This window comes from Arachis ipaensis, chromosome B6 (genome assembly GCF_059453495.1).
Source record: "Arachis ipaensis isolate K30076 ecotype BB chromosome B6, ASM5945349v1, whole genome shotgun sequence".
NCBI lineage: Eukaryota > Viridiplantae > Streptophyta > Magnoliopsida > Fabales > Fabaceae > Arachis > Arachis ipaensis.
This window is the reverse complement of record NC_142441.1, coordinates 127,885,250-127,957,338: the sequence shown is the minus strand read 5'-3', so window position 1 is coordinate 127,957,338 and position 72,089 is coordinate 127,885,250. Positions and strand designations below refer to the sequence as shown.

Genomic DNA, 72,089 nt, shown 5'->3' with positions numbered 1-72,089 from the left:
ACTTAAAAGTAGTAAATGTCAATAATCTGTTACAAGTAGTAAATCGAATCAAACTGATTTGATTTATATTGTTCATACTAATTCGAAGCACATTGATTCGATTTAGTACTGTAGTTTATAATTCGAATTTAACCAATTCGATTTATACTTCAAACAATGTTCTCATATAATTCGAATCCATGCGTTTTGATTTACTACTATATTGTATAATTCGAATTAATTTAATTCGATTTATATAGAAGTATGATTTGAGACATTCATTTAACATTATTTGATTTCGGTGATTTATGTAATATTGGTATTAGTTTGGTTTATATAAGTCTTTTATCCTAAAGTATTCTTATTGAACTAAATATATTATACTTATAAATTCATTATACATGATTTTATTTTTATATAGATTTTTCAATAAATTAGTTATTGCTTTTGAAAAATGGAATATAATTTAATTTGGATTATGTAAGGTCCCACATCGGTTAGAGAGGGGAACGAAGCATGCCTTATAAGGGTGTGGATACCTCTCCCTAGCATGACGCGTTTTGACGAGTGAGTGTGGGGGTTTCGGCTATCATCCCTATCGTCAAAGGCAAAACCGTGAGGCCTTGTGTGCCAAAGCGGACAATATCGTGCTAGCGGGTGGTCTGGGCTGTTACAGATGCTCTCGATGTGCTAGCGAGGGCGCTGGACTCCCTTAGGGGGGTGGATTGTAAGGTCCCACATCGGTTGGGGAGGGGAACGAAGCATGCCTTATAAGGGTGTGGATACCTCTCCCTAGCATGACGCGTTTTGACGAGTGAGTGTGGGGGGCTTCGGCTATCATCCCTATCGTCAAAGGCAAAACTGTGAGGCCTTGTGTGCCAAAGCGGACAATATCGTGCTAGTGGGTGGTCTGGACTGTTACAGATTAAAGTAAAACCATTATTAGAATAAAAAGCCAAACAACATTTTAAAGTTGTCGTCCATTAATTATATACATACCTTTATCGTTTTTGATTTCTCAAAGTTTCCCTTCACCTCACATGCAGGTCAAGGATTAATTCGTCGCGAATCGGAGTTCCACGTTTACTATTAGCCAATAGATTGTTGCATGCAGAAGGCAAAATTTAGATTTCAACACTTAGGTAATAAGAAGACACAAAAGACAAAGACACAAAAATTAATGTTCTTATATTTTATTCGATAATAAATTAGAATAAATTCTAAAAAGTAATATTTATTCTTATTTTTTTATTCAAAAAAGTTAGTAAAAAACATAATAATAAAAAATATAATTATAAAAATTTGACAGAAATAATTAAAAAAAATTAAAAAATAAGTTGAATCTCTTGTTAGTATTTTTGTAAATCAAACTTTGTTGGATTTAAATAAGACACTTTAAACCTTAGGGACCAAAACAGAATTAGACCCAAATGTAGGGAACCAATTTAGTATACACTACCCTAAATGTTATATACAATATTTTGAAAATCGAACCAAATCAGCCGATTTGATAGGATTAATTGGAAACTGATCACTTAGTCAGTTCGGTTAAGACAGAAAGACTGTCATAAAAAAAATCGGTCTGAGAACCAGTTGAACCAATAAGTAATCAGTGAAACCTCATAACCGACCATTTTTTTCTTCAAAAATTCCAGTTTGGGTGTATGCTCAAACAATGCCATTTCTCTAAGAAAGAACAAGGAAATAATGATTGAATTAAATTATTGGTGTAAAATTTTTTGATGAGTTAATTTGTCTGAGTTAATTTTGTTGAATGGTAATTTATTTTTGTTGTATATTGAAGATAGAACAGGAACAATCACAAAGTGCAACAACCACAAGACAAATTATTTATTTAATTTGTTGAACGTTGATGTAATTCTGACTTCAATTTAATTTGGATTCTGAATTTATAATTGGATTCAATTTAGTATTGGGACCAATGTATCCGGAATATATAATAATACTAGTATATGTTTATTTGTATTATTTTGCATATTCTTGGATGTATTTAAAATTTTAAATTGTTAATTCTTTAATTTAAAAACTTTATAAGTTATATTTTTCAAAGATCAAATATATAAACATAGTTAACCATGCAAGTAATAACACGATAGGTTTATTTTTGTTGGATTGAATTTAAATTATATTCATCTATATTTCAAAAAAAAAACCTAGCCGAAAACAACTGGTTGACCGAACCGGATCTCGGCTGATGATTTAAAAAAAATGTTACACGGTGTCGTTTTAGCAATTTTAAAAAAGAAAGAAAGAAAAACCAAAACACCCAAATTTTCCTTACCCTTAGCTCGGTGACCTCACTCTCAAAAGGTCAAAACTCTAGAAGACCAGAATGTTGTTTGCTTCAAATGCAGCGGACAAGAAGATGCAACCCCCATCTCGTCGCCGTTCTTCAATCTGCCTAGCCACCACCGTCGTTGCGTCTGCTCTATCGCGGTGCGCGCTACCTCAGCGCCTCCGTTCCATCGCGTGTTCGAGCCTCCACTCAGCCGCCATTTTTGCCGTTGTTCAGCCTCTCATCCGCCGCTGTGCATCCCTCCGTTCAGCTATTTCCATCGAGTATGAAAGCTTCAACTCCCTTTCCATCCTCTGTTGATTTTCAGAACATGTGAAAACTAAGATGTTTTGTTTTCCTTCTTCCTTATTGTATTAACTTTTCAGTTATTATTTTAATTGGTTTTTGTTTTAATTAGTGAGTTGCTTTTTCAGTTCTTGTTGTTCCAGCCCTGGTGGTTTTCTGTTCTTGAACTAGTTAAGTTGATAATTTGCTAAATTGTTGGGCTAGTGTTGTTTTAACTTGCTAAATTGTTAGGTTGCAAAGTTGCTTGTGGTTTTCTGTTTTAAATTTTATTAAAAATTAAATTATTCTTTAAAAAAAATATAAATTTCAACTTTAAAAATAGGAACACAAAAATTTTAAAAATTATATATACTATACCTAATTTAAAAAAAGTGCTAAAAGCCAAAAACAAAAAACGTGCGCATCTCCCTTTGCAGTTTGCGATACTTCAAATAAAAAATTAAAAACCCCACTATCTCCCCTTCTTTCATTTAGCCACCTTAGAAAAAGAAAGAAAAACAAGGATTGCTGGTCGTCGAGAAGGAAGGATTGCTATACTTTTGGTGCTGTTTGTTTAAAGAATGAGATCCGCTGAAGGAGGTCCAATCAACGGCGCTGCTGAAGGAGGTCCGATCCATGACACCGCTGAAGGGGGTCCGCTGCTTCTTTCCACAAATCGCAAGTTATCTTAATCTCTTCCCATGCTTGTTCTTGTCGTTAATTTAATATAATTGTGATGGTACTTGCATCTAAAGTTTTCTTAAATTATCGCATTTTTGTTGAATTAGATTTTGCTGCTGCTATGAATTTTATTGTTTATTTTTATTTTTTATAATAATCTATATCTAAGTTTGTTGCTTCTATATTTAAGTTGTTGAAAATATTGGTAGTAACTGCGCCAATCTCAAAAGAAAAGTAACAAATTGAAGTGGGGGCAGTGGATGCAATGTTACTGTGATATAGTGTTGATGATAGAAAGAGAAGAATAATATTAACATTTTAATATAATTGTGATTTGTGTATTGTGTTGTGTATTATTTACCGAACCAACCAAAAAAATTGTATATTATTATGAATATGGCTATTTGTGTCTATGTCTTATTTTCTTCCACCCATTAACCAAACACAACCTAAATTCACATCACATGCAAGACTACCTTCACTACAACAAAACAGCATTTTGGCGACGATTTTTTTTAATGCTTGGTGACAGTTAAAACTGTCACTAAATGGTTTTGCGACGGTTAAAAAAGCGTCACAGATTTGAGGGTCGCCAGCTGACATAGTGACGGTTTTGGACCACTGTTGGTAAGGAGTGTCGCTAAATTGTTTGTGACGGTTTTTAAAATATAAAACCGTCACTAAGTTGTAACACTTGTAAAGATGCTTTTTATACTGTATTTTGCAACGTTTTAAAACTGTCGTTAAATTACTAAATCCTGTGACAGTTTTTTCTTATATTTTATGACTATTTTAAACCGTCACAATATTCGGCAACGATTTGAAACCGTCACTAAGTTACTAGTTCTTATGACAGTTTTAGTCACTAAGTTACTAGTTCTTATGACAGTTTTAAGCATATTTAATGACTATTTAAACTGTCACAATATTTTTAGTGACAGCTTTTCGATTTAAAACCGTTACTAAGTTACTTATTCCTGCGACAGTTTTTTCCTGTATTTAGTGACTGTTTTAAACTGTTATAATCTCTCAAACATCAAAGATTTCTATTATCAAAAGTTGAATTCTCCAAAAATAACATTATATTTCAACAAATCAAAAATCCAATCCCACAAGTTTTACAAAAATAACAACAATGTTGGGCTGCCTGTATCTCTGATGTAGTCCCACTTATTTCAACAGTCATCAAGCCTGGCACACCCCTTCTCTCCTAACCGTAACACTTGCTCCACTAGCACGACGAATGTAACTGATATTTGCACCTGATGCTCCAATAATAGCATCTGCATATGATAGAGGAATTTGCATGTGCTGCGTAACCTATGCAATAGAAACGAAATTACATAAAATCAAGATACGATGAGTCATCAAATGAATATCACTCTCCACAAAAATTCTCAACTTAGGCAAAAGAAGACACCTTAGTTGCATCAGATTGTTGTGGTTGTGCACTTGGTGGATGAATTCCAGCGAAAGGATCCCTGCCATATGCAGATAGTGCAGCCTGATGGAATTGTTTGTCCATAGGAGGCAGGTCGGCTGTTGGGTAATAATTATCATAGGGAATTAATGGTGGCATATATTGCTTACTAGGGGGTGCAAAAGTAGGCCACCGCCACCAGGAGCTGGAAACCCTTGAGGAGGAGGAACCCAAGGTTGGCGTGGGGGTGCATTGTAGTTGACTCAAACATTTGGCATTTGCATCTGACAGTGAAAAAAAAGACAACAGAATTGTTAGCAAAGATGGTTGGTGCATGTGTAACTTCGAAACAACATATAAAATTGTTGTATCACAAACAATATACATTTAGAAAAGGTCCAAGACATTGTAAAATTGTAAAAGAAACTTCATAGCTACCTTTTGGTCTTTGCATTCGCACCTTTTAGCTTCATGGAAAGAAAATGAGGGGGAGGTAAAAGGACTTGCCTTTGTTTCAAATAATCCAACTATGCCGCGGTCAACCAAGAACTTACGCAAATGAACTGTAATAATTTCAACTGCCTTATGAACTCTGGTAGGTTCACCTTGTACTTCAACAACACTATCGTATCTCAAAGCAAACATAGGCAGGTTTTCTGTTTTAAATAGTACATTATTCAAGAAAATTAAAACTCAGTAACCAAAACCTTTTAAGATTAAATATCATAAATAGTTCTTGCATATTTTTTCATCAAGTGAAGGTAACATATAATTGCCATTTCTAACAAGAAATTAATGAACTCTCTAAACAACTATATTACAGCAGTCTGATCACTAATGCAGCAGGGAAAGGGAAAAAAAAGGGGGGGATCAATGTAAATTGGGAGAATATGCCATATAAAATCAACTAAAAGACCACTTGATAAATAATTCTGAAAAAGTAAAGTGTACTGGTTTCCAAATATAAGCAAGGTATCCTAATATAATAGAAAATAGATGGGAAGCAAGGTATCCTAATATAATTGAAAATAGACGGGAACAAACCTGATCCAAGAACACGTATAATGCAACCAGAGCCATCTTGAATGGATTTTATGGTGGAACCCTGCTTCCCAATCAGACTTCCTGCTTGAGTATCTGCAACTAGAAGCCTAGTGATAATTGAGGGCCCAGCACCTAATGTGTCTGCCGAGTCAGATTATCTTGTTGAACAGAATGATCTTGTTGAAAACTTGTGACTTCAATAGTTAAAAACTTGGGAAAGAAAAGAGAACTAGAATAATACAATGGTTTGAAGCAAACATGTATTAGAGATCTCACCTCTTTGTCCAGTAGTTCAACTTTTGACAGAGAACTAGAGTTTCTTTCTTACTGTTTTTCCAAGCACCAACAGCAGATAACTAGTTCTGAGCTCTATGAAGCAAATCAATAATAAAGGCTTAACGATACTTTGATCAATTTATACTTTGATCATTTTTAATCAACTCCTTTGAATACAATTTTGTAGCAAGTCCTTAGAACAATTTAACGTTACAAGTTTTTTGGTTATATTGAATAGATTTAAAGTTTAACTTAGTCTCCGGCTTCCACTCCACTAAATAGTAATAATTAATGAAGACCAAATAATAATACCTCTTTGACAGGTCAACCTTTTCAGATTTCACATTTATTCTTCTCAAGAGCTTCTCAAATTTTGCTTCAGCTTCAGTGGTTCTTCCTCGTTGAAAAATACCTCTAACAAAGTAAGATCAACACTTAAATACTAGATTTACAAGATGATGAATGATTTTGGTTATCATAGTAATATTAACTAATAAATAAAGTGAAATTTAAATATCTGAAAAAATTCTAAAATATCTCGAAACAAGTTCCTTTGGCTATTAAGATCCTTTTTGACAAAGCCCTTGCCACGAGCCTCCACAAAAAAGGTTTCTGTATTGATTTATGGCCTTCCCTTTCAATCCTTGTAAATATATTAATTGGCCAACCTACATTGCTTCTCAATTGATTAGAAAAGAAAGCTATTAGCTATATAGCTAGTAGTAGAAAAGAAAGAATTTCACATCTGATGAATATATATATGTTAGGATACTGTTGATGGCTTCAGTAACTTTCTTGTCCACGTGAAATAAGCTAAACTTTCCTCGGGGCTCGAAAACAAAGCTACTACTACTACCATTTCACACTTTTATATATCTATCTTAAGCATCAATTAACATACATAGATACATAGCAGAAAACAAGACACATTTCAAGCATATACTTGATTACTTGTCACTCTTTCAGTTTGGGTGATTTCAACATAGTTAAGCTGTACTTTCTCAATTGCTTGAAAATTGAGGGCAAAAGCTAATGAAGATGAAATTAAACCATGTTGGAAATTCATTAGTTAAGAAGAGCAAGAAAAGAAAAGCATGCTCCAAGAACCTTACAATAATAATTCACTGTTGCAATCTTGATATATAACTTACAGAAGCAGTGATAGATATCTATCATCACTATTAACTAGAACAATAATTGAAAATAAAGTCTGAGCTACCTTTCAAGTTGTTCTGCCCTAATGTGCATTATTTCGGCTCACTTGGCAGTTCATTTTATTATAATTAATTTGGAAAACTGTGAGATTGCAAAAGAAAAACTTAACTGTACATAAGAGTAGTCTTCTCCAGTAGAAAAGTGAAGAAATAACTTTTAGAGCTAAGTTGGCAAAGGTAGAGGAGGAGGGATATCTACAATTGAAACAATTTATCTAGCAAGACTGTATCAAATGTAGAAATCATGTCTCGATCATGTTAAGCAAACAAATAAATTGGGAATTGATAATAAGGTGTGCAACTGTTGAGTGTTGACTTCACTTGACCATAGATTAGTAACGAGTGTCTCTTGCTGTAAACTTCAAATTCAGACACCTTCATTCAAGACTTTAATTTGCTTAATTTAGTGGACTTTACACTCATCAATCATAACATAGACAACACCTTTAGGAATACTTTTTCTATTCTACATATATTTGGATTTGATTCTAAAATAAATATTTATTTAAAAATTAGCCAATAAAATTAATTTTTTTTCATTAATAGTTCTTTTAAACAAAGAATGAAAAACAAAAGAAAGAGTTAAATTCTCTTAGTGGCTAAATTGTTCATTCTATTGAATTTTGCATGGACCAGGTTATAGGACTTAAATTTTCTGCAAAAAAGAACTCTTTAAAGTCAGGGTTAAAATCGTATATGTATTTAGGAATTAAATTTATGTCTATTTAAGCATATTATTGAAGTCTAAATAGCTATTGGTACTAGCTAATCAAGATTAATGCTTCAACACCATGAGTTCAACTGAAGGCTATTTATTAAAAATAATGCATGGCTCAAAATTTGAAGCAAGAGATTGAAGATTGTTGATGAATTTGTTTCTTGAAATCAATAACTCACAAGATAATACAAGATATTATGAGAACATACCTTGGATCCTTGGAACCTAATTTTTTCGGACTCTTCACAATATTAGCAAGTCTTGTTTTACAGAATTCCATTTTATCAGGAACTTAAAGACTATAATTCTATTAGTGCCTTCCATCCCATCATTAGTATTTTGAAGGGATCCGATGAAAAGTACCTAAGATGACAATGGCTTTTAACTTTAAGCCTTGATCATGAAGAAAGGCAACTTTGGTGAAAACAGAGCCTAATTTAGCAAAATATTTTGTATTATTCACTGTGAGAATTCATAACCTTATTAACTGAATGCCACGAAAGATATGTATATGAAAAAGATTTAGTTCAGGCTGACATGCTTTATCAGCGTTCAGCATAATTACACACAAACGGACCAATATTGAATACATGCATAATAAGGATACAAAACAACATGTGCATAACCCTACAATAAAATATAAAACCATCAATAAAGTACCTGTTTATGTTGTTCAGCTTGCAACCTATCAACTGTGCTTAGAAACCCGTCAACTGCAAACTCAGCTCGCTCATTTCCGGCTTCAGCTATCACCATCACCTACATAATTCAAGAAGAACATCAACCAGTTCATGATGCCATCAAGGCACAAAAACATCAAAGGAATCAAGAGAAGAAATAACAAATAGAGCATTCAAAGAAATCTGGTTGAAGCATTTCATCGAACATGTTGAGTGCAGGTAAAATTAAAATGATATAAGAGAATTCAAAGAAACAATCGCAAGTATGAACATAAGGATATAATCATAACAGTAAATTGCAGCAACAACAAAGAAATTGTAAGGAAAAATATAGTAGAAGAACAATTAAATACTCACTATCAGTGTTCAGTGGGGTTGGAAGAGAAGAAAAAAGTTGCCAAATGGGGAATTAGGGTACAATTCGCACACATAAAAGAGGGAAAGAGAAAGGACGACGCGGGAGACGACGAACAGTGAAAGGCAAGCGCAAACCGCAACAGTGAACAGCGAATGCGAACTGCGACGCAGCGACGGTGAACGGCAAACACACTGCGACGGTGAACGGCGAATGTGAACTACGACGGTGAAGGTAATGGTGTTACTTTCTCTGTTTCTCATCTCATCTCATCTCATCTCAAACGGAAGCAAACAAGGTTTTGGAAGAAATGAAAAGTAAAAGGAAAAGTGAAGAGAGATATAAATTTCATTACTGACGGTCAAAAAAATTATATTATAAGTGTCACAATGTTAACTAATGGAGACCCTTAGAATTAGGGTCACAAATTTAGTGTAGCTATATGACTAATTTGGTGTAGTGCTTCTTGCCTTAGCTGATTAATAATGCTTTGAATAATGTTTGGTTGCCTTAGCTAATTAGTGACTTGCAACTCTTTATGCATTTGTATCTAAGACATGGTTTAAGATTTTTTTTTTTCCAATATTAAACATGCTACTTTCTAACCAAATAAATGGTTCAAATCCTTGCAAGCTTGGTGTATTGAGTTGTTCCTTTTTCAAGAAAATATACAATTTTTTATGAATTCTTCCACTATTTAAATTAGAAGATTATAAACATGTATTTATATTTATGTTACAATTCTCTGTGAATTTTTCCTTAAAAAATCAATAATCTGTATTATTGTTGCTAGAAATATTCTTCTGTTCTTGTTAATTATGCTACAATTAGGCATCAATGATTAAAAAAATCTGCATATCACAAATTAATTAGTAGTGTATATTGTTACAATTTAATTTTCAATTCGTTATTTTGGTACATACTTATTATATGGCGTGCAAGTATTTTTCTTAACTTTCATTTCCTAATAAAGCTATTTTTTTTAGTAAAAAAAATATATGTGTTTAGACATACATTCATTTAGGTTTCAATGAGGACTGTGTCAATACATATAGTATTAGGTGCCAGAAATCATGTTTATTATTTAAAAGATGAATGCCAAATTCTAATGAGGTAATTGGCTTAAAAGCAGAACGGGAATCACAAGTGTCATGTGAACAAATGTAGGTAATAACTCGAACAGATAAATTATTTTATTAAGGCCAAAAAATAGGCAATTAATACAACATGTTTATAATTCTGAAAATATGCTAATTCAAATTTTGTGATCTAAATTTTGCAATAATATTTTATTCTTCTTTTTTATTGGTAACTATCACTTCTAAATATTTTAATTGGTTGTATTTTAAATATTTTAATAACACTTTTATTTATTTATTTTTTATTTGACAGATATTCATGGCACCAAAAAGTAGAGGTGGACGAATAATACGAAACACTCGTATCGATCAATCTCAGTTTTTCTTGCGTATGCCAGGTATACATTTGCCATTGAATTTATTTTACCATTATCAACTCTTGATTTAGAAAATATGATGTATGCCTATTTTATTGACTTTAGGTGAGCAAACTATTGATATTGATTCTTCTCAACCATCGGTATACGAGTTAGGTATCTAGTTGTACTATACATTTGAGTTATATGTCTTCATTGTGATTTATTTAATATTAGACTAGGAAGTGGTTTTATCTTATCTTTTTTTTTGTGTTTTTTTATGTTTAGGTTAACAGAGCGATAATAATGATGAACCTCATCTTACACAATTGAATGTTGGATCAGCATCACAACCATCCCCACAATCTTTATCACAACCGTCACCACAATTAGGTGGGATGAATTACTTCAACTACTAAGTGTTTACATATTTACGAGTGACTACACATCTAATTTAAAATTGTCTCTTATTCATTTTAGGTGTTAATTCGTCTGACGCATCTGTTTTAGACGCAGAAGATAATGAGCTACATAATGTTGGACAATCAACTATGCATACTGAAATTAGGAGTAACAGAAAACTAGTAATAACCGTAGAGAAAGGCATTAACCCATAAGTGGTTATAACAATATTATTTTAACTTTGCTATATCCACATGCTTTCTACTTAAAATTTAAAAAAAAAAAGAAAGGTATCACTAAGTGCATGGCCTTTAATTAATTAGTTTATTACTAGATTTACTCCTGATTACGATGTGACTTTTATATATATTTATTCCACACCTTATCATGTTGAAATTATCACAAAGGTAGAATTCATGGATTTGATTTTTTCCGGATGGATACTAAATCAAATTTTGAGCATGTTTTGATGTTTGTGCATAGAGCAAAATGTTAAGACTCTTTGATTTTTCATTTATAACCCAAATCTGCTATGCCATGCATTTTTAGATTTTGGTATACATTATGTCATTCATTATTCTTGTTAGTAATGCATATGCTGTATTTTTTAAAAGAAATATAATAATATATGAAAATTAAATTATAATAGTGTATTATTCTACTAATTGTATGTATTTGTATGATTGGTTCGCATTTGTAAGATCAATAGACTTTAGGCCTCATTTTATTTAGGATAAAGCTATTTTGATAAGAACACAATGATTTACAATTAATAATTACTGATTTTTGGAAAAAAAATTGTGGAGAGAAAGTTTGATCTCAACTGTTATTTACATATATATATATATATATATATATATATATATATATATATATATATATATGGGAGAATAAAATTTAATTTAGCTCCATTTTAGTTCATTAAAATTTAAACTAGCAATAATTTAAAGTGTGTTTAGAAGGAGATTAGATAAAAAATTTCGAGTAAAAAGGAGATTAAATCTGCCATATGACCAATTCTATTTGTTGTTAGGCATATGAAATTCTTGTTGGGATTGCTTGTATGAAGATGACAATGGTTGCTTCTTTAGTCTTGCACTCTTGGGAGCTTTATATTCTTTTGATCTATGTTATTTTCATGAATTATTTTAAAGTTATGAATAGTATAGCTAAGCCTAGAATTTATTATTACTTTGATGATCTATGTTGTTGTGTGTTAAACTATTTTTCATAATTATGTATTTTTTTAATGTAAGAGGAGATTTGCATATCATACGGTAACTCATGACATCACGAAAGATTTGTTAAGTAGGATGCCTTCTCCAGCGCCAAGATGGCAGGATTGTTCAAACATGAAGAATGAGTTGTTTAAAATTTTTCTGGTTAGTGATTATAATGTTGCTTTAATGCGATTTTTACAAATAATTAGATTGAGTAGTTGCTAAGTCTTTCACTCTTTAAATTTAGGAAAAACATGAATTTGCATCAAATTATGATAAGGCTATGGCAAGAACTATTTGGAATAAGACAATGCATGACCACTATCCTGATATTTTGAAAAGAGCAAGGGATAGAGCTATTAAGGAGGCAAACTCTACTAGTATTGCTGACATTAAGGGTCATGGATAAGGGTGGCAATGGGTAGGATAGGATAGGGTTTGACCTAACCTTAATCTTACCCACGAGTTGAGTTTTTAACTAACCAACACTCAACTCTACCCTACCCGCGAGTTGAGAAATACCCAACCTTAATCCTACCCGCACTCTACCCGCGGGTATTCGACCCTATCCGCGGGTTGACAAAAAGAAACATTATTATTATGTAATCTAACAAGTATAGAAATTAAAAAAATTCAATTCAAACATTCAAACAACACAAATTATCCCACAAATAACACAAGTATCTCACACATAATATAATCATCAAATATTTAATTACACATAAAAGTCTTTGTCTAAGTAAATAACATAAACATAAATAAAATTATTTAATTTCATGTCTCCATGAGCATTTCATTTGTTGCAACAATACCATTACTAGTCTATGATTTCAGATACAGTATCATTATCACCATGATCATTTGCAGTTTGATAATCAGGTTTTCTACCTAAAAATCAAAGAAAATAAATTTATTTATTAATCAATCTATATATAAATTTAACATTACCATAAACAAATAGAAAAGTTAAATCATAAATAACCTCTTTGACGATATGCTGCCCACAATCAGTTTTGATTACACATAAGAGCTTCCACAGTATCTTCATGAAGACTACCATGATGAGGAGCAATTACTCGACCACTTGTGTTAAAAGAAGACTCAGAAGCAACAGTAGACATAGGGATAGCAAATATATCTCTTGCAATTCTTTGAAGTGTTGGAAATTTAGCCCCATTCACTTTCCTCCAAGCTAAAATATCAAAGTTAGCACTCAAAGATGAACATCTTTCTCTATGTAATGATCAAATTCAGTCTTAACAAATGAACCATTTTCTCTCTTCTTTTGTCTAATATACAACTGGTAAGCAGTATCATCATCTTGCTCTACATTCATCTGTAGCTCTTGTGTAGAATCTTCAAATGCATTACTTGAATTAGACAGATTCTGTTGGTACTCATGAAGCAAGTCATAGCATATATGTTTGATCCTCTCAATCTTACTTGAGCACTCATCTTGATTTTGACATAACATTGAGAATTTATACTCAAGTCTAGCAAGCTTATACCTAGGATCTAGAATGACAGCAACACCCATCATGCCAGAATTTCTTCCCAATAAATTTTACCCTCACACTACATGCCATATTACAAATTAGTGGATTTGGAGAAGCAGACTACTTTTTTAAGGCAAACATTTATATCACATACTCTGTTAAAATAAATGCTGGCTGTGGGAACTTGAGTACCAGAAAATAATTGTGTCACATCATAAAACAACTTTAATTTACCACAAATTTCTTTAGCAAGGTCCTACTCCTCATTGCTTGGCAAACTTTTGTAATTAGGATCCTTCAGTCTTAATCGAAGAAACATATTTCGATACAATCATGCAGTCTCTAACATCACATAAGTGGAGTTCCATCTAGTTGGACAATCAAGAGCTAATTTTTTTGTAAATTGAACATTTGACTTACTACACCAACTCACAAAGGTTTCATGTCCTTTAGGAGTTGAAGTCCAATACACCACACTACCACGAATTTTTTTCACACTTTTCTTAACCAAATTTAGACCATCTTTCACAATTAGGTTCAAGATATGAGCACAACAATGTATGTGCAACATGGAACCCCCAACAACAAATATTTTGAATCTAAGCACCCCAACAACTCATCAACCATAGCATCATTAGCAAAGCAATTATCTAACGTGATAGTTGACAATTTTCTATCTATGTTCCACTCTAACAAAACTTTCATTAATGCATTCTAGAGCACTTCACTCGTATGAGGAGCAGGAACATAAGTAAAACTGAAAATCATTCAAAAAAATATTTCAAATATTATCTAAAAGATAAATTAATTTCAAGTAAAAAAATATTAAAAGTCATATCAATTACTAGAAGTATAATTTAGAAGATTACCTTAATACGCGCATTTGCAAAATTCATGAACTATCAATGTAGTGTGCCGTGACAACTATGTATCCTTTTTCTTGGTTGGAAGTCCACATGTCGATTGTAACTGCTACTCGACTATCGTTTCCATCCATTAGCTTAGTCATGTTAAGCTTCTCTAACTCATACATTTTAAAAATGTCCTTCTTGATTGTGTTTTGGCTAGGCACCTTAAAGGTTGGTTGCATTGATGCATATACTTCCTTTATTCCAACATGTTCCACAAAAGATAAAGGGTACTCAAGCATACACATGGCCTTGGCAATACACCTTCTTGTATAAGATGGATCAAATAAAAAAGCATCCGCAATACTCCTTGCATATTTAGACAATGAATCAGTAATTGTTGATTTCCTAGAGTTTGCTAATTTGATCCTTTTACAATAGTGGAGCACATGATTCTTCAAATTTGTAGTTCCATTTCTTGGATTGGCTCCAAGAACAGATTTGCAATGGTTGCATTTTGCCTTCCACTCTTTTTCCTCTTGAAATCGACTAAAGTATTGCTAATAAACATTCTTCAAGCTCGATTTATTGCTATTTTCAATCGAAGCGAACTCATCTGGAACAAAATTAGCGGTTGTTTCCACCGGGGGTTCTTCTTGTTGTTCTTCTGCAGTCACATCTTGTGCCACTACATCCATGTTGGTACTTGACATTTCGAAGTGAATTCCCTACAAATATATATATATATATATATATATATATGTGTGTGTGTGTGTGTGTGTGTGTGTGTGTGTGTGTGTGTGTAACATGTTTAAATACACTTTGTACAGATAGTTAGATATACAAATTACAACCAGTCTAAATAAAATCAAATTACATAATCAAATTACACACACATACATATAAAACAAAAAAAAAAGAAAAAAAAAATAATCATCTTGTCATAGCTAGTCAAAAATTCTATTTTCTAGTCATAGGATTTCAACTTCACTCTTTTTGGAAAGGTATAAGAAATATTGCCCAGAAGAGCATATTGCCCAGAAATGAATACTAAACGAGGAAAAAAACTTTTCCATTTTCCTTAAACTTGTGAAGCTAAGTATAATTAATAAGCATTGAAATATGAGCCTGAAAACAATGCAGAGACAAGCATTCAGAGTCAGTTCCATGAAACATAATGAACTATGGCTAAATATCCTTATATCATCGCTTTCCCTAAATATCCTCACTGATGTATGTTAATTAACCCAAGGAATGACCAAATCAGAACTAATGAACTATGGCCAAATTTATCAAACACACACGTGCACTGTGCACACACACACATACATATCTAACTAAAATAAAATTAAATAATAACTGAGTTTCAATTTTGAAGGCAGATACATACTTTGAGAGTTTTAGCACAAGGAGCAGCGCTGAACAGAGGAATGACCGAACGAAGCACAGGGTAGGGCACTAAACAGAGGAACAACGCAGGGAAGCTGAATAGAGAACGGCCTTCGCAAACAAGTTGGCGACAAGAGTGAGGAGAGCTACAACACCACCGGCGACGCGTGTAACATGAGTAGCGCCGGCGACACGGTGATGAGCGGATACTTTATACGCTTTTTGGCATTGTTTTTACATAGTTTTTAGTATGATTTGATTAGTTTTTATTATATTTTTATTAATTTTTAAATAAAAATCACATTTCTGGACTTTACTATGAGTTTGTGTGTTTTTCTGTGATTTCAGATGATTTCTGGCTGAAATTGAGGGACTTGAACAAAAATCTGATTCAGAGACTGAAGAAGGACTGCAGATGCTGTTGGATTCTGACCTCCCTGCACTCAAAGTGTATTTTCTAGAGCTACAGAAACCCAAATGGAGCGCTCTTAATTGCGTTGGAAAGTAGACATTCAGGGCTTTCCGGAAATATATAATAGTCCATACTTTGCATGAGTTTTGACGATGCAAACTGGCGTTCAAACGCCAACTCCCTGCCCTATTATGGAGTTAAACGCCAGAAATAGGTTGCAAATCAGAGTTAAACGCCAGAAACAGGCTACAACCTGGTGTTTAACTCCAAAAAGAATCTCTACACATGAAAGCTCAATGCTCAGCCCAAGCACACACCAAGTGGGCCCGGAAGTGGATTTCTACATCATTTACTTATCTTATGTAACCCTAGCTACTAGTTTATTATAAAAACTACTTTTAGTGATTTATTTCACATCTCTAGTTAGTCTTTGACTAATTTTATGTTTTGAGATCACGTTTAGGGGGCTGGCCATTCGGCCATGCCTGGACCTTGTTCTTATGTATTTTCAACGGTAGAGTTTCTACACACCATAGATTAAGGTGTGGAGCTCTGCTGTTCCTCATGAATTAATGCAAAGTACTATTGTTTTTTCTATTCAACTCAAGCCTATTTCTTCTCTAAGATATTCATTCGCACACAAGAACATGATGAATGTGATGATTATGTGACGCTCATCACCATTCTCACTTAGGAATGCGTGCCTGACAAACACTTCCGTTCTACATGAAAGCAAGCTTGAATGCATATCTCTTAGCCTCCTGATCTACGATCAGAGTCTTCGTGGTATAGGCTAGAATTATTGGCGGCCATTCTTGAGATCCAAAAAGTCTAAACCTTGTCTGTGGTATTCCGAGTAGGATCTGGGAAGGGATGGTTGTGACGAGCTTCAAACTCGCGAGTGCTGGGCGTAGTGACAGACGCAAAAGGATTACTGAATCCTATTCTAGCGTGATCGAGAACCGACAGATGATTAGCCGTGCGGTGACAGCGCATTTGGACCATTTTAATTGAGAGGACGGGATGTAGCCATTGACAAAGGTGATGCCCAATATACAGCTTGCCATGGAAAGGAGTTTGAAGGATTGGATGAAGGCAGTAGGAAAGCAGAGATTCAGAAGGAACACAAGCATCTCCATACGCTTATCTGAAATTCTCACCAATGGATTACATAAGTATCTCTATCCTATTTTATATTTTAATTATATTTTAATTATCAATTCACCATAACCATTTGAATCCGCCTGACTGAGATTTACAAGGTGACCATAGCTTGCTTCAAGCCGACAATCTCCGTGGGATCGACCTTACTCACGTAAGGTTTATTACTTGGACGATCCAGTGCACTTGTTGGTTAGTTGTGCGAAGTTGTGAAAAAGAACTAAGATTATGAATGAGCGTATTAAGTTTTTGGCGCTGTTACCAAGGAATGAACAATAATGATTTTGTGCACCACACGGTCAGAGTTTAGAGAGATTTGGATTTGAGAATTGAGAGAAGAGGATTAGGGTTCTTGCGCTGTTGAGGGAGTGGCTGTGAAATAAGGGTTGTAATCTGAATTATTGAGGCCACTAGGTTGTTAAAAGTTGTATTTATATCTCATTAAATGAAAAATACATTTTATAAAAATAAATGAGTTAACACTACAAATTTATAAATTTGGTTCAGTGGCTAAGAACCTTTTGCACATGCTTAAGGTCCTTGGTTCAACTCTCATATGTAACATTTTTAAACATATATAACACATATATATATATGGGGGGTGCGGGTAGGGTTGAGGCTCAACCCGCACCCTACCCGCTCCGCCATAGTAGCTAGAATCTTGATTTAACTCTTAAAATTTTACAATTTAAATCTTGTTAATATTTTACATTTTACATTCTTAATTTACTTTTTCGATTTTACGTAAAATCTCGATTTTCTCTACCTTGCTCCACGCCCAACCCTACCCGCAGCGGATCGGGTTGGGTCAGGTTGGGTACCCGTGGGTAGGGTCCATGCTGCCAGGCCTAGTCATGGACCTAAAGCAATGAAAGTTGATGTTTGGAATGGCTTAGTTGATCACTGGTATGCTTGCTCATAAACTACACACTGCAAGGTCTATCATTTTTGGCGAACACAAGAGAAGAACGGTATAAAGAAAAATATTTCCTATCTCAAATGATTTATGATAGTATATTCTAATAAATGTTGTTATAGGAAGCTAAGTTGAAGCGTCTTGTATCTTTTCTTGAAGTATATGATGATGTTCATAAGAAAAAAAGTGGAGAATATGTTTCTGAAGTATCCAAAAAAATTATTGTATGTGTTTTTAATTTTGTAGTATAATTTAGTTTTAGTTTTCTTAATAATATGTCCTTATTTTTCTGCTGTAGAACTTATATGGAGAGGCAATATCACAAAAATATGGAGAAGATTTAATAGATCAACTTGAAGTTGATCCTGATGTGTGGACAGAAGTTGTAGGAACCAACAAGAAAGGACAAGTTCATGGGTTAGGCCGCAATCTAGATATTGGTATTCGTGATCATAGAAATGTGCTATTACCAGAAGATACACATATTTTTACAGTCAAACCGGTTTCACAAGCAGACATCACTGAAGCTATTAAAGAAGCATTGTCTAGCGCTATAAATATAGTGTTGCCTAGTGTTGTAAATGAAGCTATAGGGAGTAATTTGCTGTCTTTCCTTTCTAAGATTCCAGGATTCCCCAAAAAAAAATGCAAATTTAAGTAAGGTTAATGAAAATAACCATTAGAGTGATTTTGCTGGCAATAATATTGATTAGGTGGCTTATGTTAATGCATTTTGTTAGGCTTAGCTTATTTAGGTAGTTTATTTGTTTGATAGATAATTGATTGGGCAATTTGTTTCATTTTCAGGTTTTATATAAGTTAGCTTACTTTTATTGGTAGTTTACTTAGTTGATAAATAATTATTTAGATTGATTTTTATAGTTACTGATATTGTTAGATTTAGCTTGCTTTGGTATTTTATTTGTGAAGTGTCTATGTTGGAGATGTTACATTAGATTTTTATTTTAATAAATATGTTGAGTTTGAATTTTTTTTAAACATGTTTAATTTTGATGAACTAATTTTATTTGTATGCATTATAATCTTTTAGTTCAATCACTAAAATAAGAAAATAGTATGATGTTTATTTTAGTATAGCGACAAAATTGGCATTCTAACCAATATTCTAGAAAAATTAATGACATACTCACTGTTGATGATGGTGACAAATTAAAGACTCCATTGCGACTGAAATACTTGTGAGATACCTATCGATTTGTCACTAGTTTAAAAGGAATTTGCGATGACATTTTGCGATAATATTGCAACTAATTGACTACATATTATTTCCTAGCAAATTAGCGACTATTTCATAACTCTACTTTCTCAATTCGAATAGCTTTGGTTTAGCGAGAAAATTCCTACAAATTTGATTAAAGATTTTCAAAGATTAGCTACAAATTTGTTACAAATGTGACACATTTGTGATTATATTAGCGAACAACTTGCGACGAGTTAGGTTCGGAAAAATTTCTCGCTACTTAGAGTCAATTAAGCATTCTATTTTGTCTACGAAGTTAGCTTGCATTTAGCGATGAGTCTGCTGCAGTAAAGTTTGTCGCTAATTAGCGACTACCATTTAGTCTATTTCTTCAATGAAAATAGCTTTTACTTTAGTGATGGATTCGCGACTATCTATTCAGTAGCTAAAAAACTTTCTGATGAATTAGCAACTGTTGTGTATGCCTCACTAATCTGCGAGACTGCGACTTGTAATTAGCAAGGAAAGCATTAGTTGTTAGGCGGTAGCTAATCCGTCACAAATTATATTTTGCGTCAGATTAGCGATGATTTTACGACTCTTTTGTGGTAGCTAATCAGTCATATTCTTGTAGTATATTTTGAATTTTATTTTAAGAATAAAAAAATTAATTTGATTATCTCCAAATTTTATTGACTTGATATTTATTTGAAAATAATTTAAAAGTTGATAATTAAATGGTATTCTTAAAGATAATTTTCTTGGGTTAAATTTGATTTTTAATTATTACATTACCCATAATTTTATTAAAATTCTCAATTTTACTATTATCCCTTTTATGAACACTAATTTCTACACACACAACTCTAACCCTAACCCTAAAACACTAAACTCGCACACTCACCCTCCAAAGCCACCGCCACCCACATTGAAAAATAAAGGAAGAGAGAAAGAGAGCTGCGGAGAAGAGGAAGGGGAAAAGGACACGACGAGGAGGAAAGGGAGGAACTGCAGCCGCAGCGCCTTGTCTCCGTCGCCGCTGAGCTTCAACTGTCACCGTGCCTCGTTTTCGTTGCCATGTTGAGAGAGAAACAGTATGCACGTGGAGAGAGAAGGTGTCGCAGGGTGGTTCCATCGCTGTTCCTGCCGCCGGCGAAGCTTCTACCGCCACCGCTGTTGATGGAGCTCACCGGAGTTGCTCGAAGGTTGCCGCCGCTCTTTCTAGTTCTGTTCTAGCTGTGCCGCTGTGCCTTGCAGCTGGGAAGACGTCGTTGTCATCGCTGGAGGTCATCTCTGGAGCCGCCATTACTCCGTTTTTGGTTTCTTTTTGTGTAGTAAGTTACTTTTGCTCCGAAAATCATTTTAGTAAGTATTTTGTTATATGTTGCTGAAGTTTTTGCGGCGTTATCTAATTGATTAGTTTCTGTTTGAAACCGAATTGTATTTCATAACAGTTTATGGTTCGATTAATTCAAACCGATTTTTAAAAGCTTAGTATTTTCATTAAATTAATAAATAAACAATCCTATTGAATATTGACAAAATTATGTATATAAACAGGTTAAGTTGATAAAAGCTATTATTAACTTTAGATATATAAAATTATTATTTTTGATTTTTTTTAACTATACGACACTAATTAATAAATAAGTTAAAATAGTAATAAAAATAGGGTACATGTTAATTTTCTCCCTTTCAAAATAGAAAGATAATTAGATATTTTTTTCTCTTTTATGGATGTAAAAGCCCTTATTTATTTGTAGTAGTTGAGAATAAGCTTATCTGTTACATTTATCAAGCGTTTTTTCTATAAGTTTCAATTTTCACATTAACCACGTGCTTTTATATATAAGATAAGATTCGAACCCTCAATACTTGTTTAAGCGGACTGCATACACAAAATAAGATTTAAACTCTCAATACTTATTTAAGCGGACGAATAAGCTGACCACTCGACTAACTTAAGTTGTGATTTTTTTTACCACTTATTAACATGTAAACACCCACAAAGATATGCTTCACATTGGTGAGGCTTTGTTTTTTGTACATGACATTGGTGAGGCTTGAGTGAGTTTTTATCTTGGGTCTTATTTTTTTGGGGTCTTAAACCTTGAGTTTCATATGGCGGTTCGTAGACTTATTCAACATGACCAATAAGTATGTTAAACATATAGACTTTTGGGCTACACATGACATGTTTTTTGCGTGTATAGGCATACAAAAATGAACCAAATCTGTCTAATTTGCAAATCCAATTCGATACCTATCCAAACTTTGCATGTCAGATTAGACCGTGGTGTCTATTATCTATTAGACAATACCCATTAGGATTCAACTAAAAGTATGATTAGACAATGGATTTCTGAACAAAAAAAGAAAAAGATAATGGATTTAAAAACAAATCCGTGGATCCTATCTGCGTACACCATAAAACCACATCTTTAGGTTTTTTCCAATAAAAATAGGAAATGTGTACCTAACATTCTAAAAATACTTAAAGCTAAGGTTGATTCCGTTGATTAAAGTATTAAACAACATAGTACGCTGTATAATCAAAAGTAAATTTAAAAGGTTCCTGACTTTTTGAGAGTGTCTATAATCTACGAGGCAGAAGGAGCGTCCTATTTAATTAATATATTTTAAAAGAAACGCATGCAGAGTTCTTGAGAATATTTAATAGTTTGATGTTCTGTTACAAACACCATTGTTTGATATGGTCTAACGTAAGAAGCGGAAACGGGGGAATACTGATTCTCTAGTCCAACAAAGGTGGCCTGAAATTGCTGCTGCTAATTAAGAATATAGATAAATTCAATATGCAACACCGATATCTTACTCGGCCTAACTTGGTTTCTTTTTTTCTTACTATATCTACAAAAGAATGAGTCAAAAATTTCGTTTGTACTATGTGCTGAAATTGAATCCATTAAATATTAAATAGTACAGGGATTTGTTATGTTAAAATACTGCTACTTTTTTATTTAATCTATTATATATCTAAGATTCATTTTTCAATAATATAATTTTTTAAAATTTCGGTTAGTAAAACACTTGATATATAATCCTTTTACCCGCCACACACTAGAATAGTATTGATACCTCTAATTTTATAATAAGATGATATACTAGTCTCCAATATTGAATAAACAAAAATATTACATATACAAAAAATTAGTCATTGAATCATTCATTATTTATCTATATATACACGTATAATTTAATTTATTTTAATATATATTTTATATTATCGACTAATTTTAGTATACATCTAATATAATATCCAAATTAGTCATGTAAATGGCATAACCTAGGGGAAAAAATAAATTATTTAGTATTTAATGTATGTTAAACACATTTAAAAGTTAATTATTCTGTAAGTCTCTATAATTTTATCAAATTTATAATTAAATTTTTATATATTTTTTAATTAAGTCACTATACTACTTTTAATTTTGTAATTAGATCTTTTTTAATGTAAAAAATATAAAAAATTAATTAAATATGTTTTCATAAATTAAATATATCCACAATTAAGAATTTAATTAAATTTTGACTATATTTTTTTTAAAAAAAATATTTCGTTAATTTTAATATTTTTAATATAAAAAATTTTAATTAAAAAATTAAAAACAATATAAAAATTTAATTAAAAAAATTTTGAGAACCTAATTGCGAATTGAATAAAAATATAAGAATTAATTAAACCGACAATTAATAAATAATTTATAGGAAAAACGGACCGATAGCCTCGCATAGATCTTCGTCATATGTATGTATGTCATGGACATATAAAATTTGTGGTTTAAAATTTTATATCTATTTATGCCTAGAGAAAAAAATATGAAATCTATATAATTTATCTTGTAATAAATTTTTAATGAAATGTTATCTATGACCATGGAAACTTGGTGGAGAAACCTGGAATTATTAGCTAGCTTGCTTCTTATCCAAAGTAAAATTTGTTGCGCATATGGTCATAGAACAATAAATAAAGTTACTTGGTTTGTCCGAGGTTAGGCACAATGCATTAGTTTTACAAAGTAGAAAGTATATAAGCATTATTAAGCACTGCTAGCAGCTTTGGCACTTTCCTTTGACAATGGATAAGTTCAAGTTTAATCCCTTAGATTAGGTAAACAAACACGTGGAAAACTACATGGGTCACAATCAAGACTTTATATGGTAGTTGGGAATTAACTAATTATGCATTAAATTATATGTGTATGTGTGTGGAATTATATTGCTGTGTCCTTGACTTCTATGGAGTAAAAATTTATAATTTTCAATAATCATTATTTAGTCAAAATTGTATCAAACTCATCAAGTCATCAACAGTAGTTATAGCCTAAAGAAATCTGTTGCCAACATTCTCAAGCTATAACAAATTAATAATGGAAAAAAAATAATGGAGGCAAAAAGGTCAGAGGTGAAGCCTTTGATTTTTATCATAAATATTATTGAGCTTTATTTTACCTCATAAGTTTAGCTTAAGAGCTTGAAATAAAGGGATTTCAAAATTATTAATAAAACATTATCTAGGTAATATATACACCTAGTCAATGTGAGACTTATTAAATGTCCTTCTTCATGGTCAAGAGACTTGACATATGGAAGATAAAATCCACATTGATGCTATTTTATAATAATGCGGTTTAATTAGAGAACTATTTTTTTTCAACTAATAAAAGAGAGAAAATTAAAGGATAATATTGGTTGAAAAAAATTAGTTTTCAAAACACTTTTTTTATAATAAAAGCTTAAAGTTCATTATTTTTTCACGCTGAAAGATGAGATATATTAAAAAGAGAAAAAGTGCTGCCCAATTTCTTATAAAAGCTACAGGTAGATCATATGTCTATAAGATATATAGGATTTAAAAGAGTATCAAACTTATATTATTACTTCTCTTTCCGGCGATAAAAACATGAAATATAATAGGATGGAGGCAACAAGAATAGATTTTAGGATGATATTTTTTTTTTTTTAATCAAAGATAGGGAAGCTCGAACCCGCAACTTATTAAGTGAGTATAAAGAGATTATGTCATTTGAGTTATAACTCATTAGTAGGATTGCGTACTTGCAGTGGTCATGTTCGGCATACTTCAGCTGGAGAATCAGCCTCTGCGAGAAGTAGAAACTTGCAGAGGTTATACCGCTGGAATGCCTTATCTGACTTGCGAGTCGGATTGCGTCGAGTGCGGGTCAAAACCGACAAATGAGCTCATTACTTGCGATAAAACTAGACATGCATGATGCATCATCATTGTTTGCACATTTGCATTTGATTGTGTTTGCTTATCTTGTTTTTCTGTGATTGTTCTGTTTGTCTTATTACTATTTGTTTGTGTGTTGATCTGTTTTCTGTGCTATTAATTTGTGTATTGAGATGACTGAGAACTGAGGTTGTGATTGAGATTTGTCTTAAGTTCGGAAATTTAAAGAAGGTAGTTAATTATATAAAGTAATAGTAAAAAGTATTTTCAAAAGGTTTGATAAAAATATAGTTTTATTGAGTAAAGTTAATTATTTGCATTTTATTTCATTACTCTTACAACATTCCCATTCCCTACTGAGAACGTGTGGTTTGTTCTCACCCCAAAATCTTCCACTCTTTCAGTGACACAGATTCGAAGACTCAGTTTGAAACTGCGGGCGATTATTAGTCTTATTTGGGTTAAGTTTACGTGTTGAGTCGCTTTCCTAGAATTCCCTCGCCTTTGTTAGTTAAGATTTCATTTTATACAGAGGGATAGGAGTTGTATCTAAATTCCTTTTGATTTCTTTTGTACAATATTTATTATTATTAATAATTATGTGATTGTTATTGCTTGGTGGTCTTTGATGATTGGGTTTGATTAATAAAAAAAATACAAATTTTTGGCTTTTTCTTAAAAATTGAAACGCGAAATCGAACTAATAGTTTAGTATTAAATAGTAAATACAGAAAACAGGTCAATAACGCCTCACTTTTGATACGATTATGACGTGTTGAAAATTAGGGTGTTATGATATTTAATTCGAACAGCGTCTTTTTCTTTAATTAAATTTGGGCATCAAACCAAAACAGTAACGTTTTGGCATCCTTCAGCGTGACAACGTGATGTCAGGTTAGTGCGACGATAGTTGATTCATCACCAAAAAATGCTCAAAAATCACTATGATGTCCAGAGTTGTATATAACAAAATTACAATGATAAAATTAAAATTTCGAACACCATATTAAGTAATAGTCTGAATGTCAGAAACGATTATTATGAAAATTTACTCGCTTTGTCACTAATAGCTCATATTTAGTAGTGTCCGATTTGCATAAAGAAATATAGGGTTTAAAGTAGGCGCCAATAGCTTGGTTCAATACTCTTGTATCAACCTTAAAGAAATATGGATTCTCTAATTCCAAGTTTGATGTCATTGTTTATTGGACATCATGCTTCTTCAATTGCTTATCTCATAGTATGTGTAGATATTATTATTGTTTCTGGAAATAATTCCAATTACATATATGATTTCATTACTTCTGTGAATAATGTCTTTACAGTTAACGATCTTGGCGAGTGTTTAATTTCTTTTTAGGCTTGGAAGTTACAGTTCGAGCTAGTTGATGCTATGCTCTAGACTCACTAGTCACTAGCAATAGCAAAATCAAGGATGGGTTGCTCCAAATTGACGATACCAACTTCTATGATGTCCTCACTAAAATTGTTGAGACTAATTCAAAATCATTTAAGGATCCACAAGTATATCATTCTGTCACTTTTGTTACTTGTTATTGTTAGTATTGTTGCTTGTTATAGAAGGTAACTCGTGCAAGGAGATTCTAAACTTCTTAAATATATCTATAACTGGGATAAGTGATTTCATGATTATATATCAAAATTTCTATAATAAAAAAAAATCTAAAATTTGATCACCCACGATATCAAATAGAAAGAATTTTAGCATAAAATAAATAAAAAAGATAAACATATACAAAATTTATAAAATTTTTAAAAAAGAGATATTTGTGTGAAAAGGCATAATTATAAAATATATAACTATTATGCAAAACAATTATAAGAAATTCAGGTGGAATTAGATATCAAGATTTTTGTTTTTCATTATCCTTGCATAAAATGTCCCTTTTGCTTTTTTGTTTGCATTATATAAAAGTCATTTAAAGTAAGAAATATGGACAAACCCATACTGAAAGTATAGCAAAGTTGATGAATACTGAAACCTAATCAATATTATATTCAATGATTTCTTTGCTGATCCTCACAATATATATATATATATATATATATATATATCAATCAGTTAGTCTCCATTCATAATTCTATTGGTTAGTATTTAAAGCCACGCGCGCGTTCGAATATTCAACTCGTCAGATTCCTTAAGAAAGAATTTCATAAGAACTGGTTAACAACGAATGTATTTTAATTTCATTTTTGTCGTTTTCCCTTTTTAAGAATAAGTTTTGTCTAAATCCATCCATATATATTAATAAATAATTAATTTAAAGTTTTTGCATTCTTGGTCATGGTACATAATAAATACGATTTAGTAATAGATTCGGTAAAATCAGACTAACTATAAATTAAATTATAAAATGAAAATATCTGGTAACAAATAAAAATTAGTTAAAAATAATTAAAACTTATTTTATTAATAATTAATAAATATTAAATAAGATAAATTTAGATTTTTTTTTAACATTGTCGATTATAAAAAATATATATATATATTAATCAAATTGAGTTAATTTAGTGGTTAATTTATTAGTCTATTTAAATAAGTGTTAAAAATTCGAATTTTACTTATTACATACACTAATTTATTGACCAATAATAAATTTTTAAATGAAATTTAATATTATCGGAAATACCGTAAAAAAAAGTACATATCTAATAATTAATAACTAATAAGCACGCGGGTATATGAATTTTAGGTGAATAAGTTAACTAGAGATGAGGTCTTATGGAAATAATAGCAATTTAATGTCTGAATAAGATGTGTGCTGTGTGCACATCATAGTCGTGACCATTATCCTTTTCGTAGGATCTAGGTTGTGTCTAAAATTGAATATTTACTAATCTCATACACAAGTTGAAGAAAAAATATTATGATAATTTGGGTTAATTATAATCCTTAGAATTTTACTAAGCTTTAGTTTTAAATATTTAAAATATAAAATTTAATTTTTTAAAATAATAAATATAATTATTTATGTATCTTTTTTAATTATTATTCTATAGGTCTTAAATTGGTTGATGATTATATGTACTTAAGTCTTTATTTGTTTACATGGTAGATTTGGTTGTATTTTGTATTTTTGGTGTTTTTAATTAAGGATCTCTAATTAATTCTTGATGACAATATTAAAAGAAATTAATTGTGTGTTGTTGGATACATTACTGCTTAGTTCTCCTTGGTAGATCGATTTGTAATGAACGATCTAAAAAAAATTATTTATGTATTTTTTATGTCCATTTAAGTTTTTAAAAAAATAATATTTTATGATATGATATCAGAATTTTTATGACCTAAAATTTTACAAATTAATTTTTGTTAACTTCAAAAAACTAGGTCGACCTAATTTTAATTTTAATATGATATTAGAGTCTATTCGATCTAATATTATTGTATCATCTACCTGTAAATATTTATACTCAAGACGATCATTTCTAAATATAGAGGGGTATATTATAAATCTCACATCTATAATCAAGGATCGAATAAGATGATACGTAATTCAGATATTTATGATACGAAGAAATTAAGTATTATTTATATTAGAAGTTATTAGGTTATATTTTTAGAATATTCAATTTAGATTGATGTATTTTGATTTTGTTTATTTAGTTACTAAATTGGACTTTATGTTATGGCTTAGAGTTTTTTTTTTATTTTAACCTAATAAGAGATTATAAATACTTCATAAATTATGGTAGTCGTCAATTGAGTGATTAGAGGTGTGAAAACTTCTTTTTTGGTTTCGTGATGAAATCATGATATGGACAATTGAGGTTGAGTGAGTCGTTCCTCTTTTGTTGCATTGGGAAATTAGGTAGAAGGTTGAGGAGTCCCTTCGATTCAATTCTCAAACTATGGTGTGAACAAATTAGATCGAAGAGTCCCTTTCTTATTGCGTCAAGAAATTGGATAAAAAGTAAAGTGATTCTTCTATTTGCATTCAATTTCAATTTATCCCTATATTTCAATGTATTTTTTCATTCCGTTTAAATTCTTGTCTTCTTGTTTATCTTGTTTTTCTTTTATCACAAGATCTCTAAAAAATTTATTAGTGTAAGATATAGTTATTATCTCTTAAGTTAACTTTTTAATTTGGGATTGAATTAAACTCACTTCATCTCAGTTCTAACATGAAAAAGTACACATAATCTAAATTTTAGAAAAAAAAAATCAATTTGAGTTAGCTGAGTGATAAGCTCATCACTCGTCCACTTAAACAAGTGTCATGAGTGATAAGCTCATCATCACTCATCCACTTAAACAAGTGTCAGGGTTCGAATCATTTTTATGCAATAATCTATTTAGTCAGAAGTAGACTTTTAAATAAAATTTAAATTCGTAATAAATTAGTCATTGACCTATTAAATTAAAAAATATCCGTAAAAAAAAATTCAAAAAAAATAAAGTACATTTAAACCTGAGAATTAGGTAAGTTTTGATTGTGCAAAAATGAGAGCGTTCTTAATTAGGTAAGAATTAACATTAAGAGTTTTGTTTTGTAGTGTTTTTCAAAAGTTATTACAGCGACATAGAGAGTGAGCATGGCAGTGAAGAAAACGTATTGATGCATGAAACCCCAAACATAAGAGTATGGAGACAGCTAGCTAATAGCTTATGTCACCGTCGAATAAAGGCATCTTTGAAGAATAATTATTCAACTCTATCACTTCTGGATAATCATTCCCTTTTCTGGTTACCATACTTTTTCGCTTTAATTTTTAGGGTGAATTTTTTCAGTAGTAAGTACTTTAGGCACTCATCAGGAAAATAAATTTAAGTTGCTAATAATGTATATTGATCAAAGTAAAGTTTTAAAAGATAGTTATTTCTTATTAATTATTTATCTAAAATATGTTCTATTGGCAAAATCCAAATCTTTTTTATATTTATATATACTTAAAAGAAGTTTGTCAATTTATCGTAATTTATTATTCTTACATTTGATACAAACTTTAAGAAATGTTAACGAAATAAAATTGTATTATTATACTATAACTTTCAGGATAATTCGTTTGGGCAAATAGCATTTGAGAGCTTATATATGATGACAATAAACTTTTATAAAAGTCTTTCTTTTGTAGTGTTTTAATGGAAAAGTGATGGTTAATGTCTTGAAACTGTTTTTTTTTTTTTAAATTAAGCATTATATATATATATGGCCCTCATGTAAGAATTTTTTTTAATTTGTTTTATTTTTTTAATTAATAAAAGTTTAATTTTAATTTTTTATTATAAAAATTCTGATATTATGTTATAAATTTTTTTTCAATTTAAACTAATAAATATACCTAAATGGCCCTCATGTAAGAATTCTAATTTGATTTATATGACTTTTGACCTCCAAAAGTTTCTTTTCTGAAAAGAAACAAATTAATTTAATTAATAGATAGATCTAGTCAAGGGGAAAGGCATTTGATTGAACATTTTGTTAAACTCTATCATTATTTTTTTATAGTTTTAGTGAAAGGACGGATATCATATCATGAGGTTAATTAACCAGCCAATAGTGGTTCAATTTTATCATCTCATTCTTCGATTTTTTTTTTTAAATAGATTTATTTAATTTTTAATGATGTCTATGTATAACAATTCTTTATGTTGTATAATTTTTTTAATAATTCTCTATAGTTTAAATATTTTTAATTAATTCTTTAATTTCATACAAAAATATGTTTAAAATAACAATTTATAATGTAATATATATACACACACATATAAAAACTTTTAAACTGTAAAACCTTAATTGAAAATATAATTAAATTGAACCCATAATATATAAGAACTACCAAAATAATTAAATAATTATTTAAATAAATTGCTAAAGTCTTTTACGAAATTACGACTTGATTTAATAAATTTTTTACTTTTTAAAAGGATTTTATTATTAAAACTAGCTTTTGAATTAAAGGTACTTTTTAAAGATGTAATAACTATATTTGGTAAATCGAATACAAATAACTTTCCATAAATATAATTAAGCTACAATAATTTTTTTGATAAAATTATTTTTAAATTTTAAAATGATTTTGATAAATGTAAATATAAATATTTATTATTATATAAAATTATATTAAATATTTTTTATTTTAAAACTTTAAAAAATACTTCTTTTATTTTAAAATAAGTGTCACTTTCACTTTTTTATTTATTAAAGAATTAATGTATCTAGACAAAGAATTATTAATATTCTAGATACAAAAATAAAAGGATACTTATATTGTTTCTTAAGATGCCTTTTTTAAAAATATCTTTAATTTTAAAAATTACATGCACAAATTAAACATATAATCTTTTATTTATAAAAAAGAATAAAATATTTATATTTTTTCAAAAATACAAATACTTATCTAAAAATTTTATCAAACTGAGCCTACTTATTATTACAGCACATTCTCGTATGTTTAAACTAAGCTATTTAAATTTCCTACGAAATTAATTTTTGTTTGACCACCAAATTAAAGCACACATACACAGGGTCATTTGAGAAGTTTTAAAAGTTATTTTTTGAGTTTTTGAATTTATGAAAAATAATAATATTAATATCTGGTGTAATTTTTAAAATTATATTACAGCTTTTTAAGAAGTTATTTAGGAGTTTATAGAAAATTAAAAGAATGACTTCTCTCATAATACTACTATTTTTTATTATATTTTTATAAAATAAATACTTTTAGAATTAAAAATTTAAATACAAAATAACTTATTTCTAAACTACTTTTAATATAGTCATTTATTATTTAAATTATTTTTTTTAAAAAAATTAATTAAGCTATTTTCCAAACTGGACCATAGTCCATATAACTTATGAAATTTATCGAACCACTCTTATAATATTTCAAATTGAATTTTTTTTTCTTTCTGTCAAGGTGTTAGGGATAAAGTAGTTGTTGGATAAATCATTATAACCTTTGACTAATAAATGGTGCAATTTGTTCATTTTGTATTTTAGCTAGTTATGTGTGAATTTTTCTTATATATTGATGTATTGAATCATTAATATCTTTCGGTGCTTCTATAAATACGTACCAAGCTTATATTATTTGCTCTTTCTATCACCTTTCAGATCCAGAGAACCAGGACCTTCCCCCTTGTACCTATACCAAACCATATATATCCCTTAGGTGAATTGAATTTTCTTTCTCTTTTTCATCAAAACCCATTTTGTCTATATATGAAGCATTAAATGTCTAACATTACTTACATATATAAACCAAAATTAAGATTCATTAGGCGGCAAGAATAATAAGTTCAGAGCCAAAAAGGGTGCATGAATATAATAAAGTACAGAAATCATAGTTAATCACATGTTATAACTAATCATGGGAAAAATTATATCCTAAATAATGCATGTTAGGCATAGTGCAATTAGAACTCTATAACTCAATCATTTACACGGATAGACATGTCAGACTCCAACTCATGCTTGTTACTTCTTTTGGCTTTAATTTGTTTTCTATGACAAAATGGAAAGCCAAGTGCAATAGGCATATACTTATTTTAGGAAACAAAAAAAAAAGGATGAATAATGATAACGATAATGATAATATTAATAATAAATATATTTTTTTAATAAAAAAAATAGAAAAATTCGAGTTTTGACCAGGACCACATACATGGGAGTGGGAACCAGTGATTTAGGCACACATATCAAGGTAAAGCCAGTAGTTATATGAAAATTATATATTCTTCCCACCTGTGGTTAAGAACAAAAGCTTGAAATATGACGATGTTGATTCCCCCCTCCCTATCTATATGTTGATGATTGTTACGGCTCCTTCTTTTCTATTAGAAATATCATTATTTATATAATTTTTTATGACAAAAAATATTTAGTCGACAAGACATATTAAAAATATAATTATGACAAGACATTAAAAATATAATTATTATATGTCTTTTTTAGCTATTAATTTAAATATTTAAAAAAAATAATTTCGTAACAATACAAAAACAAAATAAAACAAATAAATATCTAAATCTTTTTTGTCTCCTTTGTACTTTGTTAGAGTTTTTTATTTTAAGAGTAAAAATTTAATTTTATCCTTGATATATACTGTAAATATGTTTAAATTTAATATTTAACTATTGAATTAGAATGCTAGTGATTAAATGTTGTCTTTAAGATTATTATACTTTAATTTACTCGACTAAATTGAATAATAACAAAATGTAATTTTTTATGAATAAATTAAATTAAAAAATGTAATTTTAGAATAAAATTGATATAATATAGAGTCTAGCTATAGGTACTACAATTAGAAAAGAGGAATGCAAAAAGTGGTTTATAAGTTTCTTTGTAATTATTTGGAATGTCTGGTTGAAAAAAAAAACAGAAGGCTGTTTCAAAACAAAGAAAAAGATTCTAAAAAAATCATCAATATGACGCTATTTAACTACAAGGAGTGGAGGTGTATTAATCTTTTTAGTCGTTAATAACAATGCCGGAGATCATATTGTGATTAATTTTTACTTTAAGATGTTACTAATTATAAGTGTCTCTATCAAAAATTGTTCGATTATTGTTTAATTATTTTCTCACTTTTTCGCTCTATGTTCGTGTTGAACTCTTTTGTTTAAAAAAAAAAATATAGAGTCCAGCTAAGCATCTCAAATGGTGATTACCAGGTTTTGCTAACTTTCCAACATATATAATCTGCTGCATGGTCTCTGTTGCTATGCCTAGCTAGGGATAAAATTACATCTAAAAGTTCTTAAACTTATCTAAACGTTGCCAAATATCTCTAACAATGATATTTTTGCTGAAAAGAAAAGGGAAAAGGAAAAACCTTTCTTACTACTCAACCAACCAAGTTATTGGTTGATTATTACTTTGTGATCTTTTTCTTTTAATTTTGGTGTTGATTTAAATTCTTTTATAGTTGCTTGTCCGTTTTTGATGTTGGGTGTAACTTAGCTTGAGTGTGGAGCAAATAATTGGGAAGAAGACCCACAAGAAAGCCACGTGTAACTAGATATTATTGGAGGATATATGCATCATTGCATGCGTTCTGGTTTAACCAATTGAAATTAAAAACCCTTTATTCTTTCTTGTCATCACATAATATTGTTGTGCGCTCCATTCAACACCTCCTTTAAAAAAAAATTATATTAGCTCATCACATATTCTTAAAAATACTTATATTTACAAAACAAAAATTTATTAACCAAAAAAAATTCTTATAACAACATATAAAAATCAAACTTAAATTTATTTTGTTAGAAATATAATAATTTATATATCTTTTTATTAATTTAAAATTTTTAAAAAATTAATTTTATAATACAATATTAAAATTTCTATGACTTAAAGATTTAGAATTTAATTTTTAATAATTTAAAAAAAATTAAATATAAAATTAATAAAAATACTTATACAAAAATTCATGTAAATTCTTAAAAAGAACTTTTACATGATAAATGTAATAGAAATATAAATATATATTTTTTTATTTATTTAAATTTCTTTAAAAAATAGTTTTATTACTAGGTTTGAGATATATTTCAAACTTTTGTCGCATATAGCAGCTTTAATTAGCCCATGCTTAACATTCAACACTTTTGGCAAGTAATTTGAGCAATAATATAGGTTATTAGGTATCCGGAATAGCATATTTCTGTTCACACGCACGTGTGTCCAATCCATCTTTTCTAGTGAGTGAGAAACAAATGACTTTAGCAAACATTGCTAAAACCATATATAGTTAGATCCAGTCTTATTTGCACTCACCCAACCTTGACAAATCATCGTTAATTTAATCTTCTTTCCTTTTTCTTTTTATTTTTTTCTCGTTAGCTGTTTCATTAATTTGCTTGAGCGCAAGTAATCATGTATGTGTACTAAATCAAATCTTAATATAATAAGTTGAGTTGGTATAATAGTTAATTCACTAATTTGTTTAAATAAGTGTTGAGAATTTGAATTTTACTTTATACGTGTAATATTTTATTGACTAATGACAAATCTTTAAATAGAACTTCGATACCGTTTAGATACGCGACGGATTAATGTTTGGTACCTGATTAATTCTATATAATTTCATTTTTTCAAAAAAAATAAAAAAAGTGATTAATTTTGCTTAGGTTAAAATGTAAATAATCTTAAAAACAAAACTATGAATATGATTTAATTTTAAATTTTTTTCCTACAATGTGATAATAAAGAAAATAACATAAATTGAAGTTTATTCGATCCCTTTTTAAACTTTTGTTAGTTCTTCCGCATAAAATGTTTTAGTATATTATTATTATTATTATTATTATTATTATTATTATTATTATTATTATTATTATTATTATTATTATTATTATTATTATTATTATTAAATCCAATATTTTATTGACAAAAAGTTAATTCAATTACTTTATTTGGTTGCTATGCAATTATTTAAACTTCTATTATGCAAGTTGAGAAAATTAATCTGAAATATACTTATATATCTTTTAAAAAATTGTTATTTTATATTATTCAAAATGAAAATGTAAAAGACACACTATACAAAACAAATGATTTTGTTATAAAATTAAAAATATTAGAGGTATATATATTTTGACACAACATAACAAACTTTAAAATAAGGGTCGCTTTAGTTTTGCTAATTGCATGTCTTTATATATAGAACTCATACATACAATTATTATTATTATTATTATTATTATTATTATTATTATTATTATTATTATTATTATTATTATTATTATTATTATTATTATCATTATTAGCAGCAGCAGCAGCAGCAAATAACGTAGAAAAAAAAACTATCTAATCATAACTGCCACATAAGAAATTTAACCACTGATCGAAAAAAAATAAATAAGAAATTGAACTTGTATACTGAATGGTTATCCATATATATATATATATTATTGAATTATTAGAATACTTTAGTTCAATTGTAAGGGAAATAAATCAAATTTGAATAGATACCAAAAAAAAAAAAATTCAAATTTGAACTCTAAAAGCTTGGGTATAATGATATTTATTATGAAATTAATATGAAGCCAAGATACATGGAGATGGAGAACTAGAAACTTAATCAATAAGCTCCAAGCAACTTAGTCCAGCAAAGTAGGAAAAAATAAATAAGTATATATGTCACAATATTCAACCATATACTTGTTGAGCCACAGCCCATAGATCAATTATTAATGAGAACATATGTGAATGCTAGCTGGCACAAGAAAGAGTCATTAGAATCATTCTCAAATGTTGGTATGTATGGTTTAATCACAATTGATTACAAAAGTAAATATTGTTTACGTGAGTGTCTCATGGCCCTATTATTATAATGAAAAAGTACAGAGAAGCAATACATATAACAAATAATACGAATAATAAATTAAAAAAAATAAAATTAAAATTAAAATTTAAAATTTTAATTAATTAATTATTATTAAATTTTAAAATTTTAAAAATTAGAATTAATATCTAAACACATTCAGATTACATACAGTTACTATGTGAGTTTTCATCATGTTTCCGTGTTTTATTCGTCACTCCGATTCACGACAATAGGACCGCCGATGCTGCAGCTGTTGTCACGTGGTAACTAGAGCGATGTCGTGGATGCTATCCTAACATCATTAACGTATTTTGGGTTGAAAGCTTGATTTTTGTAATGTTGATGGGTTCTCAATGGGTGAAAGAAGTTTTAATGTTCTATCCTTCTACATGAGTGATCATTCTACTCATTTAGATGTAAATTTATGCGTTATAAAGGGTCAACAATCCAACAAAGTATGCATTGGAAGTTTGATTTTACATGCAAATTTTATTTTTCGTATAAATAAAATGTTTATTTTTAATGCAAATCGATTATTCTATTATATTTTATCCGTATAATAAGGCTCACCATAATAACTTTGAATTCTAAGTTCTTGCACTTTTAACAAGGTGTAATATAATCCTATACACAATAATTCATGTTAATATAGAATCTGAATTACATTGTTCACATTGAAAATAACAAAACATAAACCCAACAGTAATAGATATACATCCAAAAAAAAAAAAAAAAAAATCCGACAAACATTTATATAAGACCAAGCAACCTTTTTATTTCAAATCATATGAACATATGAAGAACTTCAATGTCTTATTATATGTTGCAACTAGCAACCATTCTTCAAAATATATTAATTAGTGAGGTGTATAAAAAATCTTTTTAAATTTTAGATAATAATTATATTTATTCATCTCTTATTAGATAAATTCGTACATTGTAAATTACAAATAAATAAAAATTTAGGTTATTTTCATCCTTAAGTGGATGATTATTATTTCAAAATATTATTAGTATTTTATTTAGTTTGCTTCTTATTACATGCATATGCTCTATACGTGTTTTTTTTGTTATATGGTTTGGATTAAATTTAGTTTAATGTTGATTGAATTTAAGTTAGATTTAAGTTATGGCATTTAGATATAAGTAATTAAGATTGAAGACTTTATGAAAAACTTTAAAGGCATCGGGCCTATTATCACAAACATGTTACTAACTCGCTAAATTCTACGTAATTAGGTCATTTACATTGAATGTAAATGTATCAATTATAAAACATATGCCTCTATTATTCTAAATATCTAATAAATAGAAAATTTAATGCGCATGATAGAAGTTGTGGTCAACCCATAATATGTTGGATGTTCATTTTACTATGTATGTGGATGATTATTTTTATTCTTAGGTAAATGTTTAATTTATTGGATTTTGATTTAAGTATTTAACAATTAAAATATGCCGGATGTTCAATTCACTAGGTATGTGGATAGTTATTTTAATTCTTATGCAAATGGTTATTTAATTAGATTGGGTTTAAGGAGATACAATTAGAATATGCTGGATATTCAATTCATTAGGTATGCGGATGGTCACTTTTATCATTAAGTAGATGGCTATTTGATTAGATTGGATCTATCTCAAATTTTTCTGATTTTGCAACAACAGAATCACAGTAGTTCAAAAAAGAACGAAACATTTATATGTTTATGACTAGAAAACATAATCCGGTGTCTTATAAATAAACTCTAATTATTCAACAAACAAATAATGTCAACCATCCGTATACATGGTAAACTAAACATCCATCTTATTTCGAATAGATAAAGTAGTATAGCATCATCCATATAAAGTGGTCTAAAAGATGAACAAATATCCACTAGTTCAGCAAAATTTAAGTATAGGAAAACAACATGAATTCAACAAATCCAAGTAACATCTCAATCAAACATCCTTTGTAAGTACTTGAGATCTAGATTCGCAAAGAATATCAGTTCAACAAATGCCAAGCTGAACTATACCTTTTTTTAAAAAAAAAAATCCCAAGCCAAAGTGAGAAACATATAAAATTATGTTAATTCTAGCACAACTAAAATAAGATTTCACCAATAATTTAAATAACTTACAATCCACATAATAAATTAAGCACAAGATCAAGTACGTAACCAAAACAAACATTCATTTTTTTTTTGAAGAAAACCAACTAACCATATACATAGTAAACTAAACATCTATTTTATTTCGAGTAAGTAAAGTAATATATATAGTATTAGTCATATACATTATTGGTTTAAAAAATGAACAAGCATCCACTAATTTAACAAATTTAAGTATAGGAGAACAACATGAATTCAATAAATTCAAATAACATCTCAATCCAAGATCCTTCGTTAAGTACCTGAGTTCTAGATTCACAAAAAATATCAATTCAATAACTGCCAATAAGCTAAGCTGTACCTTTTCTTTTTAAAAAAAAATTCAATAAGAGAAAAGAATACAAAAAGAAAAAAAAAGCTACATACATTGAAAAATCATACAGGGAATAAAATACCATAAATAAACATAGAAGGAGAAAAATAAAGCTAATAGAAAGATACATGTATTATTGAAAAGCATAATTGTTAGAGCCATATAGAGATCAGATAATCATCTTATTCATGCTAATTAAGCCCCTCTATTTGAAAAAGTATAAAAGATAGTAACACTTCATTAAGCAGATATTCTCAACAATAAAATCTTTTCATGTCATAATTTTGTCACAAAACATATAGCATCTAATGTATTTAACTGGATATAAAATCTTCAAAACTCTAGAAATCTCAACAAGTTATTGATGAAAGTTGCATTGCACATCTAAATTTGTAGAAAATATGAATCCAAACATTAACTACTATATATAGTTTTTAAGCCATCTAAACTGTGAACTATCATACACTGTCTCATTAATATGAATGCCGAACCTAAGTTTAATAGGTTGAATCACTTGTAGCAAGTTTGGCCTTTTATTTTAAAATATACTTTTGTATTTTTCACTAACCAAAATAAAGAAAATAGTGCCTTCACCATTCAAAACTCCATCTCCATACAAAACCATCAAACACTTACAACACACCCATTTTATTGCAAAATAACCGAGGGTAATTATTCAAATATATAAACATCTATTTCGAACCACTAGCTATCAACTAACCTATTAAAGTTAAATGTTGCTAAAGAACCTGCGCGTTACCTTGTCAAAGATGTTGATGCTGTTAGGCCACCGTGGGGAGCTCTCGACCATCAGGGAGACTTCGAGGAGGAATCAAGCGAGAGAACATAAGATGAGAAGACACCACATCTAACTCAAAACCTTGAGGTGTCAAGTTAATGGGTCTCTCATCTTATAAACTCCTCGCTCTTTCTTACTTTCTTTGATGTGGGACTAACTTCATGCACTCCTCACACTTGCAACATTAACAATCTCCCCCTCAAGTGTGAGTCTCCACATCAAGCATCAACTCTCCCTCTTTCTAGCTCCTCCGCCACGAGTATTCATCCATCATACCGCCGCAAAACACCGTGGGATACACTGTCCAGACCACCTTTGTCGGAAAGACTTTCGATGCTTCACCTTGAATACTCCTTAATTATCGGCTCTGATACCACTTGTTAGGCCACCGTGGGGAGCTCTCGACCATCGGGGAGACTTCGGAGAAGAATCAAGCGAGAGAACATTAGATGAGAAGACACCACATCCAACTCAAAACCTTAAGGTGTCAAGTTAATGGGTCTCTCATCTTATATAAAATCCTCACTCTTCCTTGCTTTCTTTGATGTGAGACTAACTTCATGCACTCCTCACACTTGCAACATTAATAGATGCAGTTGGCGGTGACGGCGGTGTTCCGACGCCGGTGATAGTGGCTAGAGTGTGAAGCAGCAACGGCGAGAAGAAGGAGTACGACAATGAGGGTATAGCCAGGAGAGAGACTGCGATGCCAGTGATGGTGGCTGATGTGTGAAGCAGCGATGGCGAGAAGAAGGAGTGCGGCGGTGAAAGGGAACGGTGACGGAGAGTGCGACGCCAGTAAGGGTGGCTTGTGATTGAGGCAGCGACGGCGAGAAGAAACTCGATAGTGATGATAGTGTTCGGTGAGGGGGCTGGTAGGGTGAAACAACGACGGTGCTGAGAAGGGTTAGGGGAGAAGTTGGTACGATGGTAATTGAGTATGTAGTGGATGGTTAAAATTTTTAAAGTAAGAATAGGATTTTTGTTGGAAAATTTGGGTGGGGTATTGTAAAACCGGTTAATTAACGGCTAATTAACCCATAAATGAGAATTTATTCTAGAAAGCCAAAAATGTGATTTTTATGGCTAAAGATGATAGAGGAGATTGAGACGAGAATTTTGGTACCAATTTTATAGAAATCGGACCAAGATTGGACCGAACGGGCCAAACCGGATCAACCGGACCCAAAGTGGACCCTTGGCCCAACTAAACTAAACCAAACCCTAGTTTTCAGTACTCTCTCTCCTCATTTGTTACACACACACGCTGAAATGGAGTGAGGGAGGGGAAGAACACTCTCTCAAACTTCTATCTCTCACTTGATCTTCAAACCACCATAACTTTTGATCTAGAGCTCCGATTGCCGCACCGTTTGCGGCCACGCGTTCATCGCGGAGAGCTCTACAAAACTCATACAACCAATCTTGAGATAAGCTATGTTTTGCTCTTTGAAATTCCAGCCCTTGTTTTCGAGTTTCATGGGTGAAATGTTGAGATTTTGGGCTCTTTGATGTTATAGGGCCCAACTCTCTTGAAGGAGAAGGTTAATTTTGTCTCCTTGGACCTTGAGTATGGTAAGATTCTCAATCCTAGTATAATTTGTTGTTCTATGATGATTGGGTATTGAGATGTTGTGTATGGGTATGATGATTGTGGCTTAGGTTGTGTATATGTGAATATTGGAGCTTGATTGGTGACTTTGGAAAGCTTGAAAAGGGAGTTTTGTGTGATAAAATCTGTTCTTGGAGGTGTTGAGACCTTGAGAGCTTGAGGAAAAGTGATTTGGAAGTGCTCCGGTTGAGCTTGGGAAATCGGCTAAGGTATGGTCTTGGTTTCTCGTATCTAATATGTAATGTGGTAGGAAATACTTAGGCTAGAGGCCCTAAGATAGGCATTGAATTGATGATGTTGTTGAATGGTTGAGATATATGATGTGATCATATATGTGACTATGAATATTGATGCCTTGATTGTGTGATATATGAGAAAATGCATGTTGTGATATAAGCTTGATGAATGATTGAGGTTGAATTGGTGGGTGGTACCATATTGATGGTGAGTATGATGATGAGTATGTATAATGATGTTTGATTGGAAATGGTATTATTGGAAATTGGGATGAGGAAGGATGTATGACATGATATTGTGTTTGTCCTTTAGCCATTTGACTGAGAAGTGTTAAAATGGTTGGATGGTGGTTTTGGAAATTTTGGTAAAGTGTCAATGTGTGAGTTGAGAATGGCTTGATGTTGATTTTGGTACATTTTGATTGATTTCGAAAAAGGCGAAATTAGCATGTTTTGGTTGATTTTGAAAAGAGTTGAAAATGGTTTGTTTTGAAAATGGCACCTTGTGGTTTTGTATGAAAACATGGTTTTCGGGCATGTTTTGATGGGACATAACTTGGACTACGGATCCCCGTTTTGTACCAAACTTATTTAGAAATGAAATTGGATCCGGGATGTCCACGCCGCTGGAAGAACGGGTTGAAAACGATTTAAAATGAGAAAGTTATGTCCGTCGGAAGATTGGGGGTTGAATCTGGGAATTCTGCAGCTTTTAACTTAGAAAATTTTTAGCATAATGACCCTCTGCGCGTAGGCGCACTTGGCGCGTACGTGCCGTTCTTCAAGAAAGCACCATCTACGCGTGTGCGTGGTGTGCACGGGCGCGTCGATGCGTTGCACCAAATGCCCAGCTATTTTTCCGAGAGTTGTGCCAGAATTGTGCCAGTTTTGTGCCTGGGGCGCAAGAGCACCCACGCGTACGCGTGACTGACGCGTGCGCATCGTTTGGCTATTTGTCAACCCGCGCGTCCGCGCGTATGACGCTTGTGCGTCGATGAGTTTTGTGGCCATCCACGCGTGCGCGTGGAGTGCGCGTACGCGTGGCCCTGTTTTCATCCCAAAGTTGATTTTTGAGTTTTAAAAGCCAAATTTCATATATACTTCTAAGCCTCCGATCTCACCACTTATGTCTTAAATCATTATAATATGCCTAGCAATGAGACAAGGAGCTAGTGAATGTGGTAACTTGCGAATGAAGCAAGGGAAAAATGAATGATCAATGAGGATCAAAGATGATTATGTGAGATGCGGAGGATGGCGGTGGAAGTCCTTGTTATGTCATGGGCCGAAGGGCCGTAATTGTTAATGAATTGGCTGGTTATGGATTTAATCGTGAGCCGGATGGCTAGATCATTGCCTTGTTACGACGGAGCCATGATTATGGCTAAGTATAAACGCATATATGCTATTGAATGAATTGTGAATGTTTGCGCTTCCACTATCGGAGATGAGGGTTTCCCTGGGAGGAAGCAGTGGCTAGCCACCACGTGCTCCAGGTTGAGACTCGAAGCTCTTTTGACCCTATGTCGTCAAGGTGGCTGAGCACTGTGAAAGCCCCGGATGAGCTCACCCCCATAAATATTCACCAGTGATGGTGATGAATATGGATCATGATTATGATCACGATTTGTTGAGTATAACTCGAGTTGGGGAGACACGACAGAGGGACAGTCCAATGGTTAGCTACCAGGACTTGTCGGGTTGGATCTATAACCGACAGATGATATCATCAGCCACTAGGGACATGCATTCATCATATGCATACTATATGAATTGTTTGAGATTGCCTATTTGAATGCATATTACTTGCTAATTGTCTAAATGCCTTATCTGTTCCTATTTGTATATCTCTTGTTTGATTTAGTTGTGTTTGCTACATTATACTCCTGCTGGTGGTTGGGAGGTCTGAAGGAATTGGAAAGGGAAGTATTAGTTAGACAGAAGGATCTTTAGTCAGTTGCCACTTATGGTTTAGCTTGTTTATAAGCTTTGATATTATCTGGAGGAAGTCCTAGGATTGCCTTCGGCTTTCCTCTATTATTACATGTTATATATGGGGAACTGTTACCATGCTGGAGACCTCTGATTCTCACCCATGCGGATTTTGTGGTTTTCAGATGCAGGACGCGAGGCTTCTCGTTGAGGCATGCTGGAGACTTTCGGATTAACGAAGATCCTTTGTTCTTGGGGGCTCTGTTTTGGTTTATATGTTTTGCGTAGATACTTTTATCTCCATTGAATAATACAAACTGTGATGACTCCTCTTAGAGGGGATTTTGGAGACTAAGTTCTCTGTTTTTGTGTCCTTTTGGGTTTTCTTTGGGGTTTCCTTATTTTATTATATGTATATATTGCTATGCTCGGACCGGTTATCTTCGCATCCGGATTTGAGTTTTGATATTCCCGTTTTTGACACTCTTTTGTATATATACAATCTCGCGTTAGCTTATCCCTGTTCGTTACGTTATCGATCGGAGTGTTGCGCTTTCGAGTTACGATTTTTGTTTACCCCTTTTTCTACAAAGGCTCCTAGTTATAATCAATTATTCATACTACTATACGTACTAAATTTTAATTCTAGAGGTCGTAATACCTTGCCATCTCGAAATTATGACTTAAGCATAAGACCCTGTATGGTAAGGTGTTACAGGTATTTTTTTTTTACCTTTGGTGGGCCAAGATTGCAGCCCGTTGTTCACGTTATTATCAAATGGAAACTACAAGATTCATACTGTTCTTACAAACCTTGTTTTTCATTTTTTTCCCTATGTTATTTAACCTGATAAGTCAAAAATTAATTTGTATAAAGAGTTACCATTCTGGAAAGCGATGTCAAATGAATCCGAGTTTGACATAACAAATTTGCATTATGCACCAATGATGCTTCCTCTTGGTGTCATTTTGCCTCATCAAACCATAAGAGTCAATTAGCTTCTGCCTCATCTGCTTGATAAGTTCCTTTTTATTATTCCTTTTTTTCTACACTTTTTTAAACCTATTAGAAAAACACAAGGCATATTTCAATGTGTTGAAATCTTTATCAATTATTTTACATGATAATTTGCATATTGAAACACTTTTTAGAGGCAAAGTTTGCACTAAAATAAAAGAAGCAGTATTTCGTTTTACAAAACAACTTGCACAAATGGCCAATGAGATCTTTGGAGATCTCAAAGAAATAGTTGAAAAGGATGCTATAGAGACTGTAATAACAGATGGAGTCCATCCTTTAACAAGCTATATGATTAATTTCGTGAGGGTTTTATATGAGTAAGTTAATATTTTGGCATTCTGATAACTGATCCCAATAAGTTTATCCTATTATCAAATTGTTAATATTTGATAGCAATCTTAATTTGACAGTTGATAAATGTTGTTTACTACTATATATTTTTTCTTCTATAGTTACACTTTCTAAAATTTTCATTACTATTAAATATATGACTTATATCTATCTATAAGGGAGTTATGCAAACCAATACTTTATTTTGTAGTTAAGAGATATCACTTACTAAACATATAATTTTTATAAATTTTGCCAAGATCTTGTTGATGTGCACATATTTGACCTAATTAGAATTCTATAAATGTAGCAGCTACCGGTCCACCTTGAAGCAACTGTTATGAGAATTTGAAGGTGGAGACTATTCTTTGCAGCAGGCATCTGTAACTAAGCGAATAATGAAGGCTTTGGAATCCAAAATAGATTCGAAATCAAAGCAGTATAGAAACCCTGCATTTAAGCATATTTTTCTCATGAACAAGATTTAAGCATTTTTTTTTCTAATCCTCTTATATTTTAGCTCTGAAGCCAAGGATATATTAGGGAATGATTAGGTACGACTAGTGAAATTGTGCAGTACCATGCAATTCAATACATAAGAAATGCTTGGACAAAGGTATTGTTCTATTGACCCAATTCTGTGCATTATGTTTGAAATGTAGGAGTTGCAGAAGCAACAATTGTCGACAATCAGGTGCCTTCTTTTGTTTAGTTTTATTTTTTTGTATTAATTTGAATTTTCAATCATTTTTGTGTTTCTTTTCTCTGTGTAGATACCACTGATTGGCCCTAATTCAGTAGTTGGAAGAGCCTTGGTGGTTCATAAGCTTGAGGATGAGCTTGGAAAAGGTTAGCATTTCCTTGTAAACAGTATATGAATGTGCATTTTTTTGTTTTATATGTTGCCATGTCACGGTGGACTTACATCATAAGTTCCTTGCTTGCTCACAACTAGAGCATTATTTACTTTAGTCTAATTTGCATTTTACTTTACTTATGCTTTTGAAGGTGGGAAGGAGCTCAACTTGAGCATTGGAAATGCTGGTGGAAGATTGGCATGTGGTATGATTTTGATCACTGGAACTCAGCTTTTGATTCTTGTCCTTATTTGATTTTGTTGCTAATTCTGGCACTCATGCTAGCTCCCAAAGTTTGGGTCCGAGGTTAGTTGTGATGTCAATTACTTTTAGTGGGATGCTTATATTTGCAATAATGCTTAGACTTCATTATGTACATTGTGTTTGAAGAAAGAGGTAAGGCAAATTCAACTTGTTAAAGAAATTCATGCAAAAGAAAAACACAGTTTAACATGGATTATGTATATTGCGTTTGAATTTTAGAATTGTTCTTGAAATTCATTCAATATTTGAATAGTGCATTGTTAGGAATGGTTACTGAAAGTGAATAGTACTAGTATGAACTGCTTTGCTTCAAGATAATATAAGAGTTTTACATTTTCTTATTATTCGTTCTCATTTTCTTCTGCCCTTGTATTTTTTTTACTCTTCCTTTCCTGGTATTAAGTGACATAGATGAATCGTTACACATTAACTTGAGGTTAGTGGTTGTATGATATAATCATTTGAAATCTTTCAGAAGGAAGCAGAAAGGCTCAAATTTTCATTTTGTGTGTTCTCTTCAACTGATTAAGCTGGTGGCAGTGGCAAAACCTTTAATGTTTCGAGCTTCAACTACCCTGAGACTAGGCTTATACCCTTTGATTTGCGTTACATCAAAGGTGAGTGAGTCAATTAGGATTTACCCTTTTGTTTATATGATCATAATTTTACTTATTTTCTTCTTCCTGTTCGTTTTTCAGTTTGAATTTTAGTAGATCAAAATTAAAATGTAATATAAAGTTGAAAGGTGACCTATATTTACAAGTTTAAATACTTTGGAATAACTTTTGCAGGAGTTGTCATTAGATTCTTCACAATATGTTTGTTCTGCTTTGGCTTCAGTAATAATGGGAATGGCTCCAGTATTAGGAAAGGTAACCTTCTAGATTGGGAAGTTCATAATCTATGTGATTTTTATCACTCTTTACCATTATGTACTTGGTTATCATATATTGCAATAATATAAATTTATTTTTATATTGTTTTTATTGTAACAGAGGAGTGCAACACAGTTGAAGCAATACCCACAAATCTCCATATCTTTGGCTGCTTCAGCCACTGCTGAATCTTGAAGACCAAGGAAGCCATCTTGAGTTGTGATCAGTGTCTAAGAATTACTAGTTTCACATACTATTTAGTATAGTTGATTGTTTTAGTATGGTTGAATAATACATTGAGGATTATAGTTGATGTATCAATACACTTTGTTTATATTTTGAATTATATTGACTTGCTTGTTTATTATAGTACTTTTCTTTTAGTTTGATAATACAATAAACATGTTTATTTTTTAAAATATTATAAATGTTCGAATATAAGTTAGATAAAAATTTGTATTCATTAAATTTATATTTATTTTGTATGAAAAAAGGTATATTTTACAATAAAAAAATCTTAAAAAATTCTGTTTTATCTTACTGACGGATTTACAAACGATTTTTTTTGTCTATATTCAGAGTTTGGAAATGCTTTCCCAAGGCTCCAATTACTGGCGAAAAATCTGTCAGAAAATATGATGCTAGTTATCGACGAAAAATCTGTCAAAAAATTGAACGGTTTAAGCAAAATGAAAGTGACGATTACCAAGAAAAAATCTGTCGGTAACGAAAAAAATCTATCGGTAAATTACCGACAGAAAATTTGACGGTTTTTTAGCAAAATGGGGGGTCATTACTGAGGAAAATTCTGTCGGTAACGGGAAAAATTTTGTCGGTAAATTACCGACAAAAAAATCTGTCGGTAAATAATTTTCGACGAGGCTTTTACAGAGGGACAAAATCTGTCGGTAACCAAAAATTCATCTGTGATGATGACCGAATCCATCTGTAAATCCATCTGTAATAAGTAATTTTCTAGTTGTGTATGTGTGGTTTACCCATGAAGAAAATGTCAATAGTCATAGACGAAGATAACTCTACTTGCATATATCAACTAAAAGAGAGATATATCAAAGGAGATAAAACAAAACATATTTCACCAAAACTCTTCTACTCTTATGATTTTCAACAGAGTGGTGATATAGACGTTCAACAAATTCGTTCCAATTATAATTTAAAAGATTTGTTTACTAATGCACTACATACTTCAACATTTGAGAAGCTAGTATATGAGATTGGGATGTGCCGACTAAGAGATATCAAGTGATGTAATTATCAGGGGAGTAATATGGGATGTACTATTTTCCTCAACCATGGTTTTTATCCCACTCTGAGTTTTTTCTGGTAAGATTTTTAACATATTACACTAGAGATATTCAAGGAAGAGTGTTATAAATATATTTGTTATGGATGCCCTAGACTATAACCATATTTTAAAATTCAAATAGATCGAGTCAGTTATAAATATAACTTAGCTGAGTCAGTTAGGAGTAGAAATTTGATGTTCTTTAGATAACACAATCATTAATAAAGTAATCTATTATTCTCTTTATTCTCTTTTCTCTTTCCTCTCCTTTCAAACTTTAATCTTTATTTTCATTAATATGAATTTATTAGTAGTTAAAAAAATAAAAGCGAAATACTCCTGTAACAAAACATGCAAAAAAAAAAAACTCCATTGGCTTGATCACCAACAGAGACCCCAAACTTATGAAGAGGCTATGATGTATCCATGTTGGTAAGAGGCTATCAAATCAGAACTTGCTGCCCTTGATGAAAACCAAACCTGGTCACTCACTATTTTACCAGCTGGCAAGCATGCAATCAGTTGAAAGTGAATTTTTAAGACCAAGCTTAAGGCTGATGGAAGTATTGAAAGGTGCAAAGCTCGACAGGTAACAAAAGGATTCACCCAAGTTCCAGGCCAGGACTATTTCGACACCTTTAGTCCCATTGTAAAAATGAACACATTGAGGATTCTTATAGCCATTGCAGCCGCCAAAGACTGGTTCGTCCACCAGTTGGATGTGAACACAACATTTTTACATGGAGACCTTGAAGAGGAAGTCTATTTGAAACTACCCCCTGGTTTGAACGTGTCTAATCCAAAGCTAATATGCAAATTAGAGATGTCACTCTATGGCTTAAAGTAAGCCAGCAAACAGTGGAACTCAAAATTAGCTTACACTTTGGTCCACTTTGGCTACACTCAGTCAAAACATGATTATAGTTTGTTCATGAAGGTTGCTGGTTCTGGATTCACAACTATGATATTCTATGTCGATGACTTGGTACTTACTGGAAACTGCTATAGAGAAATCACAGCTTTAAAGCAACATCTTTATGACCTCTTCAAAATCAAAGACATTGGAGAATTAAAGTTCTTTATCGGCTTTGAATTTGCTCGAAGCAAGAGAGAAATAGCAATGTATCAAAGAAAATATTGTCTAGACTAGCTTGAAGAATATGGCATGCTTGGATCTAAAAGTTGTTAAACTCCTATGAATTACACTTCTCATCTCTCTAAAGAATCTGGAGACCCAATGCCAAATGCTAGTGAATACAGAAGATTGCTAGAAAAACTCTTATACCTAACCAATACAAGATCCGAAATTAGCTTTGCCGTTAGAAAGCTAAGTCAGTTTCTTGATTGCCCCACTAGTAAACACTTTCAAGACGCTCTACGAGTCCTGAAGTATCTAAAATCTGTTGCTGCCCAAGGTCTTTTGTTCAAGACCGAATCAGATTTACAACTCATCGGCTTCTCAGATAGTGACTGGGCCACCTGCCCTGAGACAAGGAGATTCATATCCGGCTATTGTTTTTTCTTGTGTACTACGTTAATTACTTGGAAGAGTAAAAAACAGGTTACCGTTGCTCGCTCCTCTCCTGAAGCCAAGTATAGAGCCTTGGCTTCCTTGACATGTGAAGCTCAATGGATCATCTTCATCCTTCAAGATTTCAAAATTTCAATCCTCAGACCAACAACTATCTATTGTGACAGTCAATCTACATTGCATATTGCGCGCGGTCAATCCAGTGTTCCACAAATGTACCAAACATATAGAAGCTAATTGCCATATAATGCGCAACAAAGCTCAAGCACAAGTTATTAAGCTCCTTCCCATCTCCACATTATACCAAAATTGCTGATATCTTCACTAAAGTTCTCTCCCCTGCACCCTTTTCTTCTTGTCACTCCATGCTTGGCTTATATGGCCTTCATAAGCTCAACCTTGAGAGGAGGGGAGGGGGGAGAGGGGATGTGGAACCAACTTCATGCCTTTAGATTTCACCATTTTCTACTCACACTTCAAACTCTTCTACATAACTAACTTGCTGACATGGATAGAGTTAACTAAATAGTTATTTTAGTAACTTTAGCAACTGCTTATTGTATTTATGCCAAGTAGGATAGTTAGTTAGGACATTCACACTATATATAGGTAAACTTATAACATCAACAATTTGAGATTTACTAATCAAAATTTTCAATCTCTGTAATTCACATCAAGAATTTAAAGTTCAAAAACTCTCTTCTCCTATTCTTGAAGGTTTAGCGTTCATCCCTTATTGCTTATAGTATGAACCGATTTTTCACAAAAAAATTTAAATTTATTAGTATATAATTTCTTTCTTTCGTAATTTGTTTAAATTGAATATAAATTTTATGGGAATTCTTTTTTTTATCGAAGATTTTCATTCCCAAACTTATTGATCATTTTTAAATACGTGTATAAATATATATAATTTAATTTATTTTAAATATATATTATATTTATTTTAAATTTATTTTTTTTAAGCAAAGGATTACTTTAATTATATTGTCTTTAAAATTACCTTCTTCTTTTACCAATAAAGAAACATTCCAAAAAGAATCCTTTAAATGCATGTAAAATATGAGGATGATGAATTTGTTCAAATCCGATGATCCAATCGGTTAACATCCTTATGCAAAATTGCAATGCGTGAAGAGGGTGTGGAAAAATCGGCTGAGACACAGGCTTCACAAATTGCTCAAATATCATTATTATTGTTATTGATAAAGGGAAATCATTTCTCCTCGTTTTCTTTTCAATTAAGTATGCTATCTTACTATCTAGTGGTCAACGAAGGACATTCTACTTTTCAGACCGCACGAGAATGAATGTCCATGATATTTTTGAGGTTACGGCTTAATCGAGAGGACAATAATAATACAGTACCAAAGTTTGGATCACTTTCTTTCTTAAGTTTCATGATTGACGTCTTTGACAACAAGTTAGGCCCAGTACCCAATAGTTTAAGTTTTAACACAAATCGTCAAATCCTCTAAGCATACAGGGATGTGTGCACTTCGCTCTAAGTCTAACTGTGATATATATACAGAGAAAAAGATAAATAGCTCCTGACTTTTGTCTTGCGAATATTTTTGTTTTTGATCATTGAAAAATATTTTTAAGTTGTTGACTTTCACAAAATTTGGACGGATCAGTCCCTCCGTCCAAATGCCTCCGTTAGGGATTGATCTGTCCAAATGCCTTTTTCAGAGACTGATCCATCCAAATTTTATGAAGATCAGAAACTTAAAAATATTTTTCAATAGTCAGAAATAAAAATGTCCAAAGAATAAAAAATCAGGGACATATTTATCCTTTTCTCATATATATATATAACGACGAAAAAGTCTAGGGTCTACTTTTATTAAAGTATGATCAGTATTTAATTATAAAAAAATAAATAATTTTATATTATTAAAAATATTAATAATAATTAATTAATAATTATAAATTATAAAATCTGTTAGTTTTTTAACATTTTTCTATATATGATTTATCTTATTTATGTTTTAACGATATATATTAAGATTATAAATTAAAATAATTTTTATTATAAATATAAAAATTTAAATTTTTAATATATTTATTTTTAAAAATTTAAAAATTAGTAAAATTTATTATTTTTTATTAATATTTTTAATTATCAATCTAATTCTTTTAATTTAATAATTTAATAATATATTTTTAATTTATTCTTTAAATATAATTGATTAACTACTGATTTAAAATAATAAATTTTATTAGTTTTTAATATTTTTATTTTGTATTTATTAAAAATATTTAAAAAATTTAATAATAATAATCTTATCGTATATTTTTAAAAATATATATGTATATCAGACTTATTAATTAAAACTAAAGATTCGTAATATTTATCATTTTAATAATTTGTATGAATAGCAAAGAACTGTAGATTGATAGTGTTTTCAATTTTTTATGACTAATATATTTAACACAAATTAAAAATAACTCGTAAAAGTAACATATTAATTGCTAATAGAGTTATTGTTGACAAGTCTTTTGTAATTGGATAATAAACTCAACCTAAGAGATTAACATAATGGCTTAAAATAGTTTGGTAACCATATGTTCTGAAGTTCTAGAATCTAGATATACGTGGATGAGATAAATCCCAAACTCACATGATAGTTATTATTGGAGTGATTGGAGAGGAACGAAAGAAGATGGAATAGATTTCAAGAATTAAATAAATTTAAGCTGGTGGAATGGTTAATACATTTATCTGTTTAAGTCGGAATTTAAATTTTATTTTAGTTATGTAACAATTTATTAATTAATAACAAATTTTTAAATAAAATTTTAATTTGTGATAAATTAATTTAAATAATATTATATATTTAAATATTTTTATTAATTAAATTTAATTAAATTTATTTAATATTAATAAAAATTAATTATAAATAATATTACTTTAAATTTTATTATTTAATTTAGTTAGCCTTAATTTATAAAAAAAATTAAATATATAAATATATTATTCAATTAATTTTCGAATTGTCATATTAAGAGATACCATAAAAAAAATTTTCAAGAATAACAATTATGAACTTAAGTTTTTCTTAAAAATATATTTTTCCGGTTAATGATAAATATTAAAGCACAATATACCCAACCTTAATATATAAAATTAAAGTAGTGAAGAGTGATCCAGTTAGAATATATAGATGGTATAAAAGGTTGGGGATCCAGTCAAAGTGTCAAATGGCACCCGCACAATAATCCAAGGTCTCACCTCAATCCACGACGATGACAACGGCCACTACCACATTAATATACATTTTCTGTTTTAGAATTGAATGAGATACTACTGTTTCTCTTTTCCCACTAAAATAATAATAATAATTTATTAATTTTCCTAGGACTGAAGCTGGACCAACACCAACCACCAGAGGTAATTACAAGATAAGATTCATTTTCGGGGAAGACGATTCCTCTCAATTTTTTTTAATTAATATTGTTAAATGTGGTTTGTTATATAATATTTTCTCATTTTACTTAAAGAATATATAATAAAATATTATACCTACGAATTGAGAACAAAAAGTATTGAAAAGAACCATTTCCTTCAATCCGGTACTTGAATTTGAATCCTCCAATAATTAATATTTAAACATATTTGGTTGTTAAGTTTTATAATTATGGATCAAGTTAATTTTTTTGTCATAATTTAATTAATAGAATACTTATATATACAATTGCCTAGTGACTAGTTAACATTGTACTATAAGTGCATGACTTAATTCAATCCTCAATATAATGAGATTAAATTGAGGGATCAAATTAACTCTCTTAATAAGAAGCTAAATAGAGTTCAACACTTTTAGCGTGATGAACTAACTATTAAACTGATAATGGTAGCTATCTATACACATAAGTGTACTGTTACTGTATAAGTGTTCTGATTTTAATAAATTTTGGTATAGAAGACTAGATGATCTTCACTATATCGTATTGTGATTTAATAGTGAGATGGAATGATGGATAAATATATTATAAGAAAATTATTAACAATATCATTTTTCTTAAATTGTCATTAATGTCATTTCATCTTATAAAATATAAATATAAGTAAATGTTAATTTGATATTTAGTTTTTCACTATTGTATAAAGTGAAATATTCTTTGTGAACTATCTAATAAATAAAAGATGGACTTTGTTAGGTAAATAATAGTTTTTGTGAATAATATGAATAATAGGCTTTAAAATTTGTTCAATAAAATAAAAACATACTAAATCCTTAAATTACTCACTTAAATTTTAATATTAAGATAACTATCCACATACTTAGTAAATTGAATATCTAATATATATCTATTGTTCTCATTGTTTAATATTTTTATTGTATACTTATACTTTTCTATAAAAGATATAAATAAATCATTTTTTTTATTATAAACTCCTAAATTTAACACTTTATCTTTAGGTATAAAATTTAATTTTGATATATTATTAACACACAAAAAATCAATACAGATATCTGATAATATGTTATTATAACAATAAAATTAATAATTTTTGAAACTAAGAAATATTATAAATATTTGAATTTTCATTTTATAATTATGTAAAATTTTTACGTTATGAATATTAAAATTATTTTGGTACGTACTTTGAACGGAAGAGATTTATGTTAACTGTTAAGCTACTCTACATGAATATTTATAGTTTTCTACTATTCAAAAAGGTGTTGCTGAAATTCCCACTTTATCCTGAATGATGCCCATAATGATTCTACTTTATGGGGCCTTGAATGACACTTGTGACCATCTTATCTCAAGAACGATGATGTCAGTCACCAGCCGCCGCCATTACACAACATTAAGCAGTATAGCACACTATGCCAAATGGCTTTCTTTCTATAATTAATATTAATCGCATATATATTTGATATTTTTATGTAAAGGAATAAAAATTAGAATATAAAATTAATATTATATCGTTCAATTATTTTTTTGATTAATTTATATCATTCAATTATTATTTCTTATCTTTTTATTGATATTATGACTCTTAAAAAATTAAGAATTTATTTTAAAAATACGTATAATAAACAAATATATTATATTTTTGAAATATTAAAAATAATTCTCAATTATTTGTAGCATTAAAAAAATAATTATTTTATAATATTTGAATACAATATTTTTTATATAATATATTAAAAATATAATTTCTTAAAATAAATGGTGACTAAAAATAGTTATTTTTATTAATATATCACTACATATATATTGTTTTTATTTTAGCAATATTTTAAAATTAAATTTAAAAAAAAAAGTTGAGTATTATCAACACCAAACACAAAATTGATGTGTATATAGTTGTTATTTTGTTATTCATTCTCTCTTTTATACAAATGGAGCCCACTTCATGGAAAATTTTGAAGTTGATCCTTCTTCTCATTCATTCATGCCCCCTTCCCCTCTTGGCCTAATCTCTTTCTCCACATGGCGACAAATTCCGTCAACCATAAAATCCCCCTCACTTCTCACCTCCCCAAAAATTTCAATCCTCTCTTCTTCCCTTTTCCTAGACTTTAGTTTGCTACACCAAACTTCTCTCTCCCTTCTGTTATTCTTATTATTCCTCACCAAGCCTATAACAAATATTTTGTTACACCAAATTATTAGGCTCTCAAAAATGGGATCACCGGAATCAAATTTGCCACCAGGTTTTAGGTTCCATCCAACCGATGAAGAACTCATTCTTCACTACCTTAGGAAGAAGGTAGCATCCATACCCTTACCTGTTTCCATCATCGCTGAGGTTGATATCTACAAATTGGATCCATGGGAATTACCAGGTATAATATATATATATAATAGCATTTTTTTTTTGTTTCAATTCTTGTTAGTAAGTATTTTGTGTTTGTTATGAGGATAAGATTGTGCCATGTCGTGTCATAATATAATCAATGACGCAACGTATCATTGATTTTTATTGTATATTATAGCATACAGTGTTGTGATGTGGAAGCTTATTATTATTGGTTTGTTGTGGTTTCTTTATCACCAGCTAAGGCTGCGTTTGGTGAGAAAGAATGGTACTTCTTCAGTCCAAGAGACCGGAAGTACCCAAACGGTGCGAGGCCAAACAGGGCAGCTGCTTCAGGGTATTGGAAGGCTACGGGTACCGACAAGACCATAGTGGTGTCGCCGGCGGCCACAGTTACACGTAGAGTAGGCCAAGAGAGCAGCGTTGGTGTCAAGAAGGCTCTTGTTTTCTACAAAGGAAGGCCTCCAAAGGGTGTTAAAACCAATTGGATCATGCACGAATATCGTCTTGTAGACAACAATAGACCCATTAAGCTCAAAGATACCTCCATGAGAGTAAGTTTACTAACTACCCTTCCTCTTGATATTTTTTTTTACAAACAGGTGATTCGAATCCGAAACCTCTTAAGTGAGTATAGAGAGATCATGCCATTTGAGCTATAACTGATTTGCCCAATTTGCTAATTCATGTGCCTTTGTGCAGTTGGATGACTGGGTTCTGTGCCGGATTTATAAGAAGTCGAAATTCTCAGTATCTTCACCGGAGGAATCACCGTCGAGTGAAGTTCAGGCTGCAGAAGAAAATGGTTTATTCAAGAACACCATTTTGAAGAGTCCAATTCCAACACTGTCGCCGTCGCCACCGCCGCCGCTGCCGCCGCAGCCACTTCTCTCTCAAAAATCTGTGTCATTCTCAAACCTCTTAGATGCCATGGACTACTCCATGCTCAGCACCATCTTATCTGAGAACAATAACAACAGCACCCTTGATCAGGAACAATACTCCCAGATCAACACCAACCAATTGAACCATTCATCGAACATGGAGAACACTAGTAACAGCAACATGATGCTGATGAGGTCAAAGCGCCAGATAGACGAGGAAACAACAACGGTGTTGCACCCATCAAAGAAGTTCCATCACCAACTTATGGGCTCTTCTTCTTGCAGCTTCCCTAATAACATTAACAACACAAACACTGCACAATACGAGAACCCGCAATGGAACTACCTTGTCAAGCAATCCTTCTTGAACCAGCACTTACTTCTCGCTCCTCATCTTCGATTTCAAGGATAAATTGCAGACAAGACCAAAATAAGAAAAAGAAAACAAAAATTGAAATTAGGAAAAGATATTTGAAATATCGAATCCACAAGTTGAGCCCACCGATTTGGTCATTATTAGTACACAGAAAATTACAAAAGGTACCGGTTTTTTTTCTTTTTAATTTATTTTTTGTTTTGTTTAGTTCGTGCTTGATAAATGAAATTAGAGATTATTGTTAGATGATTATTGATGAACCGGAATCAAAAAGAAAGGAAGAAGATTCCGTCATTCAAAGAAAAATATCCTAGCTAGTCTCTTAATTTTGTGACAAATCAGAAGCAAATTCATGTACAAAATGTTAATTATATTTGTACGTGGTGTTACGTTAGTTGTTGGGTTTGGCAGGTTAGCTTTATTGATATTGATAGATAAATATACTCTTTGTAGATAAAGGTATTGTTCTGATTTTGTGATCATATATTTATATATTTTTCAATTTTCATTCTTTTCCGGGAAAAAAGTTTACGGTAGCTATGAATTTTCTTTTGGATTTGGATTGTTACCACCGTTTGCCATTTTCAGCAAAGCATTATGCTCAATGGTGCATGAACCTTTTATCGGATATCTTTCATTATATTCTGGCCGTTATTGTTCACGCGTTTGAAACCATGACATGCTTCATGCTTCATTCAATTCATGTTGTCATGTGATACGTAACGCTTGCCACTCATTTATTTTATTTATTAATTATATTAAAATGACAAAAATGAACATAAACGTTTCAGTACTGCTTTTAAGGTGAAAAGAAAAATCCTCCACCATTCTAAAATTTAATAAGAAAAGTTTTTTATTTTTTTTTATATTTTTAACACAAATTTAAGTTTCATACAATTAATCATGTATTAGCAAATTATAAATATAATTAATTTTCAAATTCACTTATTGAAAAGTCATCTAAATGCATAACTCTAATTGAATGACGGTATAAAACTCAACGCATTAAAATTAAAATTCTTTCAATGCTAGTATATTAATTTTTTTTTTTTAGAAAATAGGAGGATCGTTGGATATATTATTAGGAGATCCCTTTACCATTTGGAATGAGAATTTACAAATCAGAGCAAGTGAAGATTAAAGATGGGGGAGAACAGATATGAAGATTATAAATAGATAGACTAATGCAAAATTTAACAGAATTGAGGTACATCTTAATGGTGTTTTCTTTCCACGTGAATGTCTATTACATTACTATTATAGGCTTCATAGATTTAACCTAAAAATGTAACCCAAAAAAAAAAAAAAATCTAGTTGGAGAATCCGCACCAAAATCGATCTTTTTTCTCTTTCTTTTGTGGAGAACTTAAATGACTAGCCAAGTCCAACTTTGCTGCACATCGCGATGTGTGGCTGATGTAGGTGGTTTTAGATTTTTTTTTATATTTATCAATTATTATTATTATTATTATTATTATTATTATTATTATTATTATTATTATTATTATTATTTAACTATGCTACGTGTATATACACTAAAATCCGTCACTAATATAAAATATACATTAAAAAAATAGGTAAACAACATATATATTTATATACAAATACGTAGTGACTAATTTGAGTAGTTAATTTTAGTGTATAAATGATATTTTTTATTATTATATAAGTGTAAACACCACATACATATATAACAATATTACATGCCTAAAAAATCAGTCATTATTTATCTTATTATATATAATATAGATAAGAATATAAAATCTATTATATATTACTAATTTTATAACCAAAATGTGTCATATGTCATTTCTATTGTAATTGAATTAATTTTTTTCCTCTAAAATTAAGGTTTTTTCCTCCCCTCTCTCATTTTTTTATCCAATCTATCTCTTATATATATATATATTGTTACGTAATGTACATGCTAGGACTCCTAACTAATTGTTGTTGAGTTTTTGTATTTAGAATATGCAATTACATGTAGCAACTAACCATGTGAATAGCTTAGTGCTAGCTGGACTAATTAAAAGAAGTTGGTTACAGACTTGTGGTTATGAGTAACTAATCACAAGCTACTATCTATTGTATATAAGGACCTGAAGCCTCATGTAAAAAATGAGTTCTACCATTCACTGCATCAAGCACTCTTCTATGCTTCCCTCTGTCTCTCATTCATCTAACTCACACACTCTGTGCTACCTTCACCGCACCTTCAACATGGTGCGGTGAGCGTGGACCTTGAGAAGGTAGTGTATGAGATGAGATCAGAGTTGAGAGTGTGGAAGCTTGATCTCTGAATCTCGATAAACAACACTGAGAATTCAGAAGTCCAAATCACACATCGATTTGGAGCGATAATGGCGGAACCAAGAAGAAACAATCAAGATTCAAGCAATAATCAAGAATCGACGATTCCAAACATCGATTTGCAAAGTATCGCACAATTCATGAACCATATCGCATCATTACAAGCTCACCTGAATCGCGGATCCACAAACTCAGCACTAGATCTCCATCCTTCAAATCCTTTCTACCTTCATCCTTCTGAGAATCCTGGTATTCCTATCTCAACTGTCATCTTAAATGGAAAAAACTATAACACATGGAGTAGATCAATGTTGCTAGCTCTTAAATCGAAGAATAAACTAGGTTTTATAGATGGTACGATAGCTAAACCTGAAGAGAATGACAATTTGTTTGGACTTTGGGATAGATGCAACACTTACATTGTGGCCTGGATTAACCTTTCACTTGAACCAAGCATCTCTCACTCAGTGATATGGAATAATATAGCTAGTGATATGTGGAGTGATCTGAGGCATAGATATTACCAAGGAGATAGGTTTAGAGTTGCCGAATTACAAGAGGAGTTGCATGCATTACGACAAGGAGATCTAGATGTCACAACATATTTTACAAATCTCAGATCGATATGGGAAGAGTTAGAGAATTTTAGAGGAATTCCATCATGTAGTTGTGGAAGTAACTGTGTATGTGGCCTGGGAGTAATAAAGAGCCATAGAGCTGAAGATCAAGTAACAAGATTCCTCAGAGGGTTGAATGATCAATATTCTGGAGTGAGATCTCAAGTGATGTTGATGGAACCACTCCCCAGCATCAATGTGGTATTCTCCTTACTTACACAACAAGAGCGGCAAGCTCATAGCCTTGGACCAACCTCACATATCATGGCACACTTTGCCATTCCCTCAAACACTGCAGAGGCTCAATATGGCAGAGGGAGAGGGAGGGGTAGAGGAGGAAGGTCCCAAGCTACTGGAAGAGGCCAAGGAGGGAGAAGTAGAGTGCAATGTGCACATTGTGGCAAGACCGGTCACACCGTGGATGTATGCTACAAGAAACATGGCTTTCCACCGCATTTGAGGAACAAATTTGGTGGAGAGGCTGCTGTGAATTCTTTGGCAGCAGTTGAGTCTGAGAGAATAAATGAAGATCTCAGCACCAAACTGGATGGGAGTGGAATTGTGGAGTCTGGATTTACTGCAGAACAACGACAAGCATTACTAGCCCTTTTAGGTAACCATGAGGTAAGACCAATTCATAGCACAAACCAAATTGTGGCACAATCACAGCCACTACCTCTTCAAGGTAATTTGGTACATCTTCTTCACTTTAAAACAAGTGTTAAAGACCTAAAAATTTCTGAAAATAAGTGCACTTCATGGGTAATAGATACAGGTGCTACAGACCATGTATCATATTCTCTTGAAGATTTTCAAACATATTACACAATTGATCCAATTCTTGTGAAATTGTCAAATGGCTCATACACCACAAGCAACATAATTGGAACAATTGTATTTTCTGAAAAATTGTATTTGACAAATGCATTATACATACCTTCTTTCAATTACAAGCTCATTTTCGTGTCCAAAATTACTGCCAAACTGTATTGCAAACTAACTTTTTTAGATACACTGTGTGAGATCCAGGACTGCAGCTCTATGAGGATGATTGAGAAAGCTGAAACTGTTGGTGGTCTCTATGTACTGGATTCTCAAGTAATAAAACTACAGCAAAACCAATCATGCATCATGCACATACAAGCAATAACAAATAAGGATATATGGTATTATAAACTAGGACATTTACCATATAAAAGGCTAATTGCCATGAAAAAAGATTTTAGCTTTATCATGCATAATAAAACAGATAGTCCATGTGATGCATGTCATTTAGCTAAGCAAAAATTGTTACCCTTTACTTTGAGTAATAACATTTCTGAATGTTGTTTGGACATGATCCATGTAGATATATGGGACCTCTTTCAATTCCTTCAATAAATGGACACAAATATTTTTTAACTGTTGTTGATGATAAGTCCAGATACACTTGGGTGCATTTCATGAAAACAAAATCAGAAGCAAGTAGTCTTTTACAATCGTTTGTTAACTTTGCAAAAACTCAGTTCAACAAACAAATAAAAATTATAAGAAGTGACAATGGCCCAGAATTTCTAATGAAATCTTTTTATGAAAACACTAGTATTGTGCATCAAAAATCATGTGTGGAAATTCCTCAACAAAATGAAATTGTTGAGAGGAAGCACCAACACATACTAGCTGTCACAAGGGCCATTTTATTTCACTCCAACATTCTAAAGTGCTTCTGGAATTTTGCATTTCATGAAAACAAAATCAGAAGCAAGTAGTCTTTTACAATCGTTTGTTAACTTTGCAAAAACCCAGTTCAACAAACAAATAAAAATTATAAGAAGTGACAATGGCCCAGAATTTCTAATGAAATCTTTTTATGAAAACACTGGTATTGTGCATCAAAAATCATGTGTGGAAACTCCTCAACAAAATAGAATTGTTGAGAGGAAGCACCAACACATACTAGCTGTCACAAGGGCCATTTTATTTCACTCCAACATTCCAAAGTGCTTCTGAAATTTTGCTATCTCTCATGCTATTCACATTATTAATTGGATTCCCTCCACTCTTTTACAAAATTCATCGCCTTATCAAGTTCTTTATTCATCACTGCCTGACTTATCGAACCTAAAGGTTTTTGGGTGCTTAGCATTTGCAAGCACTATTTGCTCTGGCAGATTGAAACTTGATCCAAGAGCACGAAAGTGCACCTTCTTAGGATTTAGGGAGGGGACCAAAGGATTTTTTTTACTAAATATGCATTCAAGGGAAATATTTGTATCTCAAAACGTTCAGTTTTATGAAATTCACTTTCCTTTTATCAATAAGACCGAGGTTCCCTCTGCATTACAAAATAGTAACATTCATGCATTTGACCCATTCATTTACGATGAAGCAATCACTAGTCCACATGCTACACACATTTTGCATGACACACACATTGAAGTCCCTGATGCACATATCCCTGAACCCTTAGCTGATCCATTTGTTGAGTCATTAGTCACTACACCAATTCACACTCACATGCCACCTCATGCATTACCACTAAGACGGTCCACTAGAGAAAAGAAAAGACCAGCCTACTTAAAGGATTTTCAGTGCATGAACACTACAACGGAAGCAATCTCAAGATATCCCATCTCACTGTTTGTATCTTACAGTGCACTTTCTAATTTTCACAAGTCCTTCTCCCTGGCCATCTCCACTGACAAGGAACCAAAGTGTTATGAAGAGACAATGGCTCATGCTCACTAGAAAAGTGATATTAAAGACGAACTCAATGCTCTTCATCATCTTCAAACTTGGCATCTTACTCCCTTACCAGTTGGAAAAAAGGCAATTAGGTGCAAGTGGGTGTTCAAACTTAAACATAACTCTGACGGGACCATCGAACGGTACAAGGCACGTCTAGTGGCTAAAGGCTTTACACAAGTTCCAGGCATCGATTATCTCAACACGTTTAGTCCTGTAGTAAGGCTCAGCACACTGAGAATTGTTCTGGCCATAGCTGTGATGAAAGGCTGGTTTTTGAAGCAAGTAGATGTCAACAACGCATTCTTACACGGGGACCTTGAAGAAGATGTCTATATGCAAGTTCCTCCAGGGCTTAATGCACCTCTAGAAATGGTTTGTAAACTGCAGAAATCCCTCTACGGTCTCAAGCAAGCAAGCCGTCAGTGGAATACTAAGCTGAAGTCTGTTCTTTTAGAATCGGATTATCTCCAATCGAAGTCTGATCATAGCCTTTTCACTAAGTCTCAGCAAAGTGGATTTACTGCTCTCTTAGTATATGTTGATGATGTGGTTATTGCTGGAAATGATATTTCTGAGATCAATTTTATCAAGTCCTTGTTAGATGCAAAGTTTAAAATAAAAGATATTGGAGACCTTAATTTTTTCCTAGGAATGGAGGTGGCTAGGAACAGCACTAGAGTTGCCTTATATCAACGCAAGTATGCCCTTGACTTGCTCAAAGATTATGGTCTCGAAGACTGCAAACCTGCTTCGACTCTTATGGACTACAGCATCAAATTGTCAAAAGATGGGGGGGGGGGGAGCCTTTACCTACCAACAATGAATACAGAAAGTTAATCAGAAGATTATTGTATTTAGCCAATACTAGACCAGAGATTAGCTATGCCATTGGAAGGTTAAGTCAATACCTTGAAGCACCAACCACCCTACACCTCAAGGCGGCTCATAAAATTTTAAAGTACATCAAAGGGGCACCTGCCAAAGGATTATTTTTTCCAGTGAAATATGACCTTAGTGTTACAGGATTCACTGATTCGGATTGAGCATCCTGCCCAGATTCGAGACGGTCTACATCAGCATATTGTTTTCATATTGGAGGAGCCATTGTATCATGGAAAAGTAAGAAGCAGACGACTGTGGCTGCCTCATCTGCCGAAGCAGAATATAGAGCAATGGCATCTGCTACAAAGGAAGCTGTCTGGATCAAGAAGATCTTGCTTGACTTGGGTATGCCTCTCCCTAATCCTATTAGCCTCTACTGTGATAGTCAGGCAGCAATTCATATTGCATCCAATCCGGTTTTCCATGAGAGAACCAAACATATAGAAGTTGATTGTCATATTGTTAGGGACAAGATTCTTGAAAAGATCATCCATTTTTTGCCAATTTCGACACATGAACAATTGGCAGATTTATTAACAAAGGCTTTACCTCCAGGGACCTTCTCTTTGTTACTTAGCAAGTTAGGAATGCAAGATATCTACACTCCTAACTTGAGGGAGGGTGTTACGTAATGTATATGCTAGGACTCCTAACTAATTGCCGTTGAGTTTTTGTATTTAGAATATGCAGTTACATGTAGCAACTAACCATGTGAATAGCTTAGTGCTAGCTGGACTAATTAGAAGAAGTTGGTTACAGACTTGTGGTTATGAGTAACTAATCACAAGCTACTATCTATTGTATATAAGGACCTGAAGCCTCATGTGAAAAATGAGTTCTACCATTCAATGCATCGAAAAATGAGTTCTACCATTCAATGCATCAAGCACTCTTCTATGCTTTTCTCTGTCTCTCATTCATCTAACTCACACACTCTGTGCTACCTTCACCGCACCTTCAACATATATATCAATGACTAATTACAAAATTTAACAATTAAAATGTGCAACATAACATTCTCTAATTGTAATTAAAATTAGAATTAAAATATAGCTATATTATATTACTAATTTATTAACAACCAAAATATATCACATGATACTCTCTCATTAAAATTAAGATGAAATATTTTTTTCAATATGAATATACTTCCTTTTTCTATCCTCTTATCTACCTATCTCTCCTTCTCTATTTCTCTCTACCCTTCCCACTCTATATATAACTTATAATTTATAATTTATATCACTAATTTGACAAACCAAAATGTATCATGAGATATTCTTTCATTACAATTAAAATAAATTATTTCTCTCCAAAATTAACAAACTTTCTCTCATTATTCTTTTTTTTTTTTTATCTTTTTTTCTCTTTTTTCTCTCATTCTCTATCTCTCTATTTTTCAGTTCTAAAAAAATTAAATTAATAATATAATATAATTTAAATAAATGAATAAAATTATAAAAATACCTTTAATTTATAATTAAATATAATTAAAAATATCTCATAATATTATTCACATAAAAATATATTATTATTATTATATACATACTTTTTTATTTTTTTATTTAATTTTAAATTTTATCTCTTATCTTTCTAATCTATATTTTCACCTTTCTTCCTTTAAATATTTATTATATATAATTTGAAGAGAATATTAATGTTGTGATTATTAATTTGAATTAAGATTTAATTGTTTTAAAAAAAATTTTGAGTTAATTTTATAACTATTAATATAAGTTTTTTATACTAATATCTAATTATATTTTTTATATATATAGAGAAAAAAATATTATTTTTAAATAATAAACATGATAATTAATTATTTTTATTTGTGCAACAGACTTAACACCTAATCATATATAAAAGTAAACACATTAAATTAAATTCTTTCAAGTTTTAGATAATAAATATTAAAATTAATTATTAATAAAAAATTAAATTCTTTCACATGAAAATAATAACTAAAAAGCTTATTATTTAATTTTTTTTACCTACAGAGATTCTGATCTTCTTAACTGATAAGAACTTTTGTCTCGTATGATCTTTTTATAAAAGATGTTTGATTCTATAATTTTTTTCTGACATAATCTATAATGTCACGATAAAATTGATATAATTTCAAAAATTTATATTCTCGTAATATTATTACGGATAATAAAAATACTAGTATATATTAAAAATAGTGTGAAACAACAATATATAAATATACATAATAAATAATAAATTTTCTGTATGTACATTAAAATACATATATAACGAATGCTAATCTATTCTATTATATAAAAATCAAATTTCTGTACTTAATGATGGAGCTGACGTGGCATGCTTCTGAGAGTGTTTTTTGATTTATTTATTTTAACTCATTAAATACAAGTTATTACGATAAACTAATTGTATCAACTAATTGATTTGATTAGATATTTAAATATCATATACTTTATTATAATTTATATCAATTTGATTTGGTAATATTTTCTAATTCATTTATTTTAATATTCTGTTAGTATTTTTTAATTTAATTCTTTATGTATAATTTTTTATGTATAAATGTACCCAAAATGAGAAAGTATAAATGAGTGTTTTATTGATAGTTTGTTTAATAAATATATCTCAATTTAGGCATTCTACTAATGTAGATGAAAGTTGATCCGTAGCAATTCAAAGTGGCCAATGTATTTTTTTATAGTATTAAATAGAAGAATATTTGTTAAAATAAATATACCCTTTGTAATGAATTTTTTTTCAATTGTTATATTTTTATGTTAGTCGTATAAATTCTTTGCAGGCACAAGATAATAAAATAGGTTGACTTTAATATCATTAGAAGCTAAATTTAATGGTTCAAACAAGCACCACTAATTATGTTAAAAAAGTAATTTGTAATAATAATGTAATTTACATATTAATTTTTTGAGTAAATTCATTTCAAAATGTAGAAATTAGACTCAATTACACTAAAATTTTAAAGATAATATAAAATTTGACAACAAATTTAACACTCATTAAGGAAATAAATTTATTTATGGCTATTTTCTAATTATAAATAATAACAAGACTTATGAAAAAATATTAATGCCATCATTCTTATTAATTAAATCATAATATTAGGTAGTTGATAGTTTTATAGGTGAAAATTATTAAGTAATTACGTAAAAATTAGCAACGAACAAGCAATAAGAATTTAAAAAAAATCTATTATATAATACCAATTTCATAATTAAAATATGTCTCATATCATATTCTCATATATTCTATTTATTATCTATTCTATTATATAAAAATCAGGCTTCTGCACTTAATGATAGAGTTGACGTGACATGCATGCTTACGAGAGTGTTTAGCAATTTGTTTCTTTTAACTCATTAAATACGATTTATTATGATAAATCAACTATATCAACTAATTGATTTGATTAGATATTTAAATATCATATAATTTATTATAATTTATATCAAATTGATTTGGTAGTATTTTTTAATTTATTTCTTTTAATGTTTTGTTAGTATTTTTAATTTATTTTTTTAATTTATTAAATCAAATTAATTATACTAATTATCTGTATTAATTAATTAATTTTAATTAATCATTAAAATAACAAATCTATGTATAAAATAGGTTCTCAATATATTTTTCACTAATAATTAAATCAAATCAAATCATATATATTGAGCTAAATCATGTGAATTAAGAACTAAAATAAAATAAGATGATGTTTTACTTATTCAAATTGAATGCAATAAATAAAATTAATTTTGTTAGATAATTATAGTCTTTTGGTCTTCTATATATAGATAGCCACACAAAATTATAAAAATTATCATTTTATCACTTTTGCTATTTCAACTCTTTTTTTATGTATAAATATACTCAAAATGAGAAGATATGGATGTGTGTTTCATTAATTGTTTGTTTGACAAATATTATAGTCTGAAAATATCTCAATTTAGGCATTCTACCGCTGTGGATAGAAGTTGAACCCGTAGTAATTCAGAGTGACCATGATATTTTTTATAGTATTATACAAAAAAATATTTTTTAAAATAAATATACCCATTGTAATTAATTTTCTTTGTCAATCTATTATCTTTTACCTAACAAACAATATCCATGTTGAATATATTATTTTCAGGGCAATTCACCTAAATAAATTATTTCACCTTCGAAATTACGCAAATGCATTGTTTCCAAAACGAAGACGCAAATGCATTGTTTCACATGTCTATGAAAACCGCTACTGTCAGTAGCGGTTTACACAAACACAGAATCCGCTGCTGCCAGTCGCGGATTACATTGAGTTATGGCAGCATGGAAACCGCTGTTGCGTCCCGCGGTTTCTGCATGATTATGGTTGGTCATAAACCGCTACTATACTAGTAGCGGTTTATGTGCATTGGGACACGTGTGTAAACCGCTGAAGCAGTAGCAGTTTACGTTGAGTATAAAAACAAATACTAAAACTAATCTTTATCTAAAAAAATTACAAAACAAATAATTAATGGTATATACTATTTAAATAATATCATAAATAAAAAAATTTAATCTATCATTTCACAATATAATTTAAAAAATATAAATATGCATGTAATAAATTTTTTATTTGTATTTATTATTAAAAGTGAGACCAAATTACAAATAAAAAAATATAATACTCAAAGTATTAAATTATATAAATCAAGACAAATTTTTTTTATTCTCATTTCTTTTAAAATTTATAAATAATAAAATAATTTATTTTTAGCCAAAAGTTCACTAAATCAAATAAAGGAGATTCGGAGATTTTGAAACATGGGTTGTGTTCTTTGCTACTGATTTGCATTTGAGGTTCTAGCTAAATGAATTTTTTTATTTGTGCAACTTTGTTGTTTTATGCCAAAATAAAAACTATTTGTATTTTATAGTTGATTGATTGGATAAATAATAGTGATAGCATTATAATTTTGATGAATAAAATAAAAGATACAAATATGCATGTAATAATTTTTTATTTGTATTTATTTTTAAAATGAGACTAAATTGTAAATCAAAGAGAAATATTCACAGAGTACTAAAATATATAAATTAAGACTAATTTTTTTTTATCTTCGTCCCTTCTAAAACTCGTGAATGATAAAATAATTTATTTTTAGTAAAAAATAGTGAATTTTTTTATTTGATTTGCTATTTTTAGTGAATTTTTTACTAAAAATAAATTATTTTATTATTCATGAGTTTTAGAAGGGATAAAAATAAAAAAAATTAGTCTTAGTTTATATATTTTAGTACTCTGTGAATACTCACTCTTTGATTTGCTATTTAGTCTCATTTTAATAATAAATACAAATAAAAAATTATTACATGCATATTTATATTTTATATTTTTTATTTTATTCATCAAAATTATGATGCTATCACTATTATTTATCCAATCAATCAACTATAAAATACAAATAGTTTTTATTTTTTGGCATAAGACAACAAAGTTGCATAAATAAAAAAAATTCATTTAGCTAGAACCTCAAATGCAAATCAACAGCAAAGAACACAACCTGTTCCGAGGGTTACCTGAAACTGTAGGTCGACCTCGGACGAGATCTTCTGTACCGGTCTAAGATGATGTGTCCAGCTGGTAGGTGGCGGTCGGAGTCGTCGTGTCCGACTTGTTGGACTGTCTGCACTGCTGATTCTTAGTCGCCGGAGGGTGGGGGTACCTGCAAGAGACTCCGATGCCTAAGTTAGCATGGGTATTAAACAGGTTTTATGTAGAATCAGAGTATGAGTTATACCTGGGTGCTCCAGTGTATTTATAGTAGCGTGGGCTGACCTTTCTGATAAGATAAGTTAGTTATCCTATCTTATCTTATCTTATCTTGAGCGAGGTCAGCTTATCTTCAAGGGAACCGCCTTTATCTCTGTGGGCTGGGATTGCCTTTGGATTCTGGGTCGTGTTCCTCTATTTGGGCCCTTCTATTGGGCTTTGCTGTCGATTTGGTCGAGTTCTTCGTAAAGAAGTCGGTCCGCTTGACCTGAACAGGTCCGTCGCTTTGCTACTGAACATCCCGGTTCGGACAGCTCGACCCTGGGTATGAACAGTGCCCCTGCTTGAGCTCGGTCTTCTTTTTGAGGTCGAGTTCTCGACTTCGATCCCCCCTTTTTTTAGTGAAGCCGAACTCAAGCATTTTGTCGATTTCCTTGCAGCAGCTTTTTTGAATGTAGAACGTTTTCCTCTAAAAGCGCGCCCTTTTATATTAGCGCTTTGTCCTGGGGAACGTGTGAGGATTTAATGCCCTAATTAATTAGCTTTAATTGCTCCGTTTTTTCCTTTGGCTCTTTATTTTGATTTTTGAATAGTCAGAGACGGTTTCTCTTCTTTGCTCTTTCGTAACTTCTTCATCATTTTCTCTGTTATTCTCGTTCTCTGTTTTTCGTCTTCACTTCTTCTTTTCTTTCGTGGCGGCGTTGCCTGGCGATTATCGGGACGACTTACATCTTTTCCTTTGAAGCTTTCTCTTCTCCAGGTGAGTTCCATTCGCATTTTCTTTTCTCTTTCGCTGCTTTTGGCTTTTTTGTGATTAAGTTGCGATTTTGCTTTGAGGGAAGTTTGGACCTTTCTGCTTTGGTTGTAGTCGTAATGCGTGTTCTGAGTCTTTTTCGCCTTTCCTATTGCTTTGATGTGTTTTAGGGCTTTCTGCATGTTATTTCTTGTTTGTGCTTTTGATGATAACGCATTTGATTCTTGGAAAAAAGGGGGCTGGTGTCTTTGATGATTTTGGTATGCTCGGTGTTGGTACTTGCCTTTTACTTGGTTTCGAAAAAAGTTTGCACCTTTCCTCTTGACCGTTTTTACTAAACTGTAGAAATAGCACTTTCTTCTGATAAATCGTATGAGAGCGATCCTTTTTGTATTTTCGCTTTCTTTTTTGTTTTTCTTTCTGAGAGGTACTGGGGTGCGAGTTGTGGATTTTTTCTGGAAACTTTGCCTGATTATTGCCTCCAAAGGATGCCCCAAGATTTTGGTTTGAGTCTTGGGGTTTTCCTTTTCTGTGTGATCTTCCTGCATCGTGTTGAGTTGTTTTTCCCTTGTCCGAGATGTTTTTAGTAATCCCCTCTTCTTTCTTTACTTTGTAGGATTTAGTTGGCCTCATGTCTTCTCGCAATAACATTGTAGAGATGTCTTCCAGAGTTCCCGAGGGGATGTCCGATTGGCTGGACTCCCTTGTTTTGTTGTGTGTTTCTATTGTAGATGCTGAATTTTGCACAGAGCTGAGGAAGCGCCATAGGATTTGTGCTAACGGTTCCTGCGAGGGTGATTATGAGCTTGTTGCTCCTGATTCTGATGAGAGAGTCTGTTTTCCGACTTCCGTCGAGGGGGAGCGTCCCTCTTTCTATGCTTATGAATACTTTTTCAGCCAATTGAACGTTACTTTCCCTTTTACCGCTTTTGAAACTGATTTGTTGTGGTCTTGCAACATTGCCCCATCTCAGCTGCATCCAAACTCTTGGGGTTTTATCAAAATATTTTAGCTTCTTTGTCAGGAGTTGGATATAACACCTTCCGAGACTCTTTTCCTTTATCTTTTTGTCTCGGCCAAACCTGGGGGTTCCTCTAAAAAGAAAGCTTCCTGGGTTTCTTTTAGGTCGGCCCAGGGGCATAAAGTCTTTGCTATGTATGATGAGTCATTTAAAGATTTTAAGAACTACTTCTTCCGAGTCCGTGCCATTGAGGGGGTTCGCCCCTTTTTTCTTGATGAAAATGATGAACCTGCTTTTCCTCTGGAGTGGCAAAAGAATGTAAGAGTGCCACACTACACGTGGGAAATGCTTAGTGAGGTTGAGCGGGCCTTTGTGGTCGTTCTTGAAGATTTGTGGGGGAAGCCGCCCCACCTGGACACGAAGAGATTTTTGAGTGATCCATCGTTGGTTCGGGCTGCTTTGGGTATTGTCTGGTTTATTTTTATACTTGCTCCCGAGCTTTGTTTCTCCTGTGTTGTAACAATTCTTTTGTTTTTTGTGTTTTTCAAAGATGTCGAAGAATAATGATTCTATGAGAGCCTATAAGAAGGCGAAGAAGGCGACCGCAGCACTAAACCTCTCGGCCAAAGCGGCTGGAGAGGGATCTTCCCAGCCTCTGGTTAAACCTCCTATACCGAGTTCTCCTAGGCCGAGGAGAGCAATTCCTACCCCTCGGGTCCGTCAGGTTGATCCTCCACAATCTTCCGTTGCGGCTCCTGGTCCCCCTCCTAGTAAGAAGCAAAGGACAGCTGAACCTTTCAATCTTGACGCTCCTGACTTTGATGCAGTTGAGTTTGTAGATCAACAAGTCGGTCCTTATGGTGTTCTTCCTATGGACGACGCGTCGATTCTTCATCATTTTGATTACATCACTCATAGTGGTATCAAGTTGGCGCATATGGGGGTGGCCCTATATCGGACTGCTCAAAGTCTCCCTTTTCATGCCACTAAAGCTTTTATGGAGGAGGCCAAACAGGAGTTTGATCGGATGAGGAATTTGAAAGGGGAGCTTGAAGTAAGGGTGGCCAGGTTGGAGAAAGATTTAGAGAATGAGAAGGCTATATCTACTTCCCTGGCTGGCTCTCTGAAACTGGCCGAGGACACGGCTATGCGGCACAAGGATAGTTATTTGACATCTTACCAGGAGGTGTTGCGCCTAAGAGAAAAATTGGAGAATGCCCGGGAGAATTACTCCGAACTTCAAGGTCACCTTGTTGGCAGTGTAACTGCTGCCTATGAAAATCTGAAGGCACAAGTTCGGGTTATTGCTCCCGAGGCTGATCTGAGCCTCTTCAGTTTGGAGAACGTTGTCAGGGATGGCAAGGTTGTCCCTGATGACGAGGATGAGGATGATGTCGATCCTCCCCCTGTAGCTTCTACCAAGGTGTCGACTCCTGCTGTCCCTGCCGAGGTTGGTCCTCCTGTTTCTGATCCCGACTGCCAGATTCTGAATCGGGATGACGGTACGGTAGATGCCGTTCCTCTCCAGACTCGGCCTCCGTCTCCTGATGATGCTAAAAAGTCTTCTGATTCTTAGCTTTTTATATTTATTCTGGACATGTGGTTGGCCCAGCCTGTGGGCTTTATTAAACTCTTTACGTTTTGCTGACACTTTCCTTTTGCTCGCCTTAGCAACTTTTGTTTTTTTATAAAAAACAAATGGTAGCATGCTTTAGCTTCTTTGTGGTAGGTTTTGGTTGCCTCTGAGGCTTTTTGACCTTGTGGATTTTATCTTTTGTGCTGGACTTAGTATTTCTTTTTCCGTAAATGTTGGAGCCCTACAGCTTAACCACTTTTTTGGACTGCTTTTGTATTTTGAATTTTGAATCCTTTGTGGTTGTTGCTAGGTAGATCTA

At 31.5% G+C, this 72,089-nt stretch overlaps 2 protein-coding genes and 2 pseudogenes across 2 annotated transcripts; 3 read left to right on the top strand and 1 right to left on the bottom strand.

Annotated features, from left to right (window-relative positions):
• Nucleotides 1–4,328: 4,328 nt before the first annotated feature.
• Nucleotides 4,329–5,965, bottom strand: LOC107647347 (flowering locus K homology domain-like; annotated as a pseudogene).
• Nucleotides 5,966–48,834: 42,869 nt separating this feature from the next.
• LOC148562688 (secreted RxLR effector protein 161 pseudogene) lies at nucleotides 48,835–49,407 on the top strand (annotated as a pseudogene).
• Nucleotides 49,408–54,529: 5,122 nt separating this feature from the next.
• Nucleotides 54,530–56,667, top strand: LOC107604927 (NAC transcription factor 47). Its single transcript, XM_016306643.3, has 3 exons — nucleotides 54,530–54,977; nucleotides 55,190–55,503; nucleotides 55,652–56,667. Exons 1-3 carry the CDS (start codon nucleotides 54,545–54,547, stop codon nucleotides 56,243–56,245), a joined length of 1,341 nt encoding a protein of 446 aa, XP_016162129.2. The 5' UTR covers nucleotides 54,530–54,544; the 3' UTR covers nucleotides 56,246–56,667.
• A 1,902-nt stretch (nucleotides 56,668–58,569) lies between these two features.
• LOC148562687 (uncharacterized) lies at nucleotides 58,570–60,516 on the top strand. Its single transcript, XM_088491423.1, has 2 exons — nucleotides 58,570–59,760; nucleotides 60,166–60,516. The coding sequence occupies exons 1-2, from the start codon at nucleotides 58,570–58,572 to the stop codon at nucleotides 60,514–60,516; spliced, it is 1,542 nt and encodes a 513-aa protein (XP_088347549.1).
• The last annotated feature ends 11,573 nt before the right edge of the window (nucleotides 60,517–72,089 follow it).

Coding starts and splice junctions, on each gene's coding strand:
- LOC107604927 (XM_016306643.3), top strand. CDS start 54,545: ATGGAAAATTTTGAAGTTGATCCTTCTTCTCATTCATTCATGCCCCCT. Junction 54,978..55,189: donor GGATCCATGGGAATTACCAG/GTATAATATATA, acceptor CTTTATCACCAG/CTAAGGCTGCGTTTGGTGAG. Junction 55,504..55,651: donor TCAAAGATACCTCCATGAGA/GTAAGTTTACTA, acceptor GCCTTTGTGCAG/TTGGATGACTGGGTTCTGTG.
- LOC148562687 (XM_088491423.1), top strand. CDS start 58,570: ATGGCGGAACCAAGAAGAAACAATCAAGATTCAAGCAATAATCAAGAA. Junction 59,761..60,165: donor CCCTTTTAGGTAACCATGAG/GTAAGACCAATT, acceptor TGTGAGATCCAG/GACTGCAGCTCTATGAGGAT.